At 48.9% G+C, this 70,005-nt stretch overlaps 6 protein-coding genes across 8 annotated transcripts; 4 read left to right on the top strand and 2 right to left on the bottom strand.

Annotated features, from left to right (window-relative positions):
- Positions 1-26,653: 26,653 nt before the first annotated feature.
- On the top strand, positions 26,654-32,613 carry LOC112902155 (respiratory burst oxidase homolog protein B-like). 2 transcript variants are annotated; one of them, XM_025971084.1, is made up of 8 exons: positions 26,654-27,012; positions 27,063-27,647; positions 27,767-27,923; positions 28,056-28,104; positions 28,305-29,449; positions 29,534-29,719; positions 30,868-31,385; positions 32,303-32,613. In XM_025971084.1, the coding sequence occupies exons 1-8, from the start codon at positions 26,981-26,983 to the stop codon at positions 32,346-32,348; spliced, it is 2,718 nt and encodes a 905-aa protein (XP_025826869.1). In that variant the 5' UTR covers positions 26,654-26,980; the 3' UTR covers positions 32,349-32,613. The 2 variants fall into 2 exon arrangements, with proteins under 2 accessions (XP_025826869.1, XP_025826868.1); XM_025971083.1 differs by having other exon boundaries at positions 26,654-27,647.
- A 2,075-nt stretch (positions 32,614-34,688) lies between these two features.
- Positions 34,689-35,658, bottom strand: LOC112903248 (germin-like protein 11-1). The gene has a single exon (XM_025972481.1). It carries the CDS (start codon positions 35,622-35,624, stop codon positions 34,956-34,958), a length of 669 nt encoding a protein of 222 aa, XP_025828266.1. The 5' UTR covers positions 35,625-35,658; the 3' UTR covers positions 34,689-34,955.
- Positions 35,659-35,832: 174 nt separating this feature from the next.
- Positions 35,833-39,303, bottom strand: LOC112903247. The gene is made up of 2 exons (XM_025972480.1): positions 38,769-39,303; positions 35,833-36,702 (listed from the first exon to the last, which is right to left on the bottom strand). Exons 1-2 carry the CDS (start codon positions 39,083-39,085, stop codon positions 36,207-36,209), a joined length of 813 nt encoding a protein of 270 aa, XP_025828265.1. The 5' UTR covers positions 39,086-39,303; the 3' UTR covers positions 35,833-36,206.
- Positions 39,304-45,545: 6,242 nt separating this feature from the next.
- Positions 45,546-48,407, top strand: LOC112903774 (putative disease resistance RPP13-like protein 3). The gene has a single exon (XM_025972981.1). It carries the CDS (start codon positions 45,546-45,548, stop codon positions 48,405-48,407), a length of 2,862 nt encoding a protein of 953 aa, XP_025828766.1.
- A 2,247-nt stretch (positions 48,408-50,654) lies between these two features.
- LOC112903283 (glutamyl-tRNA(Gln) amidotransferase subunit A) lies at positions 50,655-55,572 on the top strand. 2 transcript variants are annotated; one of them, XM_025972520.1, is made up of 13 exons: positions 50,655-51,093; positions 52,073-52,165; positions 52,260-52,376; positions 52,468-52,692; positions 52,775-52,857; positions 52,969-53,069; positions 53,466-53,589; positions 53,684-53,838; positions 53,926-54,062; positions 54,145-54,315; positions 54,415-54,639; positions 54,742-54,975; positions 55,112-55,572. In XM_025972520.1, the coding sequence occupies exons 1-13, from the start codon at positions 50,878-50,880 to the stop codon at positions 55,208-55,210; spliced, it is 1,980 nt and encodes a 659-aa protein (XP_025828305.1). In that variant the 5' UTR covers positions 50,655-50,877; the 3' UTR covers positions 55,211-55,572. The 2 variants fall into 2 exon arrangements, with proteins under 2 accessions (XP_025828305.1, XP_025828306.1); XM_025972521.1 differs by lacking the exon at positions 52,073-52,165 and having other exon boundaries at positions 50,656-51,093.
- An 11,205-nt stretch (positions 55,573-66,777) lies between these two features.
- Positions 66,778-67,829, top strand: LOC112903126. The gene has a single exon (XM_025972340.1). It carries the CDS (start codon positions 66,822-66,824, stop codon positions 67,674-67,676), a length of 855 nt encoding a protein of 284 aa, XP_025828125.1. The 5' UTR covers positions 66,778-66,821; the 3' UTR covers positions 67,677-67,829.
- Positions 67,830-70,005: the final 2,176 nt, after the last annotated feature.

Below are 70,005 nucleotides of genomic sequence, written 5' to 3'. Positions count from 1 at the left end.
CTTTTTATACATTTTAAAAATAACTGGACAAGAAGTTCGTCGTCATATTTCGTGGACAACAAGTTTGAAATTTCTGATTTTTTTCTCGATAAGGTCTCAACGCATGCTTTAATAACGTGAATATCATTTTTTTCATTTATTGTTTTCCATTATTCGTGTGACTTGTACTTCAAATTTCAATAATTACAAGAAATTCAATAAAATGAAATAAATTGATGAAATATAGCAAATACTTCGAGTAATGGGCACAAATTGCACATACTGTTACATATAATGTAAGTATCACAGCAAAAAAAGTTCGGTGCCAAAAAGTGAAAAAAATGAAAATTGTTTGCCGAGTGCAAGGATAAGCACTCGGCAAATAGATCCTTTGCCGAGTGTAGAGCTCAAGGCACACGGCAAAGAATATGAATATGAATATTTTTAAAAAAATGGATTTCTTCGCCGAGTGCCGTATCCAGGAACGCGGGTATGCTCGCGGGCATTAAATAGCCGCGGATGGAGGACAGAGGCGCATATTTCTACCCGTAGCGGGTAGGGGGCGGCGGTAAATAATATTGCTCGCGGGTGCGGGCACGAGAACCATGTAGCCACGGTTATTTTACCCGTTACCATCTTTGCTCCTCCCTCCCGGCCAACTCTCTCTCCTCGCCATCGTCGCTTTCTCTCTCTAGACTCTAGAGGACAGGGACAAGACGACAAGGCCACCCTGCACTCCTACTGGCCGGGTCTCCCTCCGCTCCACACCAACCACTCGCCCCCACTCCCGCGGCTCCTCCGGCCGCCGGCCATGGCTCTCCGCTGCCAGGCGCCGCCCCGCCCTGCTCCTAGTCTGACCTAGCGCCCCGCCGACCGGGTGTGGGAGCGAGCCCAGAGCGAGGGCGGCCGGGAGGGAGGACACCCCCTTCCAACTTCCCGTCAGCTGCTGGATCCTCCGCCCGCCGCAGCGGCTGCTCCTCTCGCGGCCGAGTGGAGCGAAGTGCAGGCGGAGATCTGCCCGTGCGGGCTTTGGCCGGTTCGCCTTCTGCTGCCGGTGAGTAATCAGCACGTCCTTGCTTGATTCTTCTGATGGATTCTCCCGGTCGCTGTAGGAGTTGGATTGGCGTTCCCGGTTAGATCCAAACCTTTCGTCCGTCCTCCCGCACTCGCTCGCTCGTGGATTCGCGTGCTGCGCGGTGGTGCGTTAGGTCCAAATCCACCCATCCTCCATTAGGCTGTTCGTTTTCCTTGAGATGAAGATCAGCACTAATTGACGCGCCACTTGGTCCTGGTACCCAATTGAGATGGGGGGAGTGCAGCTTGTTCCCCCCAAGATTTTGGGGTTTAAGGAAATGGTGTGGGATTTAGGCCAACAATAACTCTATTGTTCTTGTAGATTTGTTACGTTCTGTGTAGGAAATTGGGTTTGAGGTGCCGGTTTAACTGATTAGGTATTTCGCTCCACTTTGCCGTTTGCTTCAGGGTAATGGTGTAAAACTTCCCATCTTTGACACAAGTACTGAAAATTATGACAACCCCAGGCTCTTTTCTAACCCTGTGTTGTACTCAGAGGTGTCCGTCTACTGAAAATTCTGTTTTTTTAAATATGTTTGCATGATTGGCATGGAGTCAGGTAGTGGCTCCACTGTAGAGCAAAAGTATCTTCACAAAATGGACGCTCACTTTTGTTTTTGATTGTGGATAGGATATCTAGAACACCAACTACATCTAGTTCTCCAGTGGTCAGGTACCTTTTTTTAGTACTAGGTCAGGTACCTAATTACCCTGTCCTGTGTTTTGCTTGTTGGAGATCCACAATTCCACATGGAGGGGTATGTGCTAGGAAGCTAAATGATGTTTTTTTAAGAAACAAGGTTCCCCTGCTTTATTTCAGGCGAAATAAAGCACAAACTAAATGATGGTTAAGTGTCTTGCGTTTATTGATTGGTTGCAATAATCAATGTTCCCTTTTACTTCGTGGGTGAAACTGAAACACCATTTTTTTCACATAGATGCAAAGATAAGTTTGGGAGAAAGCAACAATCTTCTGGCCATACTTCTACATCAGTCTCCTAACCCACAAGTAGCAAGCAATGTTCCGCAGCAAGTAAGTCAAAGTAAACCACCAAATGCTTCAGAAAATCAGCTGATCTTTAGAGCATCGCTAAGTGACTTGTGTTCACACACATGTCAAGGTTATCAGATACAAGCTCAAGCTTTATACCTGTTGCATGATAGTTAATTACATGGTAATGATTTAGGATAGACTGGATTAAGTTTGATGCCTATCAGGCCATCTGAATCATACATAATGTAACTTGCAACCACTTACGTAGATATCACCATCACAGTTAATTAAATGGCTTGATAGGCATATATAGGACCTACCGCCAGCACTACTTACCAGTTAGGGTTCTAATTATTTGGCAGACTCACTTCATCATAGTCTCGGTTACACCATTCATATGCAAATTTCCATACTTCATTTTTATTAATGAAAAACTTGCATTGCAGTTCAGCGTCGTCTCCGGCAAACTTGCATTGCAGTTCACTTTCCTATAGATGAAGGGCCGTTACATCCTATAGACGTAGGGCAATTGATATTACTCTGTCTCCGGTGTATATGTTAGAGGATGGAAGACCGTGCTTGGATGTACACTGGCCACCCAAGTCAGGTTGGGATGACTAGTGAATGGATCAACAAGACCGATGCTTTCTTGGAAATGGCGTTTGGCGAAGCTGCTAAAGGAGCGAGTATGATTTTCTGCCCATGCAGTAAGTGTGCAAACAGAAAAAGATAAAATAAGAAGAACATGGGGGAACATCTTTGCAAGAATGGATTTACGGCAGACTATACCCGGTGGATCTACCACGGTGAAGCCAATCGTATGAGAGAGGATGTGGTGAGACCACGTGTCGAGGATTATGATGCTGATGCCGGTGTAGCGGACATGTTGGATGACTATGGGGAGGCACGGTTCGCTGAGGGACAAACGGAGGAGGAGCCAGAGGCGACCGCAAAGGCGTTCTACGACATGCTTGCCGCGTCACATAAACCCCTTCATGGACATACGACGGTTTCTCAGCTTGATGCCATTGGATGCATAATGGTAAGGGAGGTCCATGGCCCAGAATATGATCCCACCACAGACGACCTTGACACAGAGATCGTCATGAGGGTAGGAGGAGGTAAGAAGAAAAGACGGTACTGGATTGCCGATGGCACAATCGACTCGTCCTCTACTCCTACTCTTCCTCAGATTCGAGCAAGGAGCACGAGTGCGAGCCCAGCCATACGACCTCGGCAGGACACTTCACGTCATCAGATACAGGCACTCCAGGTTATTCCTTCTTTATCCGTCGTTCGTTGATTATTACATACCTTTTCTTTGCATCATTGTAACATTAGGGTGAAAACTGTGCAGGGCCGGCTGGAAGAAGAGACGAGGAAACGACAGGAGTTGGAGCAAAGGATGAGTGATGTACTTACTTACATGCAGAGTCTTAGCGCTGCAATAGGTGTACCTCTGCCAGCTTCTCTGTTCGCGCAACCTCCACCACCTGATCCGTACTCTACTCCTGTGAGTGGGGATAAGTTGTATTTATGTATGATCGTCATTTATCTTGTCTCACATGCAATCTCTTCTCCTCTGTGTAGAGACAATCGGCGGCATCAAATAATCCGCATGCTACGCCATCTCCAAATCAGGCAACTTCAAATCAGCTATCTCCAAATCTGCCATTCGAAATCTGCCACCTTGGTGATGGTTCTTGAAATCGGTATGTCCTTGTCATTTTGGTTACAAATTTGCATTCCTAATATTATGCATGCTTGTTGGTCAAAAAGAGTATGAAATCTTTTGTAGTCAATGCCTTTTAATTTCGTAATATATTGGTACACTGTCTATGCCGGAAATAGAAGTTCACTTGATATTGGAAAGACTTGTTGGCGATGGCAAAGAGACTAGTTGCTGTAAAACTTGTATTGCACTTTGTAGACTTGGCATTTGAGAACCTTTATCGTTGTTAACTTTTGTGTGGTGAACTTGTGTATGTGATTTTAGTTGTGTGATGATGAGACTTTGGTAAATTTGGTTGTGTGACGATAAGATTTGGGTGAATTTGGTTGTGTATGTGAAATTTCAAATAATATGCCTGTGTGAATATGTGCCTGTGTAAAATGGAGGCTCCCCATCGGGGACGGAGAAAAAACAAAAAAAAATCTTTATAAAAAAAATACTTTGCCGAGTGTAGAGGAAAGATACTCGGCAAAGTGATATAAACTTTGCCGAGTGTCAAGGGCAGACACTCGGCAAAGGGACCTAGTCTTTGCCGAGCGCCACGTCCCAGGCACTCGGCAAAGACGCCGTCACGGCCTCAAACGCTGTCATGGCTACTTTCTTTTGCCGAGTGCTGTCCCGGACACTCGCAAAGCCTTTACCGAATGCCCGACAAAAGTCACTCGGCAAAGACGTCTTTGCTGATAAAATCGCTGTCGAGTACCCTTTGCCGACTGTAATCGGAGTTTTGCCGAGTGTCCCAGACACTCGGCAAAGGGACTGAATCCGGTAGTGCGTTCTCCCTAAGGCCCTGTTCGATTACCTCCGTTTCCGGGCAGTTCCTAGCGCGGAATTAATGCAGCTGATCATTTGCTACTTCTCCCTCTATTTTTATCAACATATCATATTAGATGTCCTAAATTAAATTAGGTCAATTTTAACCAAATTTATAGAAAAAATAATAGCATTTACAATATAAAATTTGTGTCATTGAATCCACCATGAAATATATATTGATAGTGCATATGTTGGATAGTATAGTTGTTGCTATATTTTTCTATAGATTTGATTGATTAAAGTTAACTAACTTTTACTAAACCTAATACGATACGTAAACAAAAATAGAGTATAAATAAACCTGTCATTCCGGCGGGAACTGTTCCAGGCACCCGTTCCCATGTAAACGAACGGACCCTAATCTGGTCGATCGCCGCCTCCACCCGAGGTATGAACTCATTCTTCTATTTCTATGTATACGTACTGGCCGTCAGCTTGTTTTGAGGGGCACTAGTAGACTAGTAGTAGTGGGGAAGCAAGACCACCTGAGAGGCTGAGACTGTAAATAAAAAAGTGGTTCTTGGGTCAAAACCTGCTTTTCACTGTATAGGGACGGTACAGCTCCAGCCTCCAACTCCGATGCAACAGCATGTTATTCCTACATACAGCTATCTAGTACTATATTGACCGGTTAAATAAAGGTGTGATCAAACACCATTAGTTACGCGTTTTCACCAGGTGGTCTAGCTAGGGAGACGAGACTAGAGAGACATGATTAGCAGAGCGACTAAGCTCAGCTCGCGAAGAAAGGAACAAAGCTTGAAACGAACCAAAGCAAAGCAAAGCAAATTAAGCAGCAGCAGCAGCTGCTGCTGCTGCCTGTGATGGAAGCCGAACCCTTTGGACCACTACTCTAGCTAGCTTGACGTGCTTGTACCATCGGTCGCCCATGGTATGTGTGGGACGTACGGCGGTAATGCGGCTGCCCAACCCTGGGGAGAATTCGCCGCCGGCCGGCGTCAAAGGCTGACGGCCGGGTGCCTCACTGGCCTCGTCGGTCGTCGATCTTTACGTGTGAGTTGGCGTGCTTATCTCATGAGAGCATGGTACGTTCCTTTCTAGGAGCTTATTAGGGCCAGCGTCATCGTACCTGCTGCCATGACTTAAGACAGTGAAACATCATGAATAATCCGCCTACCGGAATAGTACCATTAGCTAGATAGATGTCGTCGGAAACTTTTGTGCCTGACGTACACACGCTTTCAAGGGTTTCTGGCATCATAGAGTCTGGAAAAAAATTAAAGGCGGTATGCTGATCAAATTAGCGCGTGCGTGGTGCATCAGCATGGAGACGACTCTGCTGATATCCTAGCACGAGGGAACATGCTGTGAGCTGAAGGAGAAATTAAACATGTTGAAAGCATGAAGGCTCCATGAGCAGTACTAGTTAATAAGTTGGATACAATCACTGATGGAGCTAACAGGTGGTCCAGATCGATCGACTGAGCGCGCGACGTGCCCCAGTGGACCATAAACAGCTCTCTGTGAGACGCACCAAGCAAGAACGACGGCGACCGTGGTGGTCGCGTCATTGGGGGACAGTAATGCAAGAGTCTCTCTATTGTATGTGCTGGGAGATCAGACCAGACACGGTCATGTTTGGTCACGAGGCCAGATTTGGTGAATCGCCATGGTGCCATGGTGGAAGAAGGGCGACACCACCAGCGTTTTATATATCATGCCACTTGTCGACGAAGCCGCATTAAAAACCCGGGCAAGTCTGAAACCAGGCCAGGTGGACGAGAGGAAGAAGAAACAATGAGGATAGATATGCAAGTGGAGGGAGGATACCAGAGTCATTATTCTTTCTTTATTTCTCACTTGGACTACTCAATTGGAGTCGTAATAATGCACTATATATCATGCATAATCTTTTTTGGGTGAAGAAGTCTCTACCTACCTTGAATTCTTGATGTGGAATTACTGTACAGTGGAGGTACTTTTTTTTTCTCGAAAACGCAGGAGAGCTGTGTTTCATTGTATTAAGAGGATGATGGAGGTACTTTGTGTGCAACATTGTTTCGGTACTCCACTTTCTACGTATATGGCTTTGAGAAATTTTATGGGTAGCACAAAAGAAATTAATTAAAGAGCAAGTGGTAATAGCTGGAAGCAAAACTAATTAAGCTTGTACAAGTAGAAGGCACAATTACAACAAGATTTTCCAGTAGGCCAGCAGCTACAAAGCCCCAGTATGACAAATAATTTCTATAATAACTGTATGGTCAACTCGTAGCTGCTTTTACTTTTATATTATCACTTTTGGCCTTTTGGCTAGGAAAATTAACGGGAAAACACAGGCCCTTAGTACCTGTTGAAAACCGGCATAGATTCGGTTCTTTAATCGGTACAAGGGAACCGGGACTGAAAGTCTCAACTTTGTACACCGGGTATTTTACCTGGTACGTAAGGCACCCTTAGGTACCGGTAGGAAAGACCAACCAGTAACTCAGGGACTGCCACGCTGACGCAAGCTGGGGCCCCTTAGATACCGGTTGGTCTTCCAACACCTAAGGGTTTTCTTCTATTTTCACAAATCCTATTTTATTTAAATTGTTTATTACTATTTATGTTTGCAGAATTGCTACGCGTACCCGAGCTATATACTACTATACGTCCATTAGTCGCGTTCGTGTGAAAATAACCTATGAAAATAACTAAATATCGTTGACAATCATGTAATCAAGTTATCTTGACCAAATAACATTTACAAACATACAAATATCACGATTACAAGTTCTAAGCCCTCACGACGTCGACGCGGATGCTACTTTATTAATAGGGCCATCGTGGTAGAACTCGTCTTTAGGATCTAGGACCTCCGTCATAATGAATCCTATCAGCTGTTCCGACACGGCATCAATCGTATCCACATGTAGAACTTCATTCTTTATTTGCATCATCTATCATTTTCAAAAAAAATAAAGCTCGATATATTAGTTCATCGCGTCACAATAATTGTAAACATATTTATGAACGGTCTGTGCATACTCTTAGGTCCTTCATCGTACACTTCCCGAAATTGGTTAGGGCATGCATGAAATCACATACATAGAACCCACACCAATTATTTTCTACTTCTTATCTCGCACATTATAGGAAGAATAAATTAGGTACAAAATATTTGTGTATGCGTATACATAACACCATATGAGATATGCAAAATGGTAACGACCCCATACACAGTAGTAATCATCCTTAAAGTGAGGAACAAAATCATCTTCTTCTTCATCATTCTCCAGCATAATCTCTATTTCTCCACGCTCAGTCCAAATATTGTAGTTGGGCATGAAACCGTTTTCAAACAAGTGACTGCGAATCGTTCTTGTTGATGAGTAATCCTTCTCGTTCTTACTTATAGATTCGGGATGGACAACAAAAGAAACCATCATGCTTGTGTTTGTTGGCTGCATCGATGAACGTGCATGCCATTAATAACTCCATTGAACGCCGGTCGGCATTGTACATCCATTGCCTATTCATCTAGAAAAATAAAGAGTAAATCTACAAATTACTTATATTCAAATGTACGCCATTTCAGTACAATGATCAAATAAATGACCAAAAATAATAAATTCTAATAATTACAATAACATAAATAATTATAAGATCCAAATATCCTTCACACACCATGATTAATTAAAAGGTCTAACTAACAATTACTCATTAACCGATAATTGAATACAAAAGTCAATAGAATTATGTTTGACACTCTTTAGTTTTTTTTCAAACCACATCTCCACAAATAAACTTTCAGAGATGACTGTTTGTTTCTGAAAACATTTATGTATTTCTTTCAACATAGCCTTCGGTAAATTAAAATCTTTCAGGCTGACACTAAAACCTTAGAGAATTAAAGATTCCATCAACAATGGCTGCAGCAGATCCAGAAATTGGAGAGCCTCTCCTAGACCCTTCTTAGATAGAACAGAGGACACCAAATCAATGAAGAAGTCATGAACAAAATTTTTATGAAGATACAACTTTATAACATCATTTATCAAGTTGGATCTTAACAAAAATTATGTCCATGCCTAGTTCACTGATTTGGTGTCCTCTCTCTTAGGGTCCAGAAGAGATTCTCCAGCTTCTGGACGTGCTGCAATCATTGTTGATGGAAATTTTAGTTATCAATGGGTTATAGTGTAAGCATGAAAGATTTTAATATTCCTAAGGCCATGTTGGAAGAAACATGAAATTTTTTGGAGAAACATACCATATATACATCATTAGAGTGTCAAAATAATTCATTTCTAAAAACATAATTACAACCTAAAATTAAATACGCTAAAAAAACCTCATTAGTGTCTAAATAAATTAATTATAATATGTATAATAATTATTATAACAATAATAAACTAAACCAATTACTAACTACATCTAAATCACATGGTATCTACATCTAAAAAATAACTATACAAGTCTAACAATTATTATATCAATAACAAACTAAATAGATAGTTAATTACATGTAAATCACTTGCAAACTAAAACTATAAAAATTAATTAGCAAGTGTATAATAATTATTGTTGGTACATACGGATAGGGGTATCTCCTGCTAGAGTGTTCAGCCCAAAGGGTGTGAGGGTATTCGTAACCTCGCCCTATGCCTTTGGATAACAGGGCGTACGGCCCGAGCCTGACAGCTAGGGTCGCAGTCTCCGGACCTCGCCCCGTGCTCTAACAGGTCCGGCGCCTCCATGTGCCCACGAGGACAAGGTGCTCAGGAACGGCCACCACGGGCCCGAACCCCCGCGGGGTGGTCCGGTGCCGCCACATGTGGAAGCCGGACCCTCTGGGGGCCTGTGCACGTGGGTCGGCCTCAGGGGCCCGGACCTCCCTTCCCTCCGGGGAGGAGGTCCGGTGTCGCCACATGCCCCTGACGAACCGGCTGCTAAGCCAGCTCTGCCACGTGTCCGGTGGCAGCCAGCCTTCTATTGGACGCCAGCCCAACTACCGCATTAAATGCCGATAGGTGGGGTGCGCGTGCCCAGTTAGGGCGTGGGCTGTCCACTGACACGTCGGGTAGGTATGCTGATACCACGGTAAGCCCGCAGTTACCGAGGCGGTGCGTCGCATCAACACACCGCGTACGAAGGCAGGCGGTATGTAGTCACATCACAGCGCCACGCGCGTGAGCAGAGGGTAATTATGATCTGTTGCAGGAGGGCTGCGGCGTGCGCTGCTACAGTGTGCGCGGGAGCTACAGCACGGCAGGGTCAACACGGCCCCTTCGCCCATCAGCGGGAATTGACCCAACAGTGATAGCATGTCTCTCACTGTGCATGTCACTAACAGCAAGCACTGTGCCGGTGAAACGGTACATGACCATACCCTGGTAGAAGATATGCACGCTAACTTCCCGATTGAGGACTACAGGGAGGAGCCGAAGTGGAAGATTTCCGAATCTGTGGTATAAAGACTCCAATATGTACGTTATCTAATATGTCACCGGGTCCACCTATCGTGGCCCCGCTCAGTGTACGCGCTCCCCTTGAGCCTATAAAAGGGAAAGCGCGCTCGTTAGAACGTAGGTTCTGGAGGATTTAGAGACTCCCAAGCTCACAAGCTCTCAGAAGCTTTAAGTTCTCACAAGCAATACAACACAGTGGACGTAGGGTTTTATGCTCCGGCGGCCTGAACCACTCTAAACCCTTGTGTGCTTTCAGTGTTCATTCACCCCTTGATCTATTGATCTAGCATTCCTTGACTTCCCCCAAACTCATGCTAGACTAGGATTAGGCGGGTGTATTCCGCCACCCGGCTGGAGATTTTCTCCGACAATTATAAACTAAATCAAAGGCTAACTGCACCGAAGAAAATTAATTGCTATCTCAAGAAAAAAATTCTAACCTTTTTAGAAAAAATTGCAAAAATTCTCCTCCCTTACTCTCACCCGGCTGCCATGAACATACTGAGTTCATGGCAGCTCAGGGAGGGGAGGGGGTCTAGTATTTATATGTGGAGGCATTAGTATCGGGTCATGGTAGGACCTGGTGCCTTTGATCAATCATTAGCGTCGGATCATGCCACGACCCGGCACTAATGCCGCTAGAGTTATAAGGCATCGAGTCGTGGCACAAACCGATGGTGCTCATATCCGCTGCATAGGCACCGGGTTATGCCACGATCCTGTGCTTGAGGCGCCGCGAAGCCTTGGGTATCGGGTTGTAGCACGATCCGGTGCCTATGCTGGAGCATAGGCACTGTTCGTGCCACGACCCGGTGCATAAACACAGCGGCATCAGTACCGGCTGCTTTAGGTCTGGATCTTCTTTAGCCCATTTTCTAGCGGTGACCGTGCTGAAATGTGGATGTTCAGCCGACTAGCTAGTCCTAATGATTTTTTTTTTGAAAGGCCCAAATGATTTCTTTGCTTGGAAGTTTCATTGTCACCTTCCTTTTCCGAAGTGGTGTACTTGTTAAAAAAAAAAAGTGGCGCTGGCGCGCATACATTTCAGGACTGCTTTTTAGTTAATTAACTTTTGATATACATGTTCCTGCTGCTTTTAGCCCAGTAGTGTCTTCTATATGAAAAGGGCGAGAAAACAAGAGGTTCCACTTCACTTTGTCGTCCCATATATGATGCAACCTCTGTGGAGCTTCTGCACTTTCACAAGTCACACGTCCATGTTTCTCATGTCTCACCCTTTTTCAACACTCATATCTGGAACCTTTTTTCTTTCCAAAACACACATATCTGGAACTTGACATTCAGAAAGTTCTGGTAAATGTGCTCCTTCAATTTTTTCCTCGTGGAGAAAAATACGAAGTCCTTTCTTGAGTACTTTGAACAGTGGTATATTTGTATCAAAGATAAGTATGGTGAGCATGCATTATTGATCATTCATCGACAAATGATTGCTAGGCAGGGGAGCATAACATATAGCGGGTACAAAAGTGGGAGAACTTAATTTTGGAACAAATAATAAAATTGAGGGTTAATGATTTCAGTCACAGTGAGTTAGAATGTACTATTATTAACTCAATCATAGAGAATTAGGTTACCTCTGCTTTATGTGCTTCACTACTCGATACTAAATTTAGCATATCACTACATTGATTCACCAGTTGCACTAATGACACAATCACATAGTAACTACTCCTAGGTTATATGATGGAAGCAAAATCTGAACACGCGCCAACTACTCAGTCCCATACCACGTTTCTCAGGATGGTAGGAGGCTAATCTATCCTGTCTAAAAAAATATGCAGATAGAAATACGCTTGATTTGTCTAGATGCCACATTGTACACACATGATGAAGCACTGTCCAGACGCATGCAGCCGATGGCTAACAGACAATGGCATGATCTCGTTGTTACGGTCAGTTGACAGGTAGCAAGAGACTTTCGTATTAGCTAGAAAACAAATGCACAATTTATGATTTATTTGTTCCAATGTATGTTACCGTCCTGTTTGGCAGTTCTGCAGAGGATTCAGCACATACTATTACTGACGCTAGAGCGCTCTACTTAATCTATCCCTATCCACTTCACCTAAACAGGCAACAGCCCAGAGCTGAAAGGACCGTCCATGACACGTGCAGAATATGCGCCAGATGATCAGGACAGGACATGCAGTGTGACACCGCTAAACTTTAGTCTACTCTTGCAGTCCATCGCGAGTACTATAATCGAGTAGGTCTTCTTCTGGAAGCCGTTGAAATCTCTGGGGACTCGCTCTCTCTTGTTTTTCCTCTTCTTGGCATGAAAAACTAAATGCAGCCAATGCAGATATTATTTTTTTTTCTAAAAGAAACTATTATTCTGCGGTGACACGCGTCGACGAACCCTGCACCGTGCATGAATCATGTCATTGCATCCTCCACCGCCTCAAATATTCCACCGATAACCACCGGCTAGTTCGACTGATGCTGCTGATCTGATTCTCATCAGAAACGTTAATCAGGCTCCCAAAAATAAAACAGATGCTAATCCGGCTGCTTTAGCCGTCCAGAAACGTGCATGATTCTTGCTTGAGTAGCTTGCCGGGGCTAAGAGCTACGCAACTCAACCAAAAATATTCCTTTCCTTCTCCATTTGCTATCCCCTTTCCTTTATCAAGAAGAAAAGAAAAGAACAGGTGTTTCCTCCTGCAGCTGGGGGTCAACGCGCTCATCCTCATCACCAGCTGGTTAACAAGTCAAAAGTCAGCATACTCCCTACCCGGGCCACCGATTCAACGATTCCAAAACTGTCCTTGATGATTCCTCGCTTAACTACCCGGAATCCCACGATTAGTTAGGTGATGATGAAGACGCGACCGGCCGGACTCGTTCGTTGAAGATCGGGAGCAGCCGTCCGAGCCTCCGCCTGCCGATGGACGAAAACGCCCTTGCAATCTTGGACGGAATTACCGAATTTAGCCAGCCTGCCTGTACACGTGGCCTGGGCTAAACGGTCAATATATACAACCAGTGTGAAATTCGTATCCATGACCACGCACACGCAACCAACGAGAAGGCGTGTAGCATCAGAGCGATGGGGTTGCATGTGCTGCAAGGGTTTCCCGAGCAAAGGTCCATCCGATGTTATGGTTTTATTAGCTCGTGTGGTGGCACCATCCGGGACTTAACAACTTTACTACTTTCTCATATGATCATAAGCGTGAACGCGTTTAAATTTATCCAAAGAGTAGTATTTTGTAACCTACACTTGCAACGCTAAACTGCTGCAAGTGTACTATATAATTTAGTATAGGAACCCCACGCGCGCGTCTCGTCATTTTCGTACGCGTTGTTCTCATCAGCGTCCGTGTCACAGCGTTAATGACCAAAACTTCTACGAGATTGATTGCGCGTGCCGATCGCGACGTCACGATTTTCCCAGAAGGGTCATTGTTACGTTCTGCCCCCACAGAAGGTTTTTGCCAAGCCGGTTTGGTTCGAACGTGCTAGGGCTGCTAGCACAGCATAACGCACCACATCAACATGCATCATCTGGCAGAGCGCGGTAGCCGCCATAGCCCTGTCCACGTCGAGTAGTACGCCCCGGCCATTCCGCAAGCGCGTGATGACGCTGACGTGGCCAGCATGTCCATGACAAGCACCCGCCTGTGCATACTGTCCTTGTGCTCTTGTGCCTGCCTCTGATCATCTATCTACTCAGTGCCACCGATCCGTGTGCTGTTCCAGCCAGTCACGCACGCAATTCAGGTTGTCAATTTGGACTGCTCCTGGACAGCGATCAGGCCGTCAGGATCACGGTTCCAATCCGATCCCATCCCGAAAGCAAACCGTGCGAGTCTTGTTTGGATCGGTAACTAGATCGGTCGTAGTAGGTGCTTGGACTGGACCTGAGCCAGCAACCTGGCATGAGCACCAGGTGTGGAAAGGGAACTGATGCAGGGATGGGTAATGGACGAACGGTGCTCATAGTTGATAGCTCATGTTCGAAGCACAAAGGAATCTGCAGAAAATACATAGGAAAAACTTTGATTTTCATAGGAACCTACAAATCAGGCAGTACCACCTCTGCGCTGTAAGAACATTCAAGATGCGGGTTCGCGTGTTGTTGGCTGAGAGTTCTTACGGGTACTGTCTAATAACAGGATTATGTACAGAAGTAACCCAGTTGGAAGGAAATGCCCCTCCCAAGAAAGATTCAAAAGGCACTGGTCCTCTTGAAGAGCAGCATGCATAGACCTAGTCTGAACCAATATAAAGCATGCAGCACGATTGAGTCGACCACGAATTATGACTACAAAATTGGCCCAAATGCTATGGTAGGTGAAACTTCTCCGGAGACCATCGTTCAGGTCTCAAGAGTCAGGAACCAGGGGAAGCGGTTCAATGTGCTCATGGAAAGGACGCAGAGCCTTCCAAGTTCCAAGGACTGACTGACCTACAATTTTGACTACAGCAGTAGTAGGTCCCTCTGGAATTTGAGAAGAAGAAACTAATACAAGGTTAACTGACAAAACTAGTGCTCCACCAATGCAACATACCAACTTCTACACAAAAATCAGTCTAACATGGTACTAACTTTTACAAGTAATTTAATTCGTCGGCAAAAGTTCTTCTCTTCACGCCACCTGTGTCCACCTTAAACAGCATAACTGTCAGTCCGTGCATGAACACGGACTTTTCCGTGCAAGATTGTTAGGAAGCTTCTAGCCTGAACCAAGGCATGTTGCCCAGCACGCACAAGGAACAGAACACGTGGACCTGTACATTCAGAATGGAGCTAAGAAAAATACACTAGAAAATTAAACGACTCAAATGCGAAACCTGGAACAGCCAGGGAAATGCAAGCATCACAAGTATGCGATTCGGCGACTGCATGCAGGAATTTTCATCAGTTGGTCATGCTAAAATTATTAGGTCAAACCAAACGTATACAGGTTGACGAAATCCAGCGTGCACCATCCATGCATGCACGGAATGGACTGCATGAGCCTGGCCTAGTTGAGAGGCAAAGACCACGTCAGAGATGTGAGCCAGGTGGTTGTCGGACAAGCATGGTGTGTACAGTTGTAGAGAGTGTGACAGCACCAGCAGAGTAATACGAAACTAGATGATTTAGTTTCTTTAAATGGTACGCACTCCATTCTAAATTATAGTTTGTTTTACATTTGTCCTAAGTCAAATTTCTCTAATTTTGATCAGTATTATTAGAGTTATAAAAAGTTGGTTAAATTTACAGAAGTTTGATTTATGACAAAGGTAAAGCGAACTGCAATTTGGAACGGAGAAAGCAGTAGAAGTGACGCATCAGAGAGCGGAAGTTAGACCCTCACGATTTGTTTGCTTGGAAGCTTCCTTGTCATCTTTTTTCCCATATGTTATACATTATTGTAAAAGATAAGAAAAGCTTTTGAGACAATTCTGAATTAATTTTGATATTTCCTCTAGCCAAGTTGTGACTTAGTATGCGGAGAAGGGCAGAAAACAAGAGGATCCACTTCACTTTGTCCTCACATGATGCGATGCCATCTTTGTGGATCTTATAGTGCCCTTTTCAACACGCACATCAGGAAAACCGACATTGAGAAAAAATGAAATCAATAAAGGCGCTGCTTCCTTCCCTCATAGATAAAGCTAAAAGTGCATTTCTTGAGCATTTCTGAACAGTAATATATTGTCTGAATCAAAGAGATGTATGCATGGGCACACGTATTCTTTAGTCGCTAATGATACGATAAGCAGAGGAGTCCAATATTTCAGTAGCATGCATGTGTGTCAAAGTAACAGCTCAAAGGGAACAATGCATAATGAGATAGTAGGAGTCGATCTCAATCATCCATCCAGTGGTACATACAGTTAATAATTACTTAGTTTATATAACAAAATAATTACGGAAAATTACGCTCCCACTCACCAAGTCTGTTCCGGTCAAGAGATTGGTCTCACCACTAAGGCTCACGCCAAGTAGGTGAGGACCTTGCCATAAAGGCAATACTCACCACCTCTCGCACCGGTCATCTTGACGTCGTCTTCACTACGGAGCCTTCCATGAAGAAGGGGTCTTCTCGTCCCCCGTACAAGATCGTCGACACCGCTCCACACCGAGCCGTAGGGTCAAAGACTTGCCGGCGAGTTATCAAGACTCTAAGGCGTCGGCGCACCAAAATTACAGCGGTGGTTCACTCAAGAACCATATATAAGGCAGCAACACCTTACTATCTCACTCTCTCTAGGTCTAACCTAACACTAACACCCTCAAAGCATGTGCTAAAGCCTATGAATATGATCAATTAGCACTATGGATGGCTTGGAGGTTTTCTTCAGTGTCTATGCGCTTGTCCTGAACTCCAGCAACCTCAAATGGGTGAGAGGAGGTATAAATAGCCCAACAACTTCAAGGAGTCGTTGCTCCAACGGCCAGTAAAAGTGCAGTAGTGTCGGATTAATCGACGCTCTGTCTGGATGGGTGTTGGTTCATCCGGTCACCCTCTTTTTGGCACATAGCCGTTGGTCCCTCTCTGCCACGCCTACCATGCCAACTTTTGCCTGCATCATTGCATCGGCGCTTCATCCGATGCTCCGTTGGTTCATCCAGCGTTGAAGGGTTTTCTCCCAAAACCTTCTGTCACTTGACATGCTCTCTGAGTAATTAAACCACGATTCTTTAGATCATCCGATATTGATGCATATTTTTCCAGCTCAACTGTTCAATGCACCGATGCCCCTATCGTTGGTTGATCCAGCGCTACTAGATTTCCTTGCACTCGGTGGTCGTCGTTGCAAATCCTGAATGCACCAGCCCCTTATTTTTTCGGACGTCGGTTCATCCGACGGCCTGTTTTCTTCTGAACTCATCCAATTCGATATTTCATTGAGTTCTTTCTTCGTTTCTTGCTCTGCTAGGGCTTATGTTTCATCTATGGGATCTAAATCATTCACTTCGCAAACTTGATTAATTCCATTGACTATGTTATCATACAATCACTAAAATTATAATTATAGCCTAATAGAGTTATATGTTTCTTATATCCTTGCTAGTACTATGACGTGCTAGACCTAAAACTAAGCAGTGATGGCAGAACTACGTTATTATGAAAGCAAAATCCAAACTCCCATCAGGTTGCAGTTTGCAATGATCACCGCTGCGCGTGCCAACCTACGGTGCTAGAACGTACTGCAAAGGACAATTCAATCCTGCTTACGAGTCAATACAATGCTACTCCATTAAATATAAACCCACTAGATTCTTGCGAAAATTATGAATGACAATATCATCAACAAATGCGGATGGAGATGCCTCCATTTCCTTAAAAAATTCAACATATGCAGACAGATACGTTTGATTTGTCCCATCAAAGAAGATGCCAGGTCACGACGCAACGAGACGCTGCTTTATCAGTTGGTTGACAGCGGTTAGAATTTTTTTTTAAAAAAGCTTTCCTTTAAAAGTGTATAGCCACTCTGTGGCAAACTTCTTTTTTTTTTTTTTGCTGCTTTATCAACGCGTAATCTCTATCCTAATCGCTACCCGCCTCACCCGACAGCGCACAGAGTTGAAGCCTGAAGGAGGGGCCTTCCCGGGCACGTGCGAAACGTGCGCCACCGTACAGTGTCAAACGGCTGGATTCAGTTTACTGCTGCTGCGACGCTGTACGAGTGGGCTGCTTCTTCGCGATTTCACTTTCCGTTTCCTCTGATCTTGATTTATTTTGAAACTAATCCCTGCAACTCCAGAAACATTTAAAAACATTTCGCAAAAAAAAAGGAGATACATCTACAAAACCCTTTCTCAACTTCAGTTCCAGTGAGTAGCTTACGGTCGCACTGCTCTGCTTCAAAACGCATCAAGGAAGAAGCATGCACCTGCGGTTTCAGAAACAAGTACTGATGCATGAACCACAGCATCTATCCTCCACAAATAATCTGAATATTTGACAGTTACTGATCTGACCCCAACCATCATCCGAAAACGTGCACGATTCTTGCTTCGAGTACGTAGCTTGTTGCTGGCAAACTCAGCCAGCACCATTCCTTCCCCTCTCATTTTGGCTTCATTCCTGTTGGGTGTCAACGAACATGCTCATCTCCAGTCAGGTAAGCAGCAGGTCAGAACGTCAGCACATATTCCCCAGCAGCCCTCTGATTTTGATAATCTGACGACGACACTGCCCTTGATTCCTCGCTTAACTACTGATTGATTGGTTGATTAGCCGATAGATGATGAACGGCTGATGCGACCGGCCATGAACGAACGAGCGTCCATCTCGTGCTGATCCGTCCGTCGAAGAATAGAAATGTCTAGTTATCAGCTCGGTTGAAACTGGTCATCATATATGAAAGATGATATAAAGTGACCCACTAAATCTGCATATAAATAACTCATGTTTGCTATGAAAACAGCTAAATAACCCCAAATTTGCATCTAAATTACCCAACTATACCATTATTAAAAATAGATGAATAGATAGCCCCTTAGATCTAGATGTGCCTGTTTCAAGCTCATCGAGATAGAGCGCATAGCGACAGATTCTTTGTCTGTTTCAAGTTCCAGTCATCCCACAGAAGTGCCTAGTGCTGACGCGGACATGTCCATGACAATTGACAAGTGCTTCCATATTGTCCTTCCGCTCTGCCATAGCTTGTGCCTCTAATCTAGACGGCTTTTTCATCTCCTCATCAAGGCTGTGCTGTTGGAACTAGTCACGTAATGTACTTTGTCAATCTGATCTGTTCCTCGATAGCGATCGAGCCGTCAGGATCGCGGTTTCGAATCAAATCCTTGCTGATAGGGAAATCTGCACAGCATTAGCATCTACTGAGCAGAAAATAAGGCATGGATTCTTGTTTTGCCTTCCTTGCGTTTTGTCGTTGGAAATTCTGTACTCCTTTTCCTGAAAAAAAAGTGTGCTACTTTTCCTTAAAAAAAATAGATGCCGCACCACCACTGGTTCTGTCTAATAGAAGAAATCCAGTTTGAATTCCTCCCCTGCTTCCAAGAAACAGTCAAGAGAACAGTGGTCCTATAGAGTACCATGCCTAGACCTGGTCCAAACCAAAAAGGCAGCATGCATGATTAGCATCTCAACAGTTTCCAGATTTCTTCACTAAACAGATAAAGGTATACTAGATTGTAGAAACAACCAAGTCAAGTACGGATTATGACTACAAAATTGGCCCAAACGCATGGTCGGTGAAACTTCTCCGGAGACCTTTCATGCCTCAAGAGTCAGAAACCAGGGGAGGCGTTTCAATGGGCTCGAGAAAAGGATGCAGAGATTTCCAAGGACTGGCTTACCTACAAATTTGACTGCAGCAGTAATTGCCACTGGAATGTGAGAGGAAGAAGGAACACGCAAAAGGTTAGCTGACAAAAATAGAGCTCAAATATAGCAGACTCATAAATCAGTCCAACATAGTACTACTAACTTTTAAAAGTAGTCTGCTTTGCCCATAAAATCCTTTTCTCCAAGCCATTTGCGTCGACCTTGAACAGCATAGCAGCATAGGTGTCCATGGATGCATGAACCCCCAAACTTTTAAGCTCGTGCAAAATTGACAAGAATCTTGTAGTCTGAATTAAAGCATCTGCCCTGCAGCCCAGCACATGTTTAGTTAAGTAAAATAAACCCATGGGATTTGTACATTAAAGAATGGAGGCAAGTGATCGAAGATGTGCTAGAAAATGACTTGAATGGGAGACCTGCAAGTGCCAAGCAAACGCATGAACGCACGCAGCACAAGAGCATGCATTTCCAGGAACGAACGTTGCAGTTGTTCGTGCAAATCAGGTCAGACAGTTTGACAAACCCAGCACCCATGTATGTGTGTGGCCGCATGAACCTGCCCTAGTTGAGAGGCGAAGACCTTGTCAGATATTTGACACAGGTGGTTGTTGGACAAGCAGCAGGGTGATAGTTATTACAATCAGAGACTGAGACAGCATGAGCAGAATAATACCAGTAGATAATTAAGTGATGCATAAAACTAGAGAGTAAGTAATGTGTCAGAAAAAAAACTTTATAAGCAAGCTGATCAGTGGGAAACCTAGTGGTTGTTTGACCTGAGCAGAGTTAGTTAGCTTTAAAAGTTGTTTGATCCAAACAACGGATGGCTCAGACCAACTAGTGGTACTAGTTTATCTGAAGTAAAACCAATGAGAAAACTTCTGACCAAGAGAAAGTCTTGGATTAGGGTGATGTAGGCAAAATAATATCACAAACCAAGTTCCAAGTTTAATGCCTTGGTGGAACGGAGGAGTATTTTCAAACATTCAAGCCTCCTATTCTCGATCCATGCATGCGCCATCCTTCTTGCATTTTCAAAGCCTCTGGAATTTCAGAACTGTATGCGTAGAATTTGCGCAATGTCTCCTTTTTAAATTCTGTTGAAACAGTCCCATGAGCATCATCAGCTCTTCACCTACCATTGTCTCACCATCCACTGAATTATCAAAGGCGAAGGAATGAGAATTTCCATGTTTTTCAAGGAAAAAAATGCAGTTACGATGTCATATTCAGATTTTTTTTCTCCTTCCACCGAGGGCGATAATCCAGGTAATTAATGTTTGATCAGCAGAGCAGTAGTATTCCTTTCCTTTCGCCGGTAAGGTTTGAATTCTTCAAGTTTTCATCAAGCAGAATAAGGCAGTTTGCATGCAACGCAGGCACGCAGTCAAAGAAAACGAAGTCTCTTTTTGGATCTGCTAGTTGGCTGCTTGGAGAAAGAAGAGGTCCGGTGACGAGCACACGGTCGCTTTGCCATTGCTTTTACGCCGCTTGTTATCTGCTACCCCTCAAGATCTCAGCGGTGTCTGGTCCGGAAACACACTCTCACTTACCTCATCCTCTTGCCCTGGACGTCTGGGAAACCCTACGCAGGTGGCACTTTTTTTCATTCTCTGAAGCCGCATTCCTTCTACTAATATTTCAACACGCAGAAAAAGAAAAAGAATCAGCACCCTTTAGGTTCGTGCATGTCCATCGCATGGCGTCACCATGAGGAACAACAATAATATCTTGACCGCGCAAAGTAAATCTAAAAGCAACATAAAAAAAGGGATTACATATTTTTTTTCTCATGGGGTGATCGAGGTCAGGTTATTTCCCCGTCAACCCTAGGAAAAACAACTTGAGAGAGCTCCATTCAGAGGAAAAATAAACTAACAAAAGGAAAAAAGATTCTTCACGGTTGAACTTTCAAGAACAAATAAATAGGCATCAGCATCTCGCAGTAACCAGGAGTACGTCTGATGTGCATCCATCTCCGGCCACAGCTTTGTGATCCATCTAGAGCTGGACCATGAAAGGTGAAGCCACTACTGCCGCCGCATGGACAGGTGCGAGGTGAGATGGATACTCCAGTTGCTGCGTGCCACGTGCCCAAATCCCTCTACAGAGCACATTATCACAATCAGCCATCTGCAGCAACAAAAAAAAAAGCAGCAATCAGAGCGCACAAACCGCCTGAGCACAAGCGAGCAAAGAACTTTATTCTGCAAAAACCCAAGTCAGACACAGCTGAGGAAGTCAGTGGTATGTGCTCCGATCCATGCGGTCTCTGGGGAAAGCCTAGCTCACTTGCAAAAGCTGCAGTGACTGGGACATTCATTTGTCATGTTCCTACTGTGATGTGTGCTTTCACTGGCCTTCTTGTTGGAGTTTGGAAGCTGCACGGCTATGATGAGATGGTGTGTGATCCGGTTGCTAGCTGCTTCCTGATCCCGAATCATGTCATAAATCAAACTGTTCTAACTTTGACCAACCAGAAAAATATATTAACATCTATAGTACCAAATAAACGCACTATCCGAACATTCTTGATGGTGGATTAAATAAAATTAATTGGTGGATTTGATAAAACTAATAATGAAGTGCTAATTTATTTAGATAAATTCAGTTATTGAAGTACCCACTCTGTTCACAAATGCGAGAATCTTTAGTGTTTTTAGGCCGACTGAATAAAGAGGAAGGGCCATGATCGGCATATATGCCCCTCGAGGCCTCAATCCCTCGCCCAAACAATCACCAAAATTATAGAAATAAAATAACTTCGGTAAATGAGATATATATAGTTACAAATTTCCAACGTTCAGAGATTTCATCAGCTTATTTATCTGTCAATACAACCCTACTCCTAGGAGCTAGCAAAAAAATTTTAAAAAAAAGCTTTGAAAAAAAAATGAAATCCCGTTCCTAGAAAAGGTCCAAAAATTTCCCCATTAATTCCTGCGAGTGTTCACCAAGTGGACACTGCGCTTCACGCGCGCCGAGAGTCCCGGCCGGTACGCACCCGGTCGCCAACCACGACGTACAGGTGCCTTTTGCGGATCCATCGGAGCTGCTAGACGACGCCTGGATCGATCGATCATGAAACCACCATGGCCACACATACAGGTACAGCAGAACAATATCTGGGACTCGGAGAAGGTTTGATTCCACGAGGGCACGACGGGAAAGGCAGGCAGCCAGGCAGGCAGCAATCTATCAGAGCGCAGAAAACGCCTGGATCCAAGCGAGCGGAAACTTTCCGATGAGCGAGCCGACTTGTTGGAAAGCGCGGCGGTTTTCCACTCGTCGGGTCGGCACGCGTGCGGGCAGTGGGATCAGGGCGCGGATATGCCGCTGCCGAACGCTCGCCGTCGGCTCGTCGTCATCATCGGCCGCCGGCCGGCCGGCCAGCGACGGGGGAGAACGACCGGCCGGGAGCGCACTTCCCGTTGGGACGCACGCACAGACTGTGCCGCCGCGTGGAATCGTGGAATCATTATCGTTCGCTGCTGCTGCTGCTGCTGCTGCTGCCTGCTACAGCGTCGACCGCCCGATCAGGAAATTTAACTACCAGCTCGAACTAACGGTGTAAAAGAGTAGAGTTACCATCAGCTACCGCTGCCGGCGCGTCCAGCCCGCCGCCGTCGACTTCGCCCGGCCGCCCCACCGCGCCCGTACGTACGTGGCCATCGACGTCGCCGGGTGGCCGGGGGTCCAGCTCGCCAGCGCCCGAGCAGCGAGCAGCGACGCGGAGCCCGGCCATGGACAACTCGCGCGCCGCAGCGTCGTCGACCCAGGCCACCGGTACGTGCAGTGCCGGGGAATACACACGGTGTGCCGGCCGGACTGGGGTCCGCTGGCTGGGGGGTGGGACGAAGGAAGGGAACCGTTAGTGGGCGACACGGTTCCGAGCTAGTCTCCGACGGGAGGCTGGTGGTAGGTGGGGAGGGTTGGAAACGCCGCTGCCCGGCGGTCAACCCGGCCGTTACGAGCGCATTACTGCCTCCGTCCCCTCTCTTGACCCGCCGCCGTGTAGAGTTGTACGGCTGGGGCTGCTGGGACGCCAGGGGATGCACGGCGGAGGAGGAGAGAGCTGCTGGAGATGGATTCTCGAGTGTTCACACTCGTCAGTAGTTTAGGTAAAGTGGCTACTGTACTACTGTACAACGTGTAAATCCTGGCTACGTGCGTGCTGTCTGATCTAAGCATGGGGACGTCAGCTTCGCGTCAATAATTTAGGGCCATCAAGATGCCACTATGTTTTTTTTTCTTTTTAATACGTACACCGCTGTTACGGGGTAATACAGCCATACAGGTTGTGTTTGGAACGAAGGGACGCGATGCGATTCGTAGGGAGTTGTGTGATATCTTGTATGATGTTCGTGTGAAAGAACCATCGGCTCCGGACGAACTCGAAGCGCCGAATAGACGTGGAGCTAAAGACGTAGGGGTGGTGTCATTGAGCGGGAAAGCATCCAGAACACTACTACGAAAAAGATCATAGGGACGGGTAAAAATATAATTTTAGAGACTTCTCGTAGATAAAAATAAGATTTTCAGGGACGGGTGACGCGCCCGCTCCTAGCGGGTGACGCGTTCGCACCTAAAAATAATTTCTAGGGGCGGATCACGGCGTAACCCGCCCCTAGAAATCGAATTGTAGGTACGGGTCACAGCATGACTCGTCTCTACGAATCGATTTTCAGAAAATAAAAAATAAAAAATAAAAATAACAAAAGAAAAAAGATATTGCAGTCAACCAGCCGCCACCACCAAATATACACACTTGCATCACTCGGGGTCCAAACCGCATACCTCAAGGCTCGCGCGTACCTTCTTCTCCACCACACTGCACAGTCACTTGTGATTCAATTATTCTTTTATATTAACTCTGAAATTGATTTGTAGGCGTCACCTGTCCCGATAAATCGTTTCTAGGGGCGGGTGACGTCACCACTAGCCAAAAAAATATTTTTTAATTTTATTCCAAAAATTCATTTAAATCTTTACATATAGCAAAACAAATAAAAAAAGTAAACTATAGATAAGATTGTTGAACAGGTATATTTCAGTGAAACTTCTACACTATGTTTATTGTAAAATATAGATAAGAAAAATATGCCAAGTATATTTCAGTGTATATAAAGATTAAGATTGTTGAAATATCAAAGTATGATTTGAGTTGTATGAGATACTATATAGTCATAGCCATGTGTAGGTTCCTAATAATTTTTTGAATAATTAAATAATTTTAAATGTAAAAGTTATTAACTATAAAGTTTTAGATCCAGCCATTCTCTACAATTTTGATACGAAGTTTAACTTCATCCGAGATTATATGAAAATATTATAAATTTTTTTGCGTGGAATCTTTTTAGAGGCGGGTGATGACCCGTTCTAAAAATGCATTTTTAGGTACGGGTGATGCCATCACCCGCCTCTAGAAATGGCATCATTACCAGGGGTGTGGGTGTGGTGCAACCCACTCCTAAAATGCTTTTCTAAGAGCCGGTCGGATCCCTGCTATATTTGTAGGAGCGGGTTACTTTTTGACCTGGCTCTAGAAAAAAAGTAGGACGTACTACAAATTATTTTTTAATAGTGCGAGGAGCATGTCCTAAGCAAGAAGTAAGGGTACCTCGGAGCTTGACGCCATGGCAGCGGCACCCTCGCCGTCGAAGACATGCGGAGGAGAGTAGGGTGGGAGATCTAGATGCCATACGTAGCGAGGGAGAGATATGCATGGCCGTCGTCTCGACAAAGCAGATGAGTGAGTACCCGGAATGCATGGCACCTTCATCATCAAACGGTCAAAGCATGGCGTGCCAAATTTTGCGGACTTCCGATCGGCGCTGCATGATCAAGTGCTGGTGAGGACATTCAGACTTACGCGTATGATTATTTTGCCATCAGTGTTGCTAGTACGAGCGCAGACACTGAAACGCGCGCGAGAAACTAATTTGGAGTTCTTGCTTTTTAATTATTGGTGATCAAGCAAGGGAGGAAGAGGGACGATCATTGTCTCCACGAGGTAAAATGGCACTTGATCATCCAACGCTCAAGTACGAAGCTCGTATAGTTCCTTATTTGGCGCTTGGAATTAAACACATTCCATTCTTAGACTTTCCGGCATGCATGCAACCCTACGTATGGTGTCTGACAAAACTGTCATTATTTGTTGCTTAGTACGAACGCAGACACTAAAGTTCACACCTTATCTTCAGGAGTCAAGATCCGGGCTGAATAGCTAAGTGATGCCTAACTTCATACTAGCTTTAACATGTAATCTATTTTTTTAATCTGATGTACCGTTAAATTTTAAGCCTAGGACCCGGGCTGCAGCATAGGCAGCACGGGGTCTGGCTTTTAAAATGTAAGAATGCCTGTGACGACTAAAGGTGTGCAATTGTAGCATCCTCTGTTTTCTCCTTCCAAGATAAGAGTATTTAAGCCTGATGAATCAACCATTCATCAACATGGACATAATAGGATTCATTCATAGGGAATCATGTGTTATCTCCTACAACATCCATGTGAAGAAAACCATCAGCTCCGAACGAATTTGAAGCGCCGGATGTGGATTTAAAGGTGCAAGGGATAGAATAGCTCGTATAATCGGTGATCCAAGCGAGAGAGAGGACGAGGAACGGTCATTGTCTCCATTTTCATAAAGAAAGAAAAAATAGTATTTCATCGTCCAACGCTCAGGTACGCAGATCGTATAACTCCTTATTTCAGGCGCTTGGAATTAAAAACATTCCTTTTCTAAATTTTTCCAGTTGACCTTAAGATTTGACTAAAACCGTCATAAGGATTGCTCAGTACGAACGTACAGACACTAAAGGTCATGCCTTCTCTTCGAAACGCAAAAACGTTTCTAAAGATAAAGGGCGTACAATTCTTGCATCCTCTATGATTTTTTTTACCAAGAGAGGTGTATTCCCGTGTTGCGGGGCATGCTCGATGAATCGATCATTGGAAACCAAAGTTTTTTAACCAGCAGGAGCAACTCTCCTGATTGGTAAGGGGTAAAAAAAAAAAGTCGGTTTCCTTAGTCCGGACCAGAAACCCAGACAAACCCAAAGATCTCATTCCATGTCGTGACGCTGGCGCCAACCGCCGCTGATGCAAGGTCAGTAGGGGCCACGGCCACACGTCGGCGCCCCGCCCCGCCCTCTGCCGCCGGCACCCGGGCAACCGAGCCGGGCAGAGCAGAGAGCACGCCGTCCCGGTGGGCGCGACGGACACGTGCGTACAGTGAGCAGTGAGCAGCGAGGGGCCCGCCCGGAGGCGACGACGAAGAAGCAACAGCGTTTCCGCGTGCGTCAGCCGCCTCCTTGACCCTCCCCCCGCCGGGCGGATTCTTCCTTCCCCTTCCCCACACCTCACACCCGACCCGAGCCGCAACAACCCCACCGCGGACCAGACCGCACCACGCGCCAGCGGCGACGGGCGGCGCCCAGGCGATGACCGGTAAAACGTACGCCCCGCCTCCTCGCTGCTACGGCTATAAAGCCTCCCCTGCCCCCGTCCCCTCCTCGCCAAACGCCACCGCTCCCCACCTCCTCCTTCCTCCTCCCCGACTACAGAGTGCGGAAACCGCCGCGTCACACATCCTCCTCCGCCGCTCCGCGCAGAAGCGTTTCGGTTCGGTTCGTTGGAAAAGCTGAGCGCGGGCTTCCACGGACAATAAGAGCCGGCCGGCGGGGCCATGCATAGCCACAGGCCGGGCGCCGACGCCGGCGCCGGCGGCGGGGACATCGTCGAGATGTCCTCCGCCGCCGCCGCGCCGCCGCCGCACGAGGGGCGGGACCGGGAGCGGGTCATCCCGCACAGCGGCCCGCTAAGCAAGAAGTCCGGGCCGCGGAAGAGCGCGCGCTTCGCGGAATCCGTCTCGGCGCCGCTCTCCGCGCCGCCGCCCCGCGCCTCCCCCTCCTCCTCCGCCGCCGACGACGACGACTACGTCGAGATCACCCTCGACGTGCGCGACGACTCGGTGGCGGTGCACAGCGTCAAGCCCGCCCACCACGGCGGCCCCGGCGGCGCGGGCGGCGCCGAGGACCCCGACGTGACGCTGCTGGCGCGCACGCTCGAGAACCGGCGCTCCTCGTCCTACGGCCACTCCGTCATCCGCAACGCCTCGTCGCGGATCAAGCAGGTGTCGCAGGAGCTCCGCCGCCTCGCCTCCGTCAACCGCCGCGGCGGCGCGGGCGGGCGCACCCTCGACCGCTCCAAGTCCGCGGCCGCGCACGCGCTCAAGGGGCTCAAGTTCATCAGCAAGGCCGAGGGCGCCAAGGGGTGGGAGGCCGTCGAGGAGCGCTTCGACAAGCTCGCCCAGAACGGACTCCTCCACCGCTCCAAGTTCGGCCAGTGCATCGGTGAGCTCGCTGTTCTTCTGCTTCGTTCCTCCGATTGCTCCGGTCCATTCGAGCGTCCGTGTTGTGCACCGAATTCAAGCACCTACCTGATCGACTGACATGACTCGGCTTTTGAACAGGGATGCGGGAGCCGGAGTTCGCCGGCGAGCTGTTCGACGCCCTGGCGCGCCGCCGCAACATCTCCGGCGACACCATCAGCAAGGCGGAGCTGCTCGAGTTCTGGGACCAAATCTCCGACACCAGCTTCGACGGCCGCCTCCAGACCTTCTTCGACATGTACGTAATTCTTCACCGATTGATTGCTAGCTAGCATCTGCAGTAACCCCTCCCTTAATTAATTGCCCTTCAAGCTCTCTCTCTCTCTCTCTCTCTCTCTCTCTGCTAATGGCGCCGTCGGTTACCAAACAGGGTGGACAAGGACGCGGACGGCAGGATCACCGAGGAGGAGGTCAAAGAGGTAATTCCCCCGCCACCCTTTCCCCAGTCCGTTTAGCCGTCGCTCCGGCAACAGCAATGCATCATCACACATCGGTGTCGTCGTCGGCATCCGCCAGCTCGAACAGACAACACGTTCATTTACTTGAATTGTTTGACAAGAACAAAAAAAAAGATTGGAATTTTCTCTGACGACGAACACGCTGCTGCTGGCTCGAACAGATCATCACGCTAAGCGCGTCGGCGAACAAGCTGTCGAAGGTCCAGGAGCAGTCGGAGGAGTACGCGCGGCTGATCATGGAGGAGCTGGACCCGGGCAACCAGGGGTACATCGAGCTCTACAACCTGGAGATGCTGCTGCTGCAGGCGCCCAGCCAGTCGGTGCGCATCGGCACGACCAACAGCCGCAACCTGAGCCAGATGCTGAGCCAGAGCCTCCGGCCGACGCCGGAGCCGAACCCGCTCCGGCGGTGGTACCGGCGCGCGGGCTACTTCCTGGAGGACAACTGGCGGCGCGTGTGGGTGATGCTCCTGTGGCTCTCCATCTGCGCGGGGCTCTTCGCCTGGAAGTTCGTCCAGTACCGCCGCCGCTACGTGTTCGAGGTGATGGGCTACTGCGTGTGCGTCGCCAAGGGCGGCGCCGAGACTCTCAAGTTCAACATGGCGCTCATCCTGCTCCCCGTCTGCCGGAACACCATCACCTGGATCCGCAACCGCACCGCCGCGGCGCGCGTGGTCCCCTTCGACGACAACCTCAACTTCCACAAGGTGGTCGCCGTGGGGATCACCGTCGGCGCCGCGCTCCACATCATCTCCCACCTGACCTGCGACTTCCCGCGGCTGCTCCACGCCACCGACGCCGAGTACGCGCCGCTCGCGCCCTACTTCGGCGAGCGGCGCCCGCCCAACTACTGGTGGTTCGTCAAGGGCACCGAGGGGTGGACGGGGCTGGTGATGCTGGTGCTCATGGCGGTGGCGTTCACGCTGGCGACGCCGTGGTTCCGGCGCGGGCGGCTGCGGCTGCCCGGCCCGCTCCGGCGGCTGACGGGGTTCAACGCATTCTGGTACTCGCACCACTGCTTCGTAGTGGTGTACGCGCTGCTGATCGTGCACGGGCACTTCCTGTACCTGACGAAGAAGTGGCAGAAGAAGTCGACGTGGATGTACCTGGCGGTGCCCATGGCGCTGTACGCGTGCGAGCGGCTGACCCGGGCACTGCGCTCCAGCGTGCGCCCCGTGCGGATCCTCAAGGTGGCCGTGTACCCCGGCAACGTCCTGTCGCTGCACTTCTCCAAGCCGCAGGGGTTCCGGTACAAGAGCGGGCAGTACATCTTCGTCAACTGCGCCGCCGTCTCGCCGTTCCAGTGGTGAGCAAGCAAGTGGATGTGCTTTGGGGGTAATGAATGGCGGCGAGAGGCTGACGGTGACGCCTTCGTGTTTGTGAACTGCAGGCACCCGTTCTCCATCACGTCGGCGCCGCAGGACGACTACGTGAGCGTGCACATCAGGACGCTGGGGGACTGGACGCGCGAGCTCAAGAACGTCTTCTCGAGGGTGTGCCGGCCGCCGGCGGAGGGCAAGAGCGGGCTGCTCCGGGCCGAGTACGACCGCGACGGCGGCGCCATGACCAACCCCAGGTGAGCAACCAAGTCTCTCTCTTCGAGTACCATCCATGGCATGAACGGAAAACGCACGTGGAGCGCCGGCGTCGCCGTTGCCGCGTAGGGTGTGGGGCCGGGGTCGGTGGGTGGCTCGGATGTGGACGAGTCGTAGTCTCTCGAGCCGAGTCGGGTACTCATCGGGGTGAGGCCGCCGGAGCTGGACCTGACCAGGTCTCAGCCGCTCATTGGGGGTTGGTGGCTCACTGGCCGTGTGCCACTGCAGCTGGCCGATGCTTCCTTTTCCCAGCTCCAGCTGGGGGTTCACACACGTCAACCACGGCCAGCCGGCATGGGCTGCTCCAGTCGGTAGAGCCACCTTCTCTGACCTCCGGACCTTGGTGCCAAACGCCTTTTTTCCCCCTGGTCAGCAGAAACGCCAGATGTGTGGCGGCGTGCGATCACCGCTCGCGTCACTGACCAGAGTCCAGACAACACCGGTGCGCACACGCACACGGTGGCTCGGTCAGCAGCAAGGGATCGTTCGTTCATTCCACATGCCAGTGTGTCTAGCTAGGGTCCGGTTCGTCGGTTGGGACGTGTGGGGGTGGTGGCCAGTAGCAGCAGGTGTTGACCCCTGCAGGATCTTTGTCATCGAGTAGCAGTAGCTAGCAATGGTGGACTGGTGGTGGTAGCATGATTCGGCCGGTGCCAATGATGGGCTGAACGGCCAGGGCGGCGGCCGGTGATGTTCCCGGCGGTGGAGGAGAAGGGCATCTGGAGGATGAGCCAGTGGTTGGGGATAATAAGCTCTAGGGTCTACGCGGCGCCTATGCGTGCCTGTATGCCCAACGTATTCCCATTCCAAAAATTCTTTTTTGTTTTTAAAAAAGTCAGGGGCAAAGGACATTCATTCTCTGCTCAAGTCATGTCCCATCTGTCTGTACTGCACCTTTGGGAGAAGGGAGCAAGCAAGCGTGGCTGTGGCTGCCTTGGCTTGGCTTGTGACTTGTGAGAGTGGGTTAGTTAGGTTCTCCGACTAGTTTAATCCGGCACCGTTGACCTTTTAACGTTTTCATCTCTTTTCACTAATTTTAATCCCTTTTGGAAACTGACAGTGTTTCAGTCTGCACGCCATCAGCAACTAACTAACGCGATTAAAAAAAATTCGATCTTTTTCCTCGCAGCTTCCCGAAGGTGCTGATCGACGGGCCCTACGGCGCGCCGGCGCAGGACTACAAGCAGTACGACGTGGTGCTGCTCGTCGGCCTGGGCATCGGCGCCACGCCCATGATCTCCATCATCAAGGACATCATCAACAACATGAAGATGCTCGACGGCGACCTGGAGGTCGGCGCCGGCAGCACCAACGACGCCTCCGTGTCCGCGGCCTCCTTCCGCACGAGCCGGGCCTACTTCTACTGGGTCACCCGGGAGCAGGGCTCCTTCGAGTGGTTCCGCGGCGTCATGGACGAGGTGGCCGAGACCGACAAGAAGGGCGTCATCGAGCTCCACAACTACTGCACCAGCGTCTACGAGGAGGGGGACGCCCGCTCCGCCCTCATCGCCATGCTCCAGTCGCTCAACCACGCCAAGCACGGCGTCGACGTCGTCTCCGGCACCCGCGTCAAGACCCACTTCGCCAGGCCCAACTGGCGCAACGTCTACAAGCGCATCGCCCTCAACCACCGCGACCAGCGCGTCGGTGAGTCCTCCATTACGACCCTCCATCCTCAAAAAATCTCCCTTCTCTTTCTCTCCAACCCCATTCGTTGTCAGCATGTTAGAAAGGGTAAAGTCGAGATCAGAGCCGCGCCGTAAAAAAGTTCCGTAGATGAGAATGGCGGTTGTTGTTAGCTAGCTAGGGTCGGCATCTCATGGCGGTGAAAAGGCAGGTTACTCATGCCGCCACGCTTCTCCCACTCGGTCGCGGTGAAAGGAGCACTCGACCAAACCTGATGCTTTCCTACCTAGCCAGGCATGAGCTCGGAGCGCAATGTGGCTGGCCTACCTTTCGCCGCCGGACCTAGCTGACTGGGACATTGTTACGCATGACCAGCGCCACTGCACCAGAGCGTGTGGTGCTTGCTGTGTTCAAGTCGAACTTAGCCATGGCTAGGATTGAAGTTGAATAGGGGACGACCTCGACAGCCTAGGGGGCCAGCACACCAGTCACTGTCACTTGCTGATAGGCACAACCAATAAGTAAATGGTGAGACATGCAAGAATTTGCATTGCATTGGCAACTGGAATTGAGTTACAGTTTAGGGGCTACCAAATCATTGTAACATGCTGATAACTGCAATCACAAATAATAAAAAAATGCAACGGTGACCATAGTCAGTCTAGTAGATAAAGATGAATAGTCATGTATATCATGGGTATCTAAAGTTCAGTCCAAAGGCATGAGATTTTTTAACATAGTTTTCCCAAGAGGTGCTCCCCTGCCTACCTCAGTCAAATCAGGCTTGCCTGTCAGCTCAATCTTTGCCTAAAAACGGATAACACCAACAACGTGGCCAGTCAGCATTATTCCTAGTTACTGCACACAATAGTAGTTCATTTTTTCTCATAATTGAACTTCTGGGCCAAGACTGATATCTCTGTTCTTGGATATTGCAGGAGTGTTCTACTGCGGTGCCCCGGTGCTGACCAAGGAGCTGCGTGAGCTCGCGCAGGATTTCTCGCGGAAAACCAACACCAAGTTCGATTTCCACAAGGAGAACTTCTAATCCATTTAGCCTCGACAAGTTTTCGCATGACAAGTTCCGTACATACCGTATTCAGTACGTGTAGCGTATATATGGATGTAGAGGGAGGGAGTAGAACAAAGTAGGTATTGCTTGATTGTGACCGGCCAGTTGGGTCAAAATCCCAGCAGTTTTTTGTTTGCTCTAGAAGAATTAATAATACAAATGCCTTTGTACAGATCCTCTCTCTCTCTCTCTCTCTCTCATATAATGTGTCACTTAGACAGTTTGACTAGACAGCTTGATCAAGCAGCATGCATGATAGAGAGTTTGATGGCCTGATCAGGTCACACGCATCAAAATGTCTGATCTGGCAGGATCAAGAAAGTTGAGCCAATGCACGAAAGAAAGAGCACACGTTTTGTGGCTGCAGTCAGCTGTGGTGGCTCTGCAGGCCACATATCTCTCATGTTGGAGCACCATCTATCTGGTGGGCAACAACCATGAACGGCCTCAACCAATTAGTGCTAACATGTTAGGGTTCTAGAGGATGATGAGCATGATTGCATACGCCCTGGCCCACAGAGCAGCCAGGGTAGTTACCTTTGCCTTTTGTTTTTGTCGGTATCGGTTACGTTGCCGGTTGGTAGTTTATTTATGTGCCTTTTAGTGTTTTGTTTATCACATTGACACATTGTATACTATGTACTGTATAGTTGGAATGCAAGAGTGCTGCATATGGCAAAGTAATGCTTGTGCAACTCTGCAAGTCATACAGATTCTTGAATAACAAAATTTGGTACTTTTTTTCTGTGGTTCCAAATTCTCTCTGCAGTTTTTGTACCTGAAACTGCTTCAATTCGGGCAGCATGTCTCAGAAGTTTAAACTCCGCTTATCAATTCAAACATAAAAAGGGTTAAGTTATCATGTCTGTCCGACGAAGTTGAGATTTTGAAGAGACAGCAAGATCTTCTTTGAATAAGAATTTTAAGTTAAGGATCGTGTGCTTTTCTAGTGAGACTTAATTTAATTGTTCATTTGCCAGTAAATCTGATGAAGAGAGATTTATAAGAGAAACAAACTTCATGAGAGGTAAACTTTCAGCAGGGGGCTATGTTCGTTTTCCTCTAGTTCTTAATATGTGCGCACAAGTCTAGAACATCGCATAGAAAGAATTTAAAAGTACCATGCATCCATCTTAACCTGCAAGAAAGTTATGCAGGTTGACTATACTGGATACTTGCGTGATGAATTGTTTCTTGTTGTCACTTCCATGAATGAATCATTCATTTGCAAATAATAATACCCAAGACAAATACTAAGTGTGAGATTAATATGACAAAGACAAATCAAATAGTCTTGATTTATTTGATATTTCAATCGGAAAAGTGTGCTGTGGAACCATAAAGTGAAAAAGGTGATGTGGCTTCAATGAAATTTCTGTTCTTTGGCTCTAAAATTTTCAGTCAGAGCAGATAAATGCTTCTCACCTGTCATAGTAAGCTCTTGAATTGTCTGATCTTCTGTTGATGGATTCTTGGTCAGATAAGATCAGATCGCATCACTGAATCAACTTGAAGATTATTTTATTGTTATGGTCCTTTCGTCAAGTTTGTTAGAAAAGTTCTATAATCAATATTCCTAGATTGTTTCCTTGTAAGAAGAAGAAAAACCATCTTCATGAATTATCGCTATCAATGAGGAAAGACGTCGCTGAAGAACTGACGTTCCAATATCCTCAAAAATTTGCAACAACGATGAAAAATCTAGTCTCTAAAAGGATGGAGCAACCAAGTCTGCTAAATCCAAAAGCAAACGCATAGCTCCACAAGTTTTTTTCACAACGGGTCATTATCAACAGCACACTTGTACCTGCAATAGACCAACAGAAAGGAACATCTGACAAGAACTGCAAGGATCCAATTCAAACCTGATCACCTAACAAGTCATCGAATTAGACTCCGGGTGGCAATTTCTTGCAGTGCGCATCAATCATTAACAATTTCAGTTACAAGAGCATCTTGCAAAGCAGCGTGTGAATATGGTAGGATTGGTCTGGTGCTAGGAGTCTACCTTAATCAGATGCAGGAGCTTTCAGTGTGAAAGAGAAGCCGTGAAAAAGAAAGAGATCTCACCTTCCAGGAGCTGAGAGATAATGCTAAACAACAAAAGGTGTAGAGCTCCACTGAGTAAAGCAAAAGGCAAAGGAAGGCTATACTGTCCAGGGAATGCCAAAATTAGTGGTGATGATGAAGCGAAGATGATGGCTACCATCGCATGACGCAATTTTCACATCATCCAATAACGACCGTGCAAATAAAAAGAAGAGATATCAAGTTCAGAGAAAAAAGGAAGAGATGTCAGAGGCTGCAGAATCATGATCCTGCAGAGATAAGGCAGAGAAGTCTCTGTTCTTAATTTGTGTGGTGCCCTGATAGTTCATATTAAATGCCAGGAGCCCAGAACTGTTACATAAATTAAGCAGCTACATCACAAAGCAGAATCCATTAATATGAATGATCTCCAAATCTTCTATCGATCAATTTTCATTCAAATTGTCTCACTAAGTTGAGTTAACACATTATTAGAATGTCCATGGCAAACCAGCAGTACTGTTGTCACTCAGTCCCATCTCTCCAAACTTCAACATTCTTGCCATCAGCCCCTCAAGCACATCTGAATCTGTCGCGAACATCGCATGGGTGATGCCAACAACACCAGGATTCTGGCTGTTGAGCACTGAAAATGTTGTCGAAGGACCAAAACCATAGTTGATGATGTAGTGAACCAGACCACGGGGGAAGATGAACACCTCCCCCTCCCCCAGGGTCTTCTGGAATAGCCTACCCTTGGTGTCAAAGAAGCCGACCGCCACGCTGCCACCATGGACAAACATCATCTCCGACGCCCGTGGGTGAGAGTGGGGGAGCACCACCCCACTGGGGGCGATGTCGGTGCGCGCCATGGCCAGGCCCTGGGTGTTTAGCCCAGGGAACTCAGTGGCGGTGACCATGTTCACCGACGACTGGAACATGTTGTTCAGGTCTCCAGCATGGTTCAGCAGCAGGGTCTTGAAGTCGGAGGCCAAGATGGTGCTGGGATGCTTGCAGAGGAAACCATTCATGAACACCTTCCTCTCACCCTGAGGTGCCATGGGGCATACATCCTGCAGAGAAGGGCTATCTGACAGGGCTTTTGGAGCATAGATGCCACTGAGAAGAATGTAGGAACACAAGGGGACGACGAGCTTCATCTCTTGTAACTTTTGGACATAAGGAAGCAGAACATGTGTTAAATAGTGTGATGAGAAAGGAGTGAAACCAAAGTTTGTTCAAACTGTAAATATTGCTTGGAGTTCACTGCATGATTTGCTTTGGATTGTAGCAAAAGAGTACAGACAACTACGTGTAGTCACAGAGAATGTCACAGCAGCTGTCCTACATCACAAAAAGCAAACACAGTTCTGAAATCGAATTCTGATCCAGAAGAATATCTGATTACCGGTTTGGACATACATCGAGTTTCAATACAGGATACAGTCGAATAAGCCAAATCTAAAACACTAGATTACTCTTGGTATACGACATGTGAGCTTCTATGATTCACCTTGCGGTATTATCCACCACAACAAGAGAAGCTCAAAGATAGAAACAAGAAGGCAGCATCTGTTAAACGCCCCCAAAAAATCATGGCATGAAACAGATAATATGCTTACTGTAGTGGTGCACCAATGTCGAAATTGAAGTCTTTAACTAGCATCTGACTGTAGCTACTTGATACTCCGTGGATGTCATTGTGATGATGTAAACCGTGAATACAGGGCCGATACTGCCAATCACCTTCTCTTCCTAGTTTTCCCAGTGTTGGAATTTGTCGATGTTGGCGAAGCCAGCTTAGCATCATCGTTGGAGTTTCCATTAGCAGGTGCACTCTTAAGCTCATCAGGAATAGCAAGTGCAGAAGAATACTGCTTAATCCTCCAAGAAATTAGAATGCTGGACACAATGCCAATTGCAGGAAACAGGTAAGAGTAGATATGGGACTTCTTAGATCCTGTAGTGGAGGCCACTGCTGCACCAGCAAGGCTTATGATTGACACATTCTGTAGTATCATTGGTAAGCAGCCGATAATTGTGGGAAGGAGAAAATCTCTGAAAAATCCAACATCCGTGGCTGATAGAGCGTAGTTGATGATGTAGGAAGGCAAAGGCGAGAATCTCGCAAGCAATACGAATTTCCAGCCATCCCGCTCAACCCCTTTAACCACAACATGGAAGTACTTGTTCCTCTGTAGCCATTCCATTGCTGAAGTGAAATATCTGAAAACCGCCCTGAGGAAATTCAGAAAGATTGGTTAGGAAAGAGAGCTAGAACAGAAGATTAGTGTGCAAACAAACAAGACATGAATAGAAACTGTGATCTATAACACAAAGCCTTGTCCACAGAAGCTGATAGAAAAATAATACCAATCCAGAATGTATAATCAGCCAAGTTAGCTGATGAACATCAACATAGAGTAGGCCACAGTGCAATTGCCACTAGTGACAGAATCCCTGTACTCTGAACTTTTAATGGGTTAGAGTAATATATTGCAGTGTCTTCTGTCATCCTGATTATTCTACTCCTATCCATGGCTGAGTTTCACGCAACAAATTGTAGTCTGAATTGAGCATTTTTCAGTTATCCCAAAGCCAACACATCTAGAATATGATTTAGTTTACGTTTTCCAGATGTTTACAACTCTATAGCCTATCACTATTTATGAACAACAGCCAAACAATATTCTGCATAGCACAAACATGATCAAGACACCCATTAACTCAGGAAATGGTGTATCACCACTATGACAACCAACTTGTATGGAAAAACAGCCATTACCACGAGTAAAAGATAACCAACTAAGAACTAAAGGAGTTAGTACCTACGATAACCAACTAAGAACTAAAGGAGTTGTATGTAAGGTTAAAAGTCTAAGAGTTGTTTGTGTGCAGCCAATTTCATGTATCAATTTGTTTCTCATGACTTTATGCATCGTTTGGGTACAGCCCTGGGAAAGCTGCCTGGGCCAGGCAGCAACATCCAACCCCAGGCGCTCAAAATCGGACGCCTAAGATTGCTGCCTGATCCAGACAGCTTTCTTAGGGTCTCAACAACAGAAGTATAGGTAATGAACCTCAAGTTTAATAATTTATTTGCACTGTGTATTGCATTATCATTACTAAAATGGGTCGATGCTGTTTTCCTTGAAAACAAGAAAATTAATCCAGGAGACAATGACCAAGGAGGTATAGCTCATTAGGTCTTCTGACATTGTACACATTGTACAAGTGGCAAGCGCGGAACCAACATTGCTTCCACACTGCACAATTGTTGCATAGTTGCACTAAGCTATCATCAACCATCTGAGGGCATGAGTAGCTGAGTCCATTATTTATGTAAAAGAAAACCCATTGTTATCTTTACATAAATGTTAACCTCCTAGTAAAACACATGTGGTACCTAAAATAAATATGTTGTTCATTATGATACCTAACTAGGTTGATGCGCCATGTATTCAAATGTTAGTATGAGTTTGCATGGAGAAGTCTAGTGCATGAATACTATATACAAAGCAAGTGCAATCTTTGAGAACTCAAAGGCCAGTAAAGTAGTTTGTGGTAAATAAGCTGCACGCCACCTTACTGATATATGAATCAAGATGAAATAAATGAGCACTACCAAAATATGGTTATCAGAAGTAAGTGGTGCAATCAGACATTAGAATTCATCAGGTGGAATAAGCACAGTAATCCATTACAATCAATCCATGTGAAAGTCTATTATTTTGCCACTTTCTTGCTCCAACCTACGCTCTTGCCCTCCCTCGTGATGCCAATTCTATCCTCCCCCTCTTCGGCCTCAAGTTCAACTCACAACTATGTTACCCGAATGTAGCACGACTGAACAATTATAAGGGCCAAGTACAAGAACACTACTATTCAGCATTCATTACTCTCGTCTAGACACATCAGAGAAGAAAACAAGTCATGCTGAAGGTAACACCTAGATCTCACTAATTACCTCCAAATCCTATCAACATGACCCAATTATGCACAACTGAAAAATAATACAGGGCCAAATACTGCATAATTCCAAATTCCGTGGACGCAAGAAAGCGAACAAAATGGCAAACCAACAGAGAAAAGGTAACTTCTTTTTGTCTAGAACATCCCAAATCTACTTTTCTTACTGCCAGTCCTAAACCCCCACGATCGGTGCCACGCACAAACAACTTTGAGATCGCGCGTTCAAAGCAACAGAATTCTCAGATCTCGCCTCCTATGCACAGACAAAGTAACCAGGAACGCAGCAGAGACTCAAGCGCGAGAATACGATAAGATAGGAGAAGCGCGGTGACCTGCCGATCCAGAAGGAGATCGAGGCCCCGAGGACCTTGGCGGAGAAGACGCAGGCGACGCCCGGCAGGAAGCCGAAAAGGAGCGCGGCGGCGCCCTCGAAGAAGATGGCGTAGGGCGGGCAGAGCGCGAGCGTGAGCGCGTGCGCGGCCACGTAGGCCGGCGCCGCCCAGGGCCCCAGCGCGCCGCGGGCCTCGCGGAACGCCGCCACCGCGGAGGCCCCGTCCCACCCGTACCGCCGGCCCGCGCCCACCGCCAGCGCCACGGCCGCGAACGCCGCCGCGCCGCGCGCCCACCCCCTGCCCCGCCGCGCCGCCATCGCCCGCCGATCCCCCGCGCACAATTCGCCGGCCGCCTGGCCTGGCTGGTGACCGGTGGCTGCGTGTACGTGGCGAGCGAGACCGGGACGGCGACGGCGTGCGGCGGCGGAGATGGCAGTTAAAGCGGGGCACGGCGGCGCCGGTCCTGACGTGGCGGAGGGGACGCGGTCGGTCGGATCTGGATCGTGCGGTTGGACGCGGTGCCAGGCTGTGAGGAGGAAGAGGACTATCCTTTTGTTCCGGGTGCTTGGTGGGGCCGGGCTGCCAGTGAGCAGAGCACGTGGTGCTATCTGCTGCCGCCCGGAAAGCCGGGACGACTCGGGATTGGGAGTGGGCCCGGAGTGCAGCGGGGACCATGGCCCACGTAGCCAATACAAGCCCAATGATTGCAGCACGGCCCAAACAGAGCGCATGCGCAGTTTGATTTGTCTGTGCACATGTGTACTTGGGCCTTTTGTATAAGAGCCAGTAGTACTCCGACTGTGACGGCCGGCGCATGCTCATGGCCTTCGCGAGTTGCGGCGCCTGTTGAAGGAGAGGCCAAGAAAAAGAAGGCGATGCCTGACGGTGGAGAGCCGAGATCCGTTGATTTTCTTTATCATTGTACTTCAAATTTGTTGATTTTTTGTTGGGTTGAATTTACCTAAGGCAGTGAAGATAGATACGAGGATTTCATTTTTCTTGATTGTCAATTTTGATCGGTCTATTCGGGCACGACCTAGACCGAAACCGAAACCGAATTCTTCGGTCTTCATAAATCTACGAAGACTGATCAGTCTTCGATTTTGGATAACCGAAAATTTCAATAGCCAAGGAACCGAACCGATCGGTTCGGTCTAACCGAATGCCCACCCTGATTATAAGGCATCCTAACTCTCCAGGTAGAATGGTTTTAATAGCATTAATTATACCACCACATAGGTCTTTTAGCTTACATGGCACCGTAATAAATAGAGAGAGTGGACAGAGAGGAAGAAACTGGATCTCATGCAAGACCCAGAGTGTCAACACGTAAACCAATACGCTATACACTACAGGTTCTGTACTGGGAGTGAGATTGTGTCCTCATAATAAATGGAGAATAAATATGATAGGTGGAGAAAAAAAAGTGAGTTTAAGGACCTGTTTGGTAGCGCTCCAGCTGCTTTGCTCCAAGCAATAATCAGGGGAGCGCTACCAAACGCCAATTTTGGGGATCGACTCGATTGTGAATCGAGTCTGGAGCGGAAAACTAATTCCACGTAGAAGGAGGAGAGCGGAAAAACCTGCTCCCGCGATTCTCTTCCGCTCCCCACACACGTCGTCCCTGCACGCGCCGACCGGCCGCTCGCCCACCTGTCGCGCATCCCCACTGAAGCTCGCCGGAGGTCAATTCGAGACGGCCGGACCTCAGCCCACCCGCCGTAAGTCCCCGCGCGCCTGCTGAGGTTCCAGGCGCAAGTCCCTGTCCGCTCGCCCGCCCGCTTGCCGGCCGTCCCGGCCCGAACTAAGCCTGCTGGCCACGTGTCCCTGCCCGCTAGCCGGCCAAGCGTCCCCGCCCTCCCGCTCGCCGGCCGGTCGCGCGACCCCGCCTGCCCGCTTGTCCCTTGGCCGGTCGCGCGACCCCGCCTGCCCGCTCGCCCGCCGGCCGCGCGACCCCGCCATAGCTCAGCTGGAGGTCGATTCACGGCAGTTGGAGCTTAGCCGGAGTTGGATTTGCGGTGGCCGGAGCTGGAGCCTCACCAGAGCGCCACCAAACAGGTTATTTTAGGGAGCACGAGTGGCTGAAGCGGGAGCACCTAGGATTGAGGAGCCGAGCAGAGCGGAGTTGCTTTGGAGCGCTACCAAACGCGCTCTAATAAAAATCCACAGCAAGACATCATGGGTTATAGAGTTTAGTTTATAAAGGCGGTGTCTTGATGATATGACAACATAGAGACACTACCCATAGACATTATGGGTTGGGATTGCCCTAAGGTAATGTAGGCGGCCTGTATGCATTGCCACATCACATTGATACTGAGGTGGAGGAAAGAGGAGAGAAGAGAGAGGAGAAGCGGGCTGCAAGTCAAGTTAAAAAAAATTAAGAGAATAAAATGGACCATATATTAATGATGGAACCTATGCACCGTATACAATTTGGCTTTTGGATGGGCTGTAAGAGCAGGCTAAATTATAAGACTTCCTCTAACAGTTTGGTTGCTAGTGCTGCGATGTAGCGTAGGAGTAATGCATACATAAGCAAAATAATATATGCAGATTTATTTATTTTATCGATATTACTCGAGTAGAAAACAAACAAAAATCAACCAGAATATGGACACACACAAGTACACAACTGAAATAATATAAGAAAGGGACTGGGACAACCATAAATTTTGCAAAAACAAAAACAACAACAACAACAACAGAAGTTAGTGGAAATAACATACAGAAACATCTGGAAAAGAAAAACACAATAGGAGATAGCTTCGTCTCTCGAGTTTGCGTGTTCATGCTGCAGCGGCGGGGTGCTTGGGCACAATTACGACAACGAAAGGCATGGCAAGGGGAGGAGGCCTCCTCCAGCGAGCTATTCTAGTTAGTAACCGATACTTTGGGTTGGGATTAGGGTTAGTGTTTGGATTCCGAAGAGCTTCTCTCCATTGTCGGGTGAAGGACAACTGGTAGGCAAGGTTAGTTGGGATGGGACCATCAAGCCAACATCTCAATCAAGTCAGGTTAGTATGGTGGTGGGAGGAGGCGGCGGACCTGGTGTGGAGCCACACTGGGACAGGCAAGGCGTCATCTGCACGAGCGGCAATAAAATTGGGAGAGAGGAGCTCGAAGACTATCTTGTGACTGTTAGGCTGGTGCCAATGGGGGGCGGTGCCGCCCCTCTATCGGCGCGGCGCAGGCGGGAGGCGGGCGGGAGGGAGAGAGAGGGCGGGATCCATCCCGCCGGGCGGGAGCGGGCGCTATCGCCCCGCTCGCGCCCGCGTTGGCAGGCGCGCGGGGGCGGGAGGCGGGCGGGAGCGAGGCGGTGCGTGGGCGTCGGCGTGCGCGGGCGAGAGGGGTGGGGCGGGAGTGACGTGGCGCGTTTCGATTGGTCTACGCGGACTATCCGTTGAACTAGCCATTATTTGACCGTTTGAACTTCAAAAAATTTGAAAAAAAATTGCAAAAAATCCCAATTTTCATCCCCAACCCCGCTATAAATACCACACCCGGTTTTCATTCCTTCCACACCCCATTTGAGCTCATTTCTCTCCTCTACAATCCGAAATCTCTTCCACCATGACCGGTTGGTCTCCAGATTTCCATACCTTCACCGATCTCTTGCAGTACGACAAGTCACAAGCATCTCCCCAAGATGAGTCTTCTCCGATGCATCGCCGCTCCGATGTCAATTCTTCACCGCAACCCCGGGCATTATTCCCCCCTGCTGCACCTCCGGCTCCGGGGGCACCTCCACCGCCATATCATTATCCGTACGGTCCGTACTCATACCCACCACCTCCATATGCTCCACCTCCAGGCTCAAGGAGCGGGACTGAAGGTCCATACCCACCACCTTCGTACGCTTCACCTCCATATGCTCCACCTCCGTACGCTCCACCTCCATATGGTCCATACCCACCACCTCCGCACGCGGCATCCACTTCCAAGCTCTGTCTCCATTAAGTCTCAAAATGAAGGAGCGGGAGCAACCAAACCAAAGCGTCCAAAGAGACTTGACTGGACGATTGCGGAGGAGGAAAAACTGGTAATTTAATTAGTGTTCATCTATTTAAATATCATATTTTTTTTCAAATAACTAACAATATATTCGGGCTAGGTACATACTTGGGTTTATCACTCGAATGACTCTATCACCGGCAACAACCAGACCGGTTTGAGTTTTTGGGGCCAAATAGCAGAGACCTTCAACTCTACCGCGGAGCCGTCCCGTCGTCGCACCGTGAAGCAACTGAAGGATCATTGGAATGTGTACAACCGCGAGGTGATCCTGTTTAATGGATACTATATCCAAGAAGAAAGAGTACGTCAGAGTGGAGCAGACGATGCAATGGTCATGGAGGGGGCAATGGCGAGGTACGAGAACGACCCAAAAGTGACGACAGCATTCAAGCGCCATCATTGGTGGAGAGCTGTTCGCCACGAACCCAAGTGGGCAGCGAAATATGGTTCTGGCAGTGGATCCGATGTGAGTAGCAAGAGAACCCGCCTCGGAGTTTCGGGTGAGTACAGCTCCGGTGGAACAGAAAACACCGAAGAGGACAATCAGACTCGTCCAATAGGCCGTGATAGGGCCAAGGCGGCTAAGCGGAAGGAGAAGGCTAAGGGGAAGGAGAAGGGGAAGGAATCCTCATCAAGCAGTGCAGTAGCAAGTAAAGCATTTGCAATGAAGAACATGTGGGGTGGCTTAGTGAAGGCTAAATTATTCAAATAATGGAACATAACGAAGTCCTGATCAACCGTGGATATGGACGAAGCAGAAAAACGTACTCATTTCAAGGCTGTCAAGATGGTGAAAAAAGAGCTTGGACTAGACGAGGATTCGGAGGAGGATTAGAATTTTCTTTTAATTATTATGTATTTTTGCTATTTTTAATTGCAATGTAATTTTATTTTTTAATTATGATGTAACCGGTAATTTTTTTAGTTGAATAAAATTAGTTTATTGAATTATTTTGCGTACGCGAACAAAAGAGATTGAAATAATTAAATCTGGAAAAGAAAAGCTGACGTGGAGGAGAGAGAAGTGAGAGCTAGCACTATAGCCTGTGCATTGGAGGGGTGGGGTGAGAGTGGGGTGAGAGTGAGGGTGAGAGCTGACGTGGCGGGGAGATATCTTTCCCCACCACTGGACTCAGCCTTAGAGCAAGATCCGATGGCTGAAAAAAATGGAGTATGGAGAGGGGAAATGCTACGTCGTGGAAATGGAAAAATGCTCACTATAGAGGCTGGAGGGATTGAAAAAACAGGTACTCCTGCATCCAAAAAATAAGTCACTTTAGAAAGTTTAAAGTTTATGATAGATTTATAGGGATGTAAAATAAATGCGTCTACTCCCTCCATCCTGAAATATAAGATATTTTGGTTTGTCCTTATTCAAACTATTCTAAGTTTGATCAAGTTTATAAAAAGAGTAATAATATCTTGAATGTCAAATGAGAATAATTAAATTTATTATAAAATATATTTTCATAATTTACTTATTTGATATTTTAGATGTTACTATTCTTTTCTATAAATTTTGTCAAACTTAAACTTCTTTAACTTAAGGCAGACAAAAATGCCTTAGATTCTGTTTGGATGTCGATATTGGAGGGTATGGTATTGAATTGGGTTCAATACCAAATCAACCATGGTGTTGAAATGGATCACGATTCAAATTCAGTTGTTTGAATGACCATTGAATTGCCTTTTGGAATCCTAGAAAGCAGCCAAATTCAATTCCTGTTTGGATGTACACAAACATGAGATTAGCATTTGCCCCGCATGGCAAACGACCACTACCCCAAGATAAGCATAGCGATCCTCCAGCACCGCTTGCAGGCGGCGCTCCATCAAGCTGCCGCCCGACGAGATCCAGCTCGCAAAGAAACTGCGGCCTCCAGGAAGAATAGGAGGGGGGCGCAAGAAAGAGGAGGAGGGGGGCCGCACCGGCAAGGAAAGATAGGGAGGGGAAGCTGGCCGCCAAGAAGAAGGAGGGAACCACGGCAACGAGGAAGAAGAGGAGGGGCCGCGGTCAAGATGAAGAAGAGGAGGGGATGCTAGAGGAAGAAGCAGAGGGGGCGCTGACGAAGAAAACAAAGAGGGAGGTGCAACCATGAGGAAAAAGACAAGGGGGCGTGTCCGCCACGAAGAAGAGGAGGGGGTCGTGGTGGAGGTTGCGGGTGGAGCTTCGGCGACAGAGGCCGGGCCGGTGGAGGTTGTCGCGAGGAAGAAGAGAGGCCAATTCATCATACTACAGAGGAGCAGGGGTTTGATTTCCAATTCCAAACCATCCAAACAGCCGTTTTCAAGTTAGCTGGTACTAATTCTGAATTCTGAGACCGAATATCTACGTCAAATGCAGTGTATTATTTCAGAACGGAGGGAGTACTTATTAAATATATTTGGCACTAATTAATTATTGCATGCACATGCACCTACCAAATAGGATAAAGTAACTTATTTTTAAATAAATTTTGAATCATAAGTTTTTTTAGACGGAGGAAGTACTTTATCATTGCTGGTTTTACTTGGTTGAACTTTTTTTTTCTGGTTTTTTCTGAGAACAAGCAGGTGAAGCGAAGGGTTGCTGCAGTGCAACGTGACAGGACGTGACTGCACCGATTTATGTTGCTGCAGTACGCACGTCTTGACTCTAGGAGTTGACCAGGCACGTGACTCTGCATTCACTGCGCCCTCGAGATCTACTGCCCGAGCGCTTGATGATAGGCTAGCTCATCACCGTGGGTCGCTGGGACGCTGGGGAGCATCCGCGCCGCCATGGACGGCTTCGTGTTCAGCTCGGCGAAGGGCGCGGTGGACTCGCTCCTGGGCCGCCTCGCCACGGCGCTCACCGACGAGGCGCAGCTGCTGCGCGGCGTCCGCGGCGACGTGCGCTTCATCAGGGACGAGATGGACAGCATGAACGGCCTCCTCCTCCACCTCGCCGCCGGCGACTCCGGCGCCGGCCACGGCCACCACCACGTCCGCGCGTGGATGAGGCAGGTCCGGGACCTCGCCAACGACTCGCAGGGCTGCGTCAACCGCTACGTCCGCCACCTCGGAGCCACCGCCCGCAGCCGCCGGAGGGGCCCGCTCGGCTACCTCCGCCGCGCGCACCGCCTGCTGTGGACGCTCCGGGCTCGCCGCCGGATCGCCAGGGAGATACAGGAGCTCAAGGTGCGCGCCCGCGAGGTCGGCGAGCGGCGCAAGCGGTACGGCATCACCTTGCCCCTCCCGCTCGCCGGTGGCGGCGACCAAGCAGACCGCGCCCGCTGCCACGTGCCACCGGTCCCGCTCCCGCATGCCACCGCCGGGCCTGGCGACGACGCCCGGAGGCTGGCCCTGGAGGGCCACGAAGGGCCCGTCGTGTCCGGCGAGGACGTCAGGAAGCTGACCAAGTGGCTCACGGAGGACGCGTACGACAACGGCCGGCTCAGGATCATCCCCGTCGCCGGGCCGAACGGCATGGGCAAGAGCGCCCTCGCGTGGCGGGTGTACCGGCACCCCGCCGTGGCGGCCCGGTTCGACTGCCGCGCCTGGTGCAACGTCGGCGACCCGCACGGCGGCCTCTCGTGGGCCGACGTCGCGGCGCGGCTGCTCGGCAGCCTCGAGACCCGCGACGGCGTCGGCGTGCAGAGGTGGGAGGACGACGCGCCCGTGAGCGAGCTCAAGGCGCACCTCAAAGGCAGGAGGTTCCTGCTCGTCCTCGACGGTCTGGAGGAGCAACCGACGCTGGCGGCCATGGAGGAGACCCTGCGGTGGTGCCCGTACGACGCCGGCAGCGCCGTGCTGGTGACCACGCGGAACGAGACCTTGGTCCTCAACTGCGACACCTACAGCATCCTGCACCTCAAGACCCGGCCTTCCGTCGTTGACGCCTTCATGGACAGAGCTCTCACCATGGTTCCCGACGTCGCTTACGGCATGGCGGTTGTTCTGAGGAAGATCCTCTCAAGGTTCTCCACGGACCCTTTCTACACGAAGATGCTGCTCCACCTGCTCTATGTCAACCCAAGCAGAACAATGCAAGAGCTTCAGGGACTGTCAACCAGGCTGACCGATGAGGAACCACTGAAGAACGCGAAGCAGATGTTCATGTTCAGCTACGACGACTTGCCCAGCCATTACAAGAGCTGCCTGCTGTACCTGGCAATCTTCCCTCAGGGATGCAGCATCAGGAGGAATAGCTTAATCAGGCGATGGGCCGTCGAAGGACTGGTTGGTAAAACAGATGGCCTCACTGCACTTGAAGCAGCTGACCGTTGCTTCGACGCGCTTCTCGACCGTGGATTTGTGGTTCCCAGAAACATTGGAGCTGCAGGCAGGGTCAAGAGCTGCAGGTTGGATCCTTCAGTTCATGACTTCATTACCTGGATTGCCCGGTACGACAACTTTGTCGACACAAACCTGCCATCCTCCTTGTCTCAACACCTCTCCATCTGCAACGGGGTTGATCTGCAACAGGTCGCAGCGAAACGACACGCCTCCAATTGCAAAGGTTTAAGGAAAATCTGCTGCTGTTACCCTGTTAGGAAAGTATCTGGCTGCTGTGACAGCATTATTGTGTTGCTGGAGTGGCTGCCATCATTCTCTCGATTGGAGCTGCTCAAAGTGCTGGACCTGGAAGCCTGTGATGGCTTGAAGAAGCACCATTTGGAGATCATCTGCAACCAAATATATCAGCTCAAGTATCTCTGCCTAAGGAGGACTAACGTCACCCGATTGCCCAAGGACATAAACAAACTCCGGTATCTGGAGACGTTGGACATCCGGGAAACCAAGATACGGGATTTCGGCACAAAACCTCTGATGCTTCAGATGCTCAAACACTTGCTTGCAGGCAGTATTGACTACAGTCCGAGAGAAGACATCATCAGGTCAAATGGATCTTTTTCCACTGTTTACATGCCTCACGGCATTGGGATCATGGGAAATCTGCAGGTCCTGTCTCACGTCCAAGTTTCCCACAATGATCAGCTGGACGAGATTAGCCAGCTTCTGCAGCTCAGGAAGCTAGGTCTGGTTCTCAGTGGCAAGGAAGTCGACCTCAAGCATTTCCTTCGAGCGATTGACGAGTTGCATAGCTGCCTCCGCTCTCTGTCGATCAAAATCAAGGAATCATGTAAAGTGACTTCCGAGATGCACATGGTGAATCCCTTGTTCAAACACCATCCAAAGTTCCTTGAGAGCCTGAGCATCTGCGGCCTGAGAAATGAACTGCCTTACTGGGTCGACGAACTGCATCAGCTTGCCAAGATAACCCTGAGTGAAACCTTCCTGACAGAAAATGCGCTAAGGACCCTGGGCCATCTTAAGGGTTTGCGCTGCCTTAGGCTCCGGCACAACTCTTTTGTCGCAAGTAGGCTTGCCTTTGGGGAAAGCGAATTCAGGAACCTTACGTTTCTGGTCATTGAAATAACCCACATTACCAACATAAGCTTCAGCCGAAAAGCAACACCTAAGCTTGAGAATGTTGTTTGGTCGTTCACCCAAGTACAGTCCATTTCTGGAATTGGATACCTTGAAAGACTGCATCGGTTTGAACTCAATGGCATCAGCATCCCGTATAGTGTCAGAGAAGCTAATGCGGCGTTTCCAAACCATTATGTTTTCAAATACAATCTGCAGAGTCATGGCTAATGATCACCACGAATCTTCACATGGATCTCATGGTAAGACCGGATGGCTGAAGTTTCTCTGATTTTTTTTTTCTGTTGCTTAAAAGGTTGCAAAACACTTTCTAGTTTTCAGCCACCTGAAAAAAGTAGCAATATGAGTAGTCTGCCTTGGCTCCATGCATGTACCAAGTACAGAAGTACAAGTACTGGAATCTGATATTCTGATTGATGGCAATGGATGATGAGCGTAACTGTAGAAACATGCTGCAATGAAGTGTTGTCAATTATACAATCGTGTCTATACTCTATTGTCCCTATGAAATGAAAGTTCAGTCCAGTTTGGAACCAATCGTGCCATACTTTTGTTCAGAAATAAAAAGAACGAGTTTACTTTCTGACTTCCTCTAGTTACATATTCAGCTTTGTGTCTGTAACTAGTTCTTCCCACTTATTTTGTGAATATAGGGGTAAATAAATAGAAATCCCCAATATATTATTCATGATTATCCTATATATCATATTAGTAGAGAGTTTTTCTTGGAAAGGTTGTCCATGAGGATGCTCCTTCTCTTACAAAACAGACAAAGGTACCATATAGTGGGGCACCGTATCGTGAAGAATTTTAAAAGGTTAGCAACTTTTTAACAGAGACAGTGAACACAAGACCAATCATCCAATTTCCATTAACTAACGGTACCATATAGCACTGCACTTTAATTCTGAATGTGCCATGACGGCTCACCTTATACAACAGCACTTGCAGCAGCATCACTGATACATACTTCACCAAGCTCTTACAGCCTTGCATCGAATTCTCTCATGAATGCTGATGTCAAGACGCTCAACTCCTTGCAGCGCCAGCCCTACGGAAGCGTATGTTCAGTGACCTCCTCCACCATTCCCATTCCTAGACCAATGTACAGAACAGCAGCACTCCGATCAAACTGAGCGAAATTCATAAACAGAAACATGAGAAAAGGTGCCATAACGATTATTCAAACTCACTCAGTTTTACCAGTGCACTGCATCCCCCAGCAGTTACCCTGGTTTTACTGAAATCAAAATTCAACAAGCTGACCATTGATATACATACGTACAGCAAAGCAGGTTATCCTTTTTTACCCCCCCCCCCCCCCCCCAAAAAAAAAAAAAGAGAGTCACCAAAGATGAAAATCCCCAACTCCAGTCAATCAGGGCCACCTTGATCCTAGGACGCAAATCGTCCAAGAGAACAGTGCATCCCCACTACGAACTAGTAGTAGAAAGCTGTTGTTCTCTGCCAAGAGGAATCAAAGCTGCAAACCAGCAAACGGTTCTAAGTAGCCGGCGTCGCTGTTCTTCCTGCACCTCCGGCACGCTGCTCTTCGCGCGTCTTCTTGCGGTCGCTGGTCCCGTCATCCTCCGCCCTCGCGAACCCGCCGTCGCGGACCGCGGCCACCGGATTAGCCGGCTGCCGGTTGTGGTGGCAGCGACGGCGAGAGCCACGGCGTTGATTTTTTTCTTTTTTTTTTGAGAGAGAGAGGGGTCACGGGCTCATGGGCTTGATCTGGGCCGCCAGGCTTGTACCTGCTTCATGGGCCCTGTCACCACCAATGGTCTTTTTAGCCCATGCCGTCGTAGTGGTGGGCTGTCCAGGCCATTCACATCTACCAAAAAACAAGAAGGAACAGCACCCTTTTGTTTTTCTTTTCTAAAAAAACCGTATTTTTCAACCCTTGACAAAGCGTGGGCTTCAACCTTATGATCTAATTAGTGCGAAAAAATCCCTCAACCTACTAAACTGATGCACAAGTCATCCCCATATTGTTGTCATCTAGCAACGTTTCAGGCCATGTAATCATCTAGCAAACCAATGCTTAGTCACGTCATTTGCCGACTAATCCATCTCACATGTCTAGTGCGAATTCGGAATTGATCAAATGATAAACCACCTAGATTATCTTGTGCTCCATTTGGTTCATGAAGTTTACAGCAATCAACAAGATGTACTTGTCTGTACTCATCACGGTGAGGTGAGTGAATCATTCATCGAGTACTCACAGCGAAATTAAAAAGTAAAGTTTTGCTAGTGAACCACCATATGATCACGTGGATCTGTTAGCATATGACGTGGCTAAACAACGATTAGTCAGATGATTCCATGACTAGTACCGTTGTTAAGATGAGACGGGAATGATTAGCGTATCAATTTAGTTAGTTGAGGGGTTAATTCACATCAATTATAAAGTGCAATCCTCATTTTGTTCACAGGAGTGCGCCTCCAGCCAATCACCACGCAGTTTGTCACCGTTCGTCCTCTCCTTCCGCGGCGAGCAGGCGGGCCAGCCAGCCAAAATTCCTCTTCCCCACAGCCAAGAAGGCAGCAAGCCAGCAAGCTGCAACTGCGAGCCCCATCCCGACCGGGCCACCGCCTCCCCGTCCCTTCTCTCTCCTCGGCTGTCGGCTCCACCTCCACCCCGCGCGCGCGCGCGGGCGGGCAACAGGTGTCGGGCATGCGGCCGCCACGTCCTCCCGGGCCGCCGCCACGTCTCCCCTCCCACCACCGCCGCCGCCGCCTCCACTTCCACCTCCTTGCCGCCCCCCTCCTTTGCTTCGCCTTCCTGACGCCAGCCCTCGCCGCCGCCGGGGCACCTCCAGCGGCAGCAGGGGACACGGGCGGAGAAGGCGGAATCATCTGGACCAGGGCCGCCGTCGCCTGGCCCGCCATGGTACGCCATCATCAGTCCTCGACCTTAGGCTCTGCTTCATCGTGCGATCTTTTTCTTGTCGCCCTCAAAAAAGGGAAAAAATCTTTTTTTCTGGCGTTCAACGGTGTTGGTGGCCTGATGTTGACATGGACCGAAGCCGTGCCTGCTCAATCGACGACGATGCTTCAGCTAGCTAAGCGTTCATCCGAGACCTTGCTCCCGCAGCAATTTCGGCACTAATGGTTCCTTGCAATCAGTTAGTGTATATTTCTATTGCGCCGTTCACGGTAGCTTGCTCGGCGGAGGCTGCAGGCGGCATGGTTGAAATTGCCATGGAGGTGCGCCGGCTATAAGCATTTTGGCACCTCGCGTCTGCGTAGCATTAGGATGTGGAGGAACTGACAAACTCGGTGGTCAAAGTTAGCAGGGCCATGGACAACGACAATGCCTACTACAAACATAATTAGGTTGACCAGCTGGTAGGTGTCAAAAAAAGTTGGACCTGGTAGCTTAGTTTAATTGGTGTGCTAAATGTTCTTATCAGCGGGGCCTCTCTTTCCTTCTTTCTTTACCCACTCTTTCATTGCCAGTAGGTGACTGCAGGTGTGCAGGGGGTGGCCAGGTAGCACAATGATACAGATTGGAACGAAATGTGGCAAATACCCATTTCCTGACACTTATGTTGATTAAGTTTTTCCAGCGAATTGTGCTGTATCCATTGGTAGAAAACAATCATGCTATGCATTTTAGTCTTATGTAAGTGATTATGCGTTTGGTAGTTGTACTACTAGTTAAGTGTTGCTACCACTTCAGTCAAAGGTAACTACATTTTTAATAATCAGTTTTCCAAAAGTCATGCGCCAAATCCAATGATAACAAGTGCCCCTCTGCACTTTCTAATTCTAGCTACAGGGTTCAAGGGGCACATAGCTAGAACTTGTATGTTCATACGCAAAAGGCCATAACTAAGAGTTTATTGTTCATTCATTGTGGAACACAGGCGTGGCCATCCAAATGTACATGGTTGCCCCTGCCAAACAGTGGGAGGTGTCATTCGTATACTCTTGTTTCCAAATACCACAAGATTTGGAAGGCACGACTTTTTCTACTGCTAAATACTTATAAATCTACTACTGTTAGTGTACCCTGTTCTGGACTGTTGGACCATCTTACCTGTTCATCTTCAGGACACAAAGGGAGTTATTTCTGCAACAGAAGTTTTGAAGAAAGAACCAGTTAGCGATGTGATTGCTTTAAAGGATTCCATGAAGTACTTCGATGCAGATTTCTTCAGCGACTCAAAAGTAAAGTTGAACTGCTCTCTTTTTTATAGCCTTCACACAACGTCAATATGTTAATGTTGTTGTTTGATCTATGCTGCTCTGCTCCTTGTAGCTGCATGAGATGGAAGATGGTGCAAAAGAATTTAATGTGCCTGCATTCAGAGAAAACCGGAAATTGGTCGCCTCGGAGAATGGTGGATTGCATAACCCTTCTGTTCTACTCTTCAAATCATCATGGAGTGGTGACAGCATGAAAAGTGAGGCCAGAACTTTCGACTACCCTCGTGCATCTGCAGTACATCGTCCAAGTAATGATGAAGATATTGCTTTTATGTCGGTCAGTTTTCTGAACCATCTTGTCACACATCGGTTATACAAATTTATTTGTTCTCGAGTAAGATAAGTAATGTTAACATCAGGTAATTGAGCTCGGAGAGCTTATTAGGACAAAGCAAATAACATCGCGTGAACTTACGGATGTATTTTTGAGGAGATTAAAGAGGTTAATCCGCGTTCCTGTTTTCCATGCATTCTTCATAGGACTTGCGTGAACACAACATATGGCTCACGATTATATTATCTTAATAATGTAACAGTTTTATACGTTTATTAGGTACAATCCTGTTCTTGAAGCTGTTGTTACTTATACTGAAGATTTAGCATACAAACAAGCAAAAGAGGCAGATGACTTGTTGGCACAAGGAAAATATCTAGGTATATAATTAATCAGCCTGCAATTCTCCACTATTGGCTCTATCTTTGGTCTGCATTTTCCCTTTGCTTCATTGGGAATATTATCTGGTAAATGTAGCTTCTCATTACAGCTAATGGTCACTTGGGTGTCATCTCATATTCTCAGTACATCTTATTGCGGAATACATAGTTTCAAGTTTATGCTCATCTCATGTGATGTGACTATTAGCCTGAACGCATAAGAATCTGTGGAGTAAAATGTGAACAAGTGCCTTTTCTCCTCAATGGGGCTAATTATGCTCTTTTTTCTCCATTGGTCTAATTATGCCTTATTTACGAATATTGTGATATTCCAACTGTCAAGTTTTTACTTCCTACTCAATATTATGCTAAGAAGTCAAAACTGATTGATACCAGGTCCTTTGCATGGTATTCCGTACGGCCTGAAAGATATAATTGCAGTACCACACTACAAGACCACTTGGGGATCAAGGACCTTTAAGAATCAAGTCCTTGATACCGAAGCATTCGTGTACAAAAGGTTTGTTCATTTTCCAGGTTATGCATCATTCTTTAAGCTATCATGTGAGATCTGTGCTGATTGCCTACCTTTCATGTGTGCCATTGCCCTTCAGATTGAAGTCAGCTGGAGCAGTCCTTGTAGCTAAGCTTGTTACAGGCTCACTTGCCTATGACGATATATGGTTTGGCGGAAGGACACGCAACCCCTGGAACATTGAGGAATTTTCTACTGGTTCATCAGCAGGTCCAGCGGCTAGCACCTCTGCAGGTTAGTCTATATGATCTGTATATGTGAACTAGGAATTTATAAAATATATGCTGCTATATGACGATATATATTTTTGCCCTGCGCTAGGAATGGTTCCGTTTGCAATTGGTTCAGAAACCGCAGGATCCATAACATACCCTGCTGCTAGATGTGGAGTAACTGCATTGCGCCCAACATTTGGAACAGTTGCACGGACCGATGTCATGAGCATCTCTGAGAGTTTGGTATACATACAACACTCAATGTTAACTTCTTAAGTTTTGTGCCAATCTTTGTAGTGATGAGTATCTGAGTGTACTATTCCAGGATAAGCTTGGTCCTTTCTGCAGAAGTGCAGTAGATTGTGCTATTGTACTAGACACAATTCGTGGGAAGGATGCCGGTGATCCGTCATCTCGTGAGGTTGCTTTGGGCGATCCATTTCATGTCGACATCACAAAACTGACAGTTGGCTATCTTGATGATGCTGAAATGGAGGTACTACAGAGTGTTTGTCTGTTCATCGATCTGTGGTTTTATGTGTTGGTCATTCTGATCCGCTCCTCAAACATGATTTTGTTGTTGCGAGCATACCAGGTTGTTGATGTTCTTTCCTCTAAAGGTGTCAAAATGGTCCCTTTCAAGTTGAACTACACTGTGGAATCAGTTCAGTCCATCCTGAACATAACGATGGACGTCGATATGCTTGCACATTTCGACAACTGGCAGCGGGAAGGACATGATGATGACTATGAGGCACAGGACCAATGGCCAGTGGAGCTTCGCCGTGCACGCTTGGTCCCAGCAGTTGATTATATACAGGTGCTTTACAGATAAAATTTAACTGCACATTTGTCGGTGCTTGCTTATTCATGGCCACGGGATCTGAGAATTATTATTTCTATCCTGACATCCTACGAACAGGCACAAAGAGCACGGGGCAAGCTGATCAAGGAAGTCAGAGATAGCTTCACTGTTGACGCCTTCATCGGCAACATGACTGACTGGGAGCGTGTCTGTCTTGGAAACCTTGTTGGTATGCCGGTAGTCGTGGTGCCAACGGGCTTGAAGAGCATCGAGGACCCACCGAAAGGTGGCACAAAGAGAAGGACCACTGTGACTACAGGCATATATGCTCCCCCTGACCATGACCACATTGTAAGTTTCTTCCTCTCATAACATATCAGATGTCTTAAAAGTAACAGGCATTAATACCTTCAGACCAAGAAACTTGTCTGTGCGGGCAGTGCGGCAACTATGCCTTCCTGATGTATTGACTCCCATTTCCTCACAGGCTTTGGCGTTGGCAATGGCTTACCAGTCTGTCACTGATCACAACAAACAGCGGCCGCCGATCGACAATCTGGGGCCGAATGACAGGATACACAGGTAGGGCAAAACCTGCTCATGAGGTGAGATGATGCTGGCACGAGGGTCTCCACGGAAGGGAGCTGAAAACAGGAGATGTACCGTAGCAAGATTGAGATAAATAAAATTCCAGAAATCTGCTGTCATCTCGCGTTTCAGTGGACCTGTGTTGCCTGATCTTGGGCCAGCCAGAATCGTAATGGCTGGGCTGCCATATTGCTTCTAGGCCGGTGGTATGCTGGCCTGCAGTCACGCTACACGTAGGCTCTTCTTTTTATTTTTCTCAATTTGCACTTCTTCTAGCATATCTTGCCTTTTACAGTTTGACAAAAAGGAACAGAAACCATTTGCCCTGAATATCATTGATCCACCAATATCCACCTTTTACAGTTTGAGCATTTTCTGGGTTTGGGCTGGGCCTGTTAAAAGCCTAACTCTTTTAGGCCTAAAATGTATGGAGTTTTTTTTAGAAAAGGGCTTAAAAAAATAAAATTCGAAAAAGGGGTGCCGATTGGGAAAAATTCGAAAAATAGGTACCTCCCACTTGTTGATCAGGCGGGAGGCGTGGGGCCGGGGATTCCCGCCCATCCAGCGGGCGGGAGGTTCCAAGACTATTAAGAGGCCCCTGACGCATCCGCCCGCTCGCCCAGCGGGCGGGAGGTTCCCACCTGCTTATTTTTTGTTGCTTTTGTTGGAATTTATATTTTACAAACTATTTAAAATTTATAGTGTGTGTCTCCTGATTAATCCTTAATCCCCGCATTAACCAGTTGCATAGGGATTCAAATGTCCTCTCATGCGGTCTGATAATTTCTCTAACCGCACAGTTGGATTCACTTAAATCTACCATATTCGGCCCATAAATCATATTTCCTTCTCCGTAATATATACTGAAAATATCCTTCTCGGAAGACATATCTGTCAATCATTAATAAACTAGCTATACTACATATTAATACATAACGACCCTAAGTTTTAGCGATTTTCAAATTATATTTTTCAGATTCTAAACTATTCAGAATATAAATTATACTAAAAACAATTAAAAAATACTAAAAACTATTTAAAACATAACTACCCTAAGAAATATTTTCTAGATTATAGTTATTTTCAAGTAATTATACGAGTAGAATGAGAATATACCTCCAAATCGACGTGTGAATAGGGCTTCGCCGCTTCCTCTTCTCTCTTCCTCTCCTCCCTTTCTTTTTTTCCTGGTTTTTGCTGAATTAAATGAAAATTTAGAGGCAGGTGGGGGCTTATATAGCCCGGGGGGAGGGGGGACCTCCCGCCCGCCCAACGGGCAGGATGCCCCTCGGCACAACCACCCGCCCGTTGGATGGGCGGGACGCCCCCGCGGCCGCGTTAGGGACCTCTTCGCGAATAAGAAAAATTTCTTATTCGCGAAGAGGCTCTCGGGTATAAGTTTTGGAACCTCCCGCCCGCTGGATGGGCGGGGGTTCCCCGGCCCCACGCCTCCTGCCCGATCAACCGGCGGGAGGTACCCATTTTTCTAATTTTTCCCATTCGGCACCCTTTTTCGAATTTTATTTTTTTTAAACCCTTTTTTAAAAAAATTCAAAATGTATGCGCAGGCCAACCCAAAAGCTAGGACAGACATTTACATGAAAAATATATCATTTTATTTGTTGACCAGAGTTTTTATCTGGACGCAAAAGTTCTTGCTACGGCCGCCCATCAAGGACTCTAGATATGATCCGAGAAAAACTTGCATGTGAAAAGTGAAAACCAGACCGTCCTCCTGCAGCCCAGGAACGGAAACAAACTGGCGCAGCCCTGAAGCGAAATTCGACTGAGATATCGCAAATTCAAAAAAAAAAGATATTTGACTGAGACGGCAATTCGCTAATTCGTTCATAAAGGGGAAAATGGATAAACATTTCATGACGCCATCAGGCTCCTTTTTCTTCACAAAATCGACTGATATAGGAAACAAACAACTATTCACCTGTGGAACAAATCCGGCGCAAAATAGCGCCAAACTGAAGTACTGAACATGCAGATTTCCCCTCTTCAAACTTAAACTGAACAGTGAGCACGATAAACGCCGGCGCCATTTTGGCGTCCACGGCGTTGGAACATGGTTCCAGGTGCGCCCACAAGCATCTGGAAAAAGGTTGAAGAAGAACACTGCAGAGCGCAGCCTGCAGCAACTGTCCACCGGACACGAGGATGGCCAATTGCCAACACAGCAGCGGTCAATTATTCGAGGCACCTAGAAGCACTCCCCCCTTCCATCAATTCAACGATACCATGATCTCCGGGCTGAACGCCGATGCGAGCCGCAGCTAGCCGGCGGCGACCTGCGCCGCCGCCCGGGCACGCATGGACGTCGACAGCCATCCCGTGCGTCCGGCCGGCCGGCCTCCGTCTCCATCAACGATCAATTTGCTGGAGAGAGACTGCGAGCTCTCAGTCCAAGCACATGCCTTGGAACGTGGACCAGCACCGGCTGAGTGAGAATAAACAGAGATGAAGACTGGTGGCTGGAAGTTGTTGGAGCGATCGCAACGGCTAACAGTCGGTCTATCCATCTGGAGAGTGACAGCGATGATGACGGCGGCGGTCGACGTCACGGTCACGGCGGCGTCACTGTCGGCGCCTGCGAGGAATAGTCTGCGTGCAGACGGCGATGAGGATGAGGTAGCGATTGACAGCGGCCGTCGCCAGAGAGGCGCCTTGTAATTGACCGGCGATTGGCCGATCGCCGTCTTCGTCTTCCGCGGCCTTGTAATTGACTCTGGCTCGCGTGCGTCCCTCTCAGCTGTGCGGCAGGTGATTGGTCTGCCATGGTAGCAGGGAGCCTCGAGCTGAGCGGAGGTGTGAGGATCCACTGGTAGTCCAAAGGAGTGCGTCGCGTTTGTGTGGCCAGGCGAGGTGCCGGGACTAGGCAGCAAGGAGGATGAGATGAGCAGACTGTAATTGACTACTCCATTGCAAGTCCAAGCAGCTGTGTGCAGCGCTGTTTTGGTGTAGTGGAGCAGTTTGAAACGTCAGGGAAAGCGTACCTGCTTATACTAGTTGAAAGTCTAGAGATAAGAGGCACATCAACTAGTGTGCCTACTATGACTGTCCTCTATAGTCTCCTCCCGACTCTGAAGGGTGTACTTTAGTATAGCTAGCTGAAAACATACACCTTTTTCTTTTCTTTTTTTCTTGAAGATGGCCGAGTTTGTGCAGCTTCGGGACCTGGTGAGCCAGCAAGTGTCACTGTCAGATCAGCCGGACCAGATCACTTGGAGACGGACAGCTGATTGGAGCTACTTTGCCAAACCTGCACATGTTGCACAGGTCAATGGATCATAGTACTGTCCTTCAATAGCATGGCAATTTGGAATGCTTAGGCCGAGGGCAACAAATGAAACATAGGTTTTTTGCTTGGTTGCAGTTAGTGCAGAGCAAGCTCCTAACAGCTGATAAATTGGTTGCTTAGCCAAGCGCAACCTGGCTGATAAATTGGTTGCTAGGAACTGGCCATGCGACACTCTTTTCATATGATATATAGCAGTGCTTCTGCTAATCTTTCAAAAAATATGCTCGTTTTATCTCAAATGCAAGCTCATTATCAAAACCCCTACTGCTATTTTTGGAAAGCTAACCAGTGGCACTTGGTTATTAGCATAGCCACCGGGAACGTAGTATGGTGAAACGTTTCTCTAAATCACTCTTAAACAGCGTACCGCATCCAACTTTTTTCGATCCATCGACCCGAAAACTGTGGTTATTAGCACCCGGAAGTGAACAAATAAAAGAGCTCTCTAGGTCCTATCCCCTATCCTTATCTCCCCACCTGCCCCGTCTCACTAGTTTAAACCTCTCGAAACCTCAGACCAAGATCTTACTTGCAACACGTAGCCAATCAACCCTCTTCTTCTTCCTCCTCGTTTCAGACCCTGGTCTGAGCCGGGCCTGGCACACACCACATGCATCCTAGCTCTCCCTTCCTCTCCGGTAACGTGAAAGATTCCTTGGCCTCGGTTGAACAAACAGGGCGACGCAAGCAGACAAGAGGTTGGCACACGCTCGCTCGCCTCCGCCGCGTGCAAACGGGCATGCACACGCACATGCGATCTCTGATACAGATACAATCATCTCAGTACCATCAGCCAGCGGTGAGGTCATGCGATGGCATTGTGATGTGTGTTGTGTGCCTAGAGACTTGGCGAGGCCTGCCGCCCCGGGGAGGAGCAAGCTCCTTGTGCGGCTCAACATTGCGCTGGGTCTCTGAATCGGAGTGGCCCGATGCAAGGGGGGATCTGAAAAGCAGAGGATGGGGTTGTTTACTGTTTAGAGGGCCGAGGAACTGAACGTGTATGTATGCGTGGACGCAGGATGCAGCTAGTGGTGTGAAAAGATTGGATGGGTTTCATCTACCTAGATTCCTTGTGCATGACGCATGCTGCAGGGTGTGAGAGTTGCATTGAGAGAGTTGCGGAGCTCAAGAGAGCAAAATGCACGGTTTCCAGGGAGAGCCAGCGCGTGCGTGCGTGTGTGGTGGTCGGAGGGTGACACTCGTGTGGGTATTTGTGTTCACCTTTCCGTGCTGTGCTGTGGATGCAAAGGCTTGGATTAAAACCTCTCGAGGTTAGCAGTGGTACTCCCACGGTTTGAACGTCTATGTGTCGATCTAAAATATGGATTATCATCAGGTCCGTTTGGATGGGTAAAAACAGGAGGACTAAAGTCTAGCTCTATGTTTGTGTAAATGGGCTAATCAGAGTAATGGGTTTTATCCGTGAATTAGATCTTGTCTGTGTAATTAGCTCATGTTTAGTATTCCTATTTAACATCTAAATAAGAGGACTAAAGTATAACCCTAAGGTCCAAACCGACTCATAAAAATACAGATATATATGGTTACAATCTCTGCTCATAAAAGATTGGCTTAGCGTTAACGTCATGCAAACGACCGGCAGCAAGCTGGGAGTCATCATTCTTTTCATAATGAGACGCCTAAACGTTTGACTAATGAATAATGATTGTGCAACGCCATGGCCATGTCAAATTGTCAAAGTACCAAGGATACATTGATATACCACGCTTTTAGAAAGCAATGCAGTGTGATAAACATGTTATTCGTTTCAAAGGAGAGGGGGTATTTGAAATAATACAGCTCCGGACTTTCGAGAAGTCTTAATGTGGAAACCAAGGCTCGAAACCTAATCGGTGAGCAGAGCTCCACTTGAGCTCAAGCAGCCGAGCCAAACACTTTTATTAGGCCAGTCTCAATAAAAGTTTCATCAAGAGTTTCACGAGCATTAAATAGCATGTCACATCAGCAATTTTGCTGACTTGGCAATGTTGTTACGAGGAGAGATGAATGAGGGTTTCATGGGACAAGAGAGGAATTTCATCCCATAAAATTCAACCGATACAGTTACCAAGTTCTCAATATCGATAACTGTGCATTGAAATTGGTAACATTGTTCTTCGTCGTGCATTGCTTAATGGTCAAGTTTAGAACGCATGGGTCATCTTTTCACAAAAAATTGAACTATAGTACTTCTTTCAAGACAAGGAAAAAATTGAAACTGTACTATTGCTTCGTAAAGCAGCCACGTGATGCCAAGTGTAAGCAGAACTCCAACTAGAGTAGCATTGTTTGAAGGCTAAACGTGGGAGGTAAGTACTCGTTGAATCATTGGATGGTTACCCTAGCACTGTCGAGTGTCGACAAAAAAAAAAGTAAGAAAACTGTACATTTGGAACACGATCCAGGGCCCGGTCAGGCAAACAACCGAAGCAAGCATCGCAATTTCTTTTTCCCTTTTGAAAATGAAGCAAATCACTGCTGCTGAATGCTGATGATCCAGTCCAGCACCAGCGGCTAGCGGTAGCGCGGTAGGGCGGGGGCACGCGCGCGCGCGGATGCCGACGCCGCGGCCGTGGCCGGGGCCTGGGAAAAGCAGAGGCAGGCTGGCTGGTCGTCGTCGTCGTCGCCGCGCCCCGTGGACAAAGGCGTTCAAAAAGGGCGCTGGGAGACCGGGGCGGTGTCGCCGAGCGCGCCGGCCGGCCACCACCTCTCCCTCCTCGCATGGCCTGCGCGCGTTCTCGCCCGGCCTGCCGCTGCCCGCTGGTCAGCCTCCCGCTGTACTCTCTCTCTCTCTCTCTCTCTCTCTCTCTCTCTCTACGAAGTAAAAAAAAAGGTGCCTTTCGTTTCGTGCAGCCAGCCGCCCCCCGCCGAGTCACGTCGCGGGCTCGAAGCTAGCGGCACGGACACCCATGCATGCACTTGCATGACTGGGCAGGGCCTGGCTGGGCTGGCTGTAGCTTCTTCTCATCTGGGCACTACTCACCGCCTTGTGCTACGCGCCGTAAAAAGGACAAAGTTTTACTGCTCTCCTACCGCGCGCTTCTACTCCACTAGCTTTTCTCGATGCGGGCGCGGAAAGACGTGCGGGGCGCCGCGCCGCGCCGCGCACGGCGCCGGGCCGGGCCGGCTGGTCAAACCGAGCGGAGGGGGGCAGGGGGCGAAGGAGATGGTGGGAGCGAGGGGATCTCGAGGCGCTGCACAAAAGGAGAAGCTTTGCAGAATCGGCGACCTACGTAGCAGCGTCGTGCTTTCAAAATCTCCTCTTTTTCTCCCACCTTTGGTTCCTTTTGTTCCTTGACGACGGCTCGGTTCGAAGGGACTGGTGAGTGAGCGTAGAAGTGACATGACGACTGTGCAAATGCCAGGGCGCCCCACGACGGAGAGGATCACAAGATGGTACGGGTGAAAAAGCTAACTCGACACTGCCTTGGCTTACCAGCGAGGACCATCTTTTCCATCGGTTTTACTTGATTATACGACGGAATAAAACTCTTGATCATACTTACGCTCACTATACTACTCCCCTCTCTTTTGCTGATGATGATAGAGCCGTGCCGCATGAATCGGAAGCGCAAGCCGGCTAAAGCGTCATCGCCGGCTGCTGGATGTTGAATCAATATACTGCTCCCTCCGTCAACAAAAGCATCCCGACGAGTCAAACAATTTCAAATTTGACTAAATTTATATTAAAAAACTGCTAACATTTATGCCTCCAAGTATTTTTAATATAAAAATATATTACACAATTAATCTAATAATACTTATTTTGTAATATAAATATTACTACTATTTTGTATAAAGTTGGTCAAATTTGAAATTGTTTGACTCCTCGGAGAACGAGAGTTGCATTCTTTTGTGGACGGAGGGAGTGCATACACTAGCGTCAACAAAATACAATAGTAGCGTTCCTTGTGCCACTTCCGTGTGTGACTGGGCGGCATAGATGAATGGGAAAATTCCCTGGAAGGCTCTCAAGCAAATGACGCTTCCTTCTATGGCCCTGGAAAACTGAGACGCCCTTCCGTGGCCTCCTTTTTATTTTCGTTACCTTCCATGGCCCTGCCGTTAGATCCGTTAGCCCATTCTATTAGGGTTTAAGGTTTGAGGTGGGAAGAAAAATATCTTGGTCTGAACTGCCCCTGGCACTCCCACACGCCCCCAACCCCATCTTCCCCATCCATCCCGTGAGCGGCGTGCGGGCGGCTGCGGGCGCCGGGCGGGCGGCGAGCTGCGGGCGGGGGCGTGGTAGAGGGCTGCGGGCGCCCGGCGGCGGGCGCGCGGGCACCAGGCTGCGGGCGGGCGACGGCGGGCGCCGGGCGGGCGGCGAGCTGCGGGCGGGCGGGTGGCGGGCTGCGGGCGGGCGGGCGGCGAGCTGCGGGCGGGCGGGTGGCGGGCTGCGGGCGGGCGGGCGGCGGGCGCGCGGGCGCCGGGCTGCGGGCGGGCGGCGGGCTGCGGGCGCGCGGCGGGCGGCGGGCTGCGGGCGTGCGGCGGGCGGTGGGCGGCGGGCTACGGGCGCCGGGCGGAGGGCTGCGGGCGACGGGCGGAGGGCTGCGGGCGCCGGTGCTGGCTTGTTTGGAATCTTAGAGCTAATAAATAAAGAAGTATTTATCACAAGTTTCTTTGCTGCCATTTCATGATATCTGGAAGTAGGCTGCTCATTTTATGTGCCATTTTTCTTCTTGTGCTTCAAATGTAGGAATATTGTGAGCTCATCAGGGTCAAATAAGGAAGTTGCAGTTTTGCAGGGCCATAGAAGGAAGCTTGATTTGTTTGTGGGCCTTGCAGGGGATTTCGTCCGGGGGTACTATGGTCTTTTCATAGCCACTTAACTGGAGCTTAACTGCAGATGTAACGGGAGGGCCGTGGAAGGGAACGAAAATAAAAAGGAGGCCACGAAAGGGCGTCTCAGTTTTCCAGAGCCATAGAAGGAAGCGTCATTTGCTTGAGAGCATTCCAGGAAATTTTCCCTTAGTATACCCTTAATCCCTGTCAGCACACACAGCAATGCCTACCTAAACCTTGGACCCCCTTGAATATGACCAGCCCTTGCTTTCACTGGACTGGCTCCACGACACTGATCAGCAAAAGAGTGGTTGCCAAGACGTCTGGTTTGGTTTGGTTGTTGGGTGGTGAACCTTCAGGGCCTGTTTGCGTTGGAACAGATCTAAGCAAGCAGGTACCGACCTGATGACTGACGAGCGAGAGGCATGATTGGTCGGCTCGCCGGCCCAACGACCGGCCGGACGACCTACCAAACGAGCAGCTAGCCTGCCAGCCTTTCTCCACTGCTCATTGACGGATGTTTTGGAAGCAAGCGTGCAGGGTGAGTGAGTGACTGATTCGAGCTAGCTAGCGGCCGGGCAGCACGCACGCACGGGGCGCCGGTCAGTCGGAGCACACATTCTACGTATACTCGATCGGTCGCTTTTGGTGTTGGTTTTGACGGGGACCCAACGCGGTTGAGGTTGGGCGTCGACTGCGTGGTGGTAGTGGTGGTGGTGGTTCACTTGCTCTGGAGCTCTGCTGTTCTAGAAGGTTTTACTCGTGGTTATATATGGCTTCGTTGCAATTTTAGTACCCGATTAAAAGTTAACCGGTACTACCTAGAGAGACGAAAGCTTATTTTTCTACTGTGTTTGCCATCCAAGCAATCTCAAGAACCGTGGAGAATGCACATATTAGTCTTGATAGTTATTTATGAAGATTGCATAAATTTACTAATTTAATCACCGTGCGGAGTCGAAAATACGACCAGAGGCTTAGTTGGATGGTACCTACAAAGTTATTATGCATGCAAGCAGAAAAACACCTGGATCGACACAAACCAACGATAAAATTAATTTCTATACGTGGCACAATATAAGCCACTTGGGCTGAAGATTGGATCGCACACTCATTGCTTATATAGTTATATGCATGCTCAGCAAAATAGCTGGTTAGGACAACGCATGAAGTACTTCTTTGTGCCAACAAAGGATTGGTATGCACCAAGTTCTCGTTTGCACCAACCGAAAAAAGGCAGTAGGATCGACGATGTATGAAGTTCTCGTGCATGCTAATAAAATATCAGTAGGATTGACACACATGGAATTCTTGCTCGCGCCAATAGAAAAAATTAGTAGGACCGACAGTGTATGATGTGTCTTGTGCGTGCTAACAGAATATCAGAAGGATCGATGTGCACAAAATTCTTGTTCATGCTAACAGAAAAAAGCAGTAGGATCCACAATGTATGACGTTCTCGTGCGTGCCAAACCAAAAGCTAATTCCATCGAAACAGATATTTTTTGTTACGCATGGTAACAAAAAAAGTCATTTAGGCCGATGAGCAAGAAGATATATTGCGTAACAATAGAAAGCTACTTTGATTAGCACACAAGAAGTTCTTATATGCATGCCACCGAAGAAAGCCACTTTGATCGAAAGTTTCTACGCGTGGCAACAGAAAGCTAGTCAGATTGACAGCGTGTGAAATTGTCGTGCATACCAAAAGAGAACCAGGTCGATTGGCACAAAGAAAGTTTTTATTGCACAAGGTAACAAAAAAATCATTTGGGCCGATGAGCAAGACGGTATTCCATGACAATAGAAAGCTACTTTGATCAAATTATAGGAAGTTCATATACATGGCACCAGAATAAAACCACTTTGATCGGCACAGTTTCTATGTGCGCCAGCAGAAAGCCAGTTAGATTGTAGCGTATGCGCCAATAGAAAGCCATATCAATCGACAGAAACAAAGCTTTTTTGTTACACATGCTAACAAATAACCATTCGAACCGATGCACAAGAAACTATTGCGTGACAATCATGCGCGGCACCGACCGGAAAACCTACTTTAGCTAGCACACAGGAAGTCATATGCGCGCCAACAGAAAGCTAGTTGGGTCGCCACGCTCGGAGAAGAACGAGAAGAGGCAAGACCCACGACAAAACTCTCCACCCTTCCAGCAAATGCTAACGCCAGAATGTTACCTATAGTAGGCGCCACTAAGCACATCCCTAAAACCCTTCGGTCAAAAACAACCACGCGGAATGTGCTAGAACACCGTTGAATTCCATGACGCTAGGCGCCACTAAGCACATCCCTAAAACCCCATTCGGTCAGAAACAACCACGCAGAATGCGCTGGAACACCGTAGAATTCCACGCCGCTTTCAATGAGCCCGTGCATCCAGCAAAAAGAGGAAGTTTCGTCCCACGAAACCGCGGCGGTTAGCGGCAAACCCAGCTACTCTCCGCCTATAACGCTTCTCTCTTTTTCGACGCACGGCCGGGAACGTTTCGGCAGGTTTACCTTCTACCGAGAGGGTCGAAGTTTCGGAAAGCATCGTCGTCGTCAAAGATCCTACGTGGAACTGAAGCAACTCTGGTGCTACCGCGTATATCGAGCGCTTCCGGCTCCATGACCATGAGCTAAGCTCCTCCTCTTCGGAGGATCGAGAATCCGAAATCCCGGCACGATCGCTCGGTCGATCACTGCCGAGATCTCGGACGACCGTTCTTGCATTGCATCTCTCCGGGGCCTCGGCTGCCGTTCAAACCTTTTTGCACGTTCACAGTACTACTTGCCTGTTCTTTTCTTTTTCCCTTCCGGGACGTACGTGGTCAGCCAGTGATGCGCTGGTCCGTCCTGGCCGCGGCTGGCTGGCCCGCTGGCCCCGCCCAACAGGTTTCCAATTCCGTCTCTCCCGAGCCGAGCCGAGCCGAGCCGCGCCGGCGACCCGAGTCCGGGCCATCTCGCACGCGGCGCGAGAGCTGGTGGCCGTGGCTGGCTGGCTGGTCCTGGTCGCCCGCCCACACGTGGGCACCGACTGACTGACCCCGATGCGACCGACTCACTGCTCACTGACACCCTCGCTCGCTCGCATTCGCATCTTTGAACGAGCGGCGTCGACCACCCGCACGCTCTCTCTCTCTCTCTACAGTGCAGTGCTCTGGAAAGAGAGGAGAAGAGAAGAGAAAAGAACAGAGAAGAGGGAGGGAAAAAGAAAACGAAAAGGAAAAGTCACGGAGAGCCAGGCAAGCCAGCCGCTGGATCCAGACGACGAGGCGAGGCCCGGGGAGGGGGGCCCTTAAAAAAACCGCCGGTCAAAGTGTCAAACCTGCCACCACGCCGGTGGGCCCCGCCGCGCCCCACGCCCCACCTCGTCGTCGTCCCCTGGCCTCGACTTCCCTCTTATACCCACCACCCCACTCGTCGCCCCCACCTCCTCTCCCCCTGGTCTGTCTACCTCTCACCGCTCTCACCCCCCCCCCCCCCCCGGCTCTCTTCAAGCTTCAGCCACAGACGCAGGCAGCCATGAGGCAGTGGAAGTCGCTGGTGCCGGCGCTGCACCTGCACGCCCCCGCGCCGTCCTGCTTCCCGCAGCCGCCGTCGCCGTCGCCCTGCCCCTCGCCTCCCGCGGAGGACCAGCTGCCCCCTCCCCCGGAGTACCAGCAGCAGGAGGGGAAGGTGGTGCGGCTGGTGGGGTGCGACGGGCGGGTGCGCGCGTACCCGCCGCCGGTCACGGCGCGGGAGCTGATGCAGCAGCACCCGCGGCACCTGGTGTGCCGCGCCGACGCGCTGCTCATCGGGGAGAAGATCCCCGCCGTCGCGCCCGGGGAGGAGCTGCAGCCCGGGCAGGCCTACTTCCTCCTCCCGGCGCACCTCTTCCGCTCCGTCCTCTCCTTCGTCTCCCTCGCCTCCTCGCTGCTGCTCCTGCTGTCGACGACCTCCTCCGCGGCGGCCGCCGGCAAGGGCGCGGGCGGCAAGGGCGCGGGCCGGCCGTTCGAGCTCCACCGCACCGCGTCGGGCACGCTGCAGATCAAGTTCTCCGACGACTTCCTCGTCGGCGGCGGCGGCGGGGGCCCGGACGGGGCCCCCGAGGACGAGGCGCGGCTGGAGCCCGCCGTGCTGCGCGGGGACGCGCGGCTCGCCAAGGAGTACGAGGAGCTCGTCGGGTACGGCAAGTCCCGCCGCTGGGCGCCCAAGCTGGAGACCATCGAGGAGGTCGTCGCCGCCGCGGCCGCCGGGACCGGGGCCGGCGCCTCCGCGGCGCCCACCAGCGGCCCGGAGCGCAGGAGGAGCCGCGCGCTGCCGTTCCTCGGGCGCCTCGGCAGCCGGCGCCGGCGGGACGCGTGCGGCGGCGGGAGCGCCGTGGCGTGCTCCGGGTAGCTAGCCAGTAGGATCCGGGTGGGGCGGTCCGGGTGGTTTAGGTAGCTTGCCCGGCCGGGCCGGGCGCCCTTGATCTGTAATTAGGGGAGACAAATTTTGGTGCCGGTGAATGAATCTGTAAAAATGGGGTGGCCGACAGATTTTCCTCCGCCATCTCGCGTGCTCCAGCCGTCCGTCGCTAACTCCCATGAGGCCACGACCCGCGGGATTTCCTTTGTGCCGCCGCCGCCGCAGGCTGCAGCTGCTCTCCGGCCCACGGGAACGAACGGAACGGAACGGGCAGCGGTTTCGGATGCCGCCGCTGGTGCCACTCACTGGCAGGCAGCCATTACCGTTCGCTCCTCGTGCTGGCAAATCGTGCGGCTGGAATCGGAATTCGAACCCAACAATTTTTCAACAGTCTGATCAGGCTCCGGCCACCGGTAAAGGTGAGGTCACCGGCCGGCCTGGGTGCTCCGCAGGTGGCGCGCGGCAACGGAGGAGTTAGGCGTTGGGGAATCGATGGATTGAGGAAGGATTCGCTTGCTGAATCCTCATCCGAGGCTAGGGTAGCCCGGATCGTACGCGCCCCCGGCCGGATCTCCTCCTGCCGGTGCTGCTGCTCGCCTGCTCCTGCCACTCCGGGCAGCAAGGAACAAGGGAGATCCGAATATGCCACGCCGATGCTCTAGCGTGCGCGTGCCCACCCCATGGCGGCAGATGGTTTGACCGCGGTCAAACAAACCAAAGCGAGCCCCTACTCTACTCCGACAGCCGGCCCGATGCACGAGCTCGATGAGGACCGGGGGAAGCACGTTCTCCGAGGTAAACAAATCGGGAGGAACGGGAGGCGCATGAGATTTCCAGCTCACTCCTCGCCTCCCCCCGGGTGGATCGGCGGGCGGAGATCCCATCTCGCTCCCGTTGCGGGCACGCTCCTCCATCATCAGCGCCACGGTCAAAGCTGGCCACCAGCTCCCACTACACTGTCCTCCTCCTCGCTTCTTCAGTCCTCGCCCGTGCTCGCGAGCCGCAGCTGTTACCGGTGGTCGTCGTCGTCTTCCTCTTCTTCTCCCACCTTTGCTTGCCTCCGGCTCCTCCGTCCGTCGGCGTTCGGAAGTGTGATCGAGAATCAGTAGCATGCATGCCACGGTGTGGCTGCCACCGTCGGTTGCCTCCTAATCAGAGCGGATCAGCTCATTAGCATTGGGGACACCAACCCTCTACGAACACCAGCAGCACGAGCCGGCCAGACAAGTACGTGTTGGCGACCAGCGGATGCGCGCCCTCACTCATCAGCTTGCTTCCTTCCTTCCTCAGCTTTGCTTTTAGGAGGAGGAGGAGGAGGAGGAGATTTGACCCGGCGGTCAAACACCACCAATGCTTCGCGTGGGGCCCGCCCACCCGGGCGGCCTTCCGGCGATGGATCCGGGCTTCCGGGCTCCGCTGTCTACTCCATGATCCATCCATGCACGCATCATCCTCCGCATCATTGGCTGTTTAGTTTAATCATCTCTGCCGGTCGCACGACGCATCAGCTTGGGCCGCCGCATCATTATCCAGTTCAGTCAGCCAGTCAGATCGGCTGGTCAACGAGTGCTGGAGGTCAATTTAACAATGGCCTTGGGAGCCAATCGTCAGTCGCGCGCGAGGCCGGCCGGACGAGATCTACGGTGGAGCTACGGTGCGGTAGATCTGCAGATCGACCGGTCTACTTCATTCGGCTTCCTCTTTCTGTCCGGCCACTGCACGTACGCCTGCACCGCCGCCGCCGCCGCATGCTTCGCCAGAGGCGCCCGCGTGCCTCCGACGTCGCTGGTTGCGCCGGCGACGGGTCCGGCCGGTGGCGGCGCGCGCTGCTGTTCCAACATGCGCAGCTCCACGGCTACGTGCTGTGCAGTGGTTGGCAGGAACAGTGGGGCACGAGAGAGACGTACTCCGGGTTCGTCTCCGAGTACTGGTTTGCTGCTATACGATAATGTGATACGCTTAAGGGTCGTTAAAGTCCGGATCACCCCTAAACTATTTTTTGTTTCAATCTACCCTTAAACTATATCATTTGGACCAATTTACCCTTTCATACGATTAATCTTTTTTTATTTATCCATGCATAAGCGAAGTGTTGAGTTAAAATTTTGCAAGATGATAGCGGACATCATAACATATTTTAGAAAAATATGTCAAGAATTTTTCATTATTATTTTAATAGGATATGATACTATCTCTATCCCAGAATATAGCTATTTTCAGGTTTTCTCCAAGTCAAACCTTTTAAACTTTGACCATAGATGTTAAAAAAATTATAAAGATTGGTAACATAAAAATAATATTAATTTATTCATAATGAAAC

This window comes from Panicum hallii, chromosome 8 (genome assembly GCF_002211085.1).
Source record: "Panicum hallii strain FIL2 chromosome 8, PHallii_v3.1, whole genome shotgun sequence".
Classification (NCBI taxonomy): Eukaryota; Viridiplantae; Streptophyta; class Magnoliopsida; order Poales; family Poaceae; genus Panicum; species Panicum hallii.
Note: the sequence above shows the minus strand (reverse complement) of the source record. Positions and strands in the feature narration are given on the sequence as shown.

Coding starts and splice junctions, on each gene's coding strand:
- LOC112903283 (XM_025972520.1), top strand. CDS start 50,878: ATGCGGCCGCCACGTCCTCCCGGGCCGCCGCCACGTCTCCCCTCCCAC. Junction 53,590..53,683: donor GAAGCATTCGTGTACAAAAG/GTTTGTTCATTT, acceptor ATTGCCCTTCAG/ATTGAAGTCAGCTGGAGCAG. Junction 54,640..54,741: donor CAGCAGTTGATTATATACAG/GTGCTTTACAGA, acceptor TCCTACGAACAG/GCACAAAGAGCACGGGGCAA.
- LOC112903126 (XM_025972340.1), top strand. CDS start 66,822: ATGAGGCAGTGGAAGTCGCTGGTGCCGGCGCTGCACCTGCACGCCCCC.
- LOC112903247 (XM_025972480.1), bottom strand. CDS start 39,085: ATGGCGGCGCGGCGGGGCAGGGGGTGGGCGCGCGGCGCGGCGGCGTTC. Junction 36,703..38,768: donor ATCTCCTTCTGGATCGGCAG/GTCACCGCGCTT, acceptor GAATTTCCTCAG/GGCGGTTTTCAGATATTTCA.
- LOC112902155 (XM_025971083.1), top strand. CDS start 26,981: ATGCATAGCCACAGGCCGGGCGCCGACGCCGGCGCCGGCGGCGGGGAC. Junction 29,720..30,867: donor GGCGCCATGACCAACCCCAG/GTGAGCAACCAA, acceptor TTTTCCTCGCAG/CTTCCCGAAGGTGCTGATCG. Junction 31,386..32,302: donor CCACCGCGACCAGCGCGTCG/GTGAGTCCTCCA, acceptor TGGATATTGCAG/GAGTGTTCTACTGCGGTGCC.
- LOC112903774 (XM_025972981.1), top strand. CDS start 45,546: ATGGACGGCTTCGTGTTCAGCTCGGCGAAGGGCGCGGTGGACTCGCTC.
- LOC112903248 (XM_025972481.1), bottom strand. CDS start 35,624: ATGAAGCTCGTCGTCCCCTTGTGTTCCTACATTCTTCTCAGTGGCATC.